General features: G+C 39.3%; 1 protein-coding gene across 1 annotated transcript; it reads right to left on the reverse strand.

The window, feature by feature from the left end:
* Positions 1 to 6,762: 6,762 nt before the first annotated feature.
* On the reverse strand, positions 6,763 to 57,614 carry LOC109429739 (uncharacterized). Its single transcript, XM_062847535.1, has 7 exons — positions 57,423 to 57,614; positions 56,792 to 57,163; positions 53,218 to 53,524; positions 17,076 to 17,926; positions 16,813 to 17,010; positions 7,411 to 7,545; positions 6,763 to 7,352 (listed from the first exon to the last, which is right to left on the reverse strand). The coding sequence occupies exons 1-7, from the start codon at positions 57,612 to 57,614 to the stop codon at positions 7,155 to 7,157; spliced, it is 2,253 nt and encodes a 750-aa protein (XP_062703519.1). The 3' UTR covers positions 6,763 to 7,154.
* Between the last annotated feature and the right edge of the window lie 14,475 nt (positions 57,615 to 72,089).

Consider the following 72,089-nt stretch of genomic DNA (forward strand, 5'->3'; position numbering starts at 1 on the left):
CTTGAAACTCCCCTGAAGCAGTTTCCCTGGGGGTCCTACCTAAGCACCACCCACCAACTCCGCAACCCTCCCCCCGCAAAGCCCATTGAAACACCTCTGACACGCCCCTGAGACCCTCTTAAATGTTCCCGGTATCTCTCTGAACCCAGTTTTTCAAAAATTCATGCTTGCTTCTAGTCACGATTTCAGTCAACAAGATCATTCTTCGAAAAAATTAGCGATTCCTTGTCATTGTTACTTAAAATACTAACTGAGCACGAAACACATAAAAAACCCTGAAAAAATCCGATAGCCAAGAAAATTATCGGTCAAAGTTGGGTCAAATTTTACCGAAAAAAAAAAGATCCCTGATAGGTTTATGTCGGGTTAGCCGTCAAGACCCTCTGAAGCGCCCCGGAGGCCCCTGAGGCGACCCTGAGATTCCCTTAAATGCCCATGGGACCTCCTGATACCCCCTGAAACCTCGTTAATCCCCCAGGAATGACCCTCTGGCCACGGTTGCCATAGTTTCTGTCATTATTACATTTTCTCGTGCACAATATTGGGTCTGAATAGCCTCCCACTTATTATGCAGCGTAAAAAAGAGATGCATAAAATAAAAGTGTATAAAAATAGCCTGTATGAAAAGAGGTTTTAGTTACTTCGAGGATCCGCATAAGGTTCTGGGTCAGTCGGTTTCCACGGTAGGGCGATGGAAGTGCGAGTGAAAAATCCGGGTTCAGAATCGCGCTACAATATTCGTAGATCAGTCGGTTTCCACGGTAGGGCGATGGAAACGCGAGCACGAAATCCGGGATCAGTGGTCATCGTGATCAAATAAATCATAATCGTGATGAAGACCGCGACGTGTATTTCCATATAACTAGTGGATCATATCACCTAACAGAGGTGGCTCCTAGATCCACACCTTACCCTACCCTACTAACCACCATTCCTTCCCGTGACAACTGTGGGGATGCTGTGGATTCCACGGTTTCTAGTAGCAACGGTTGTCGAACTAACATTCCTTCCCTTTCCTGATGACCGTAAGGACGTGGCCAGCGCCGTTATTGACTTTAAATAGCTGAACTCTCGAATTGTGCACATTGAGAATGGTTAGCTAGTCCCAAGCTTTCACATTCATTGGCTCTCTGTGCAACTTCGATTGTTCTGGTCAATCACGGAGTAGCAACTACGATGTGTACGGTTATCTTTGCTTTGCTTTGCTTGCTTTGCTTCGAGGATCCGCATAAGGTTCTTTCCGAAGATACTAAAAAAAGACATTACACCGTCTTCGATCAGAGGTTGCACAGATTGAACGATCACTAACATGAGACAACACACGAGACATCCAGAGTAGGGCAGTTCAGACTTGATACATGTCAAAAATTCAAAGCTCCCATATGTTCATTGCAATCCTTGGTGCAAAACTAGAGTCCTGTCAAATTTTCAGCCATTTCGGTGGTGATTTAATGGTGGCCCAAAAGCAAAATAGGATTATATGGGAATTTCTATGGAGAATTTTCGGAAAATGTTCTCTGCGCTGTAGAACATTACCACATGGATGAAGGCATAGAGTCAAAGCCAAATTGAATTCTTTAGATCTCAATGATGAATGTTGCCGAAGACCGAAACTTATTTCGACAATCGGGTAAAAAGTTATTAAAGATATTCTCACTCACATGCGCATCTTTATACACGATGTCCTGCAAGATGTGCAGGAAGGTAACACGCATACTATGATTGCCTGTCAAGCGTGTCGGCCGAGTAGCGATCTTCTGTTCAAGCATGCATGGATGAATAATAACTTCTGTCTCGTGAGTTGAAACGAGTCGCGGTCTTCGGCAACAATCATCATTCAGGTCTGAAGAATTCAATTTGACTTTGACCCTATGACTTCATCAATGTGTATATGCTCTACAGCGCGGAGAACCTTTTTCGAAAATTCTCCATAGTAATTCCCATATAAACCTGTTTTGCTTTTGGGCCACCATTAAATCACCACCAAAATGACAGGGCTCTAGTTTTGCTCCAAGGATTGCAATGAACATATGGGAGCTTTGAATTTATGACATATTTAAAGTATGAACTTCCCTAATCCAGAGGTCCTGTGGAGAATTTTCTGTTTAACGAAAAGTTTTCACCGACTGGAGCGGGAATTGAACCCACACTCCAAGGCTAACGAAACGCCTAGACGACTGACGCTGCTAACCGCACGGCCATTATTTTACCAAAATATTCAACAAATAACTTATAAGTAATCAAAATACAAAATGTCTTATATTATCTAAACATGTATACTCCCAACGATCACACCTGACTTGAGAACTTTCAATACTCGCCTTGAAGAGGAATTATAAAAGAATACACTCCATTTGTCTCTCGAAATGAATAAACTACGAACTACTCCAAGAAAAAAATAGTTATTTATGTAAGGATTTGCAAAAAGTTGATTTTTCCAGCACGAGTCGTACATTTATCCAACGAGGGTTGCCGAGTTGGATAAATACGAAGAGTGCTGAAAAAATGGAGTTTTACATCGAGTTTCGTACAAAAATTTTGTGCAATGATTTATTCATAATGCATCTCATTTGAGTTGCATAATGTTCATAATGCAACTCAAATGAGTTGCATTATGAACATAATGCAACTATTTTTCATTATGCAACTCATTTTAGTTGCATAATGAACCGGTACGAAAAAGTAGGTCATTATGATACTGAAATTAGCATTAAATAGAAATTATGATACTGAATTGCATAGAAGGTTGCTACACTCAAACCTCCATTTAGGTCGAATCGAAAAAAATTAAAGCGCCGCTGAAATCTCCCCAAAGCTTACATAAGAGCTGTGATCCAAATTGTATTTTCAGAAACTCTAGGCCCCCTTAAGATCCCCTGTAACACCTCTGAAACCCTCCGAAACCCGTAAAAAACGCCTGCGTAACGCCTCTGAAACTCGTCAAAATTCTTCTGAAGCTTCCTAAAACGCCCTCGAAATCCCCTTAAAACTCCCTCGGACACCATGTTACGCACCCTTATACCCTCTGAAACCCCCCGAAATTCCTACGTTATGCCTGAGTAACGCCTCTGAAACTGGAGAAAAATCCTCTGAAGCTGTCTGAAACGCCCTTGAAATCCCCCTATAACCCCCTTCGGACCCCATGTAACGCCTCAGAAATCCCCGGAAATGGAAATTGACTGTATTCACAGCAAAACAAATGTGCATATGCTACGGTTTTGAAAACATCTGTTCTGTCATTAGGCCAAATAGACCTAATAGGCCGAATAGGGCCCTTTTCGGCCCGGTCAAGAGGCCGAATACAACAGGTCAATAGGAAAAAATAAGCTGAATACGCCATTGGGCCGCAAAGGTCATTTGGCCGAAAAGGTCTTTAGGCCGAAAAGTTCTTTAGGCCGAAAAGTTCTTTGGGCCGAAAAGGACTTTAAAATGACCTATTCGGCCTAACCTATTCGCCCTAATGACTCATTCGTCCTAATGACCTACTTACTAAATCCACCTAATTACCTATTCAGCAAAAAAAAAAACACTTTGATGTAACAATATTTTGCGGCTACACGATATATCCGCCTGGTGACCTCTTCGACCTAACAACCATTTCGGCCTAATGACCTTTTCGACCTAATAACGGTTTCGGACTAACGATCTATTAGCTTATTTCGATAATACTGTATATATTATGAAGTAAACCGCAATGGAAAAGCACGAACTCTATTTAAATCAAATAATGAATCCATTTACGTAATGGGTCCATTTAAGTGCCCCCGACTCATTACTTTAATGGAGGTTTGAGTGTACTAAATAAATGATGAATAGTATACTTGATTATCAATAAGGGGACTCACTAAACAGTTTAAATTGCTGCGTAAGCCATTATTTTCTGTAATTTGAAATATTTCATGAAAATGCGAATGAAATAATCTAAGATTGCCTTGGTGATCGCGACGTTTAATCAGAATAAACTTTAATAAGTGGTTTACGCAGTTAAGTGAATCCCCCTAATGTAATTTAACGTTGGCGTTGCTATTTTTCACCTTTCACTGATCTGAACATTGAAGATATTTTGAGGGTTATCAATACTCACCATACGACATTAATTTTATTATTTTAGCTCTAATTCAAAATTTTCTGCATCTTTAGTAGATTTTCTGTGGATCAATATCTAATAACTAAGCCTTAAACAGACTCTGTTTTCAAAGATGCTGCTTTGATGTGTAACAAAACGCGAGCCTAGTTCATCACTTTCAACTGTTGAGCGCCAGAATCCGGCATGAAATTCTGCTTGACCAGAACCTACGTAGATCACTGTTTCCGATAATCACTCACTGTCCCGCACCCAGAAATGACGAAGGCCGACGACCATCATGAAAAATTGCCACCAAGACGTTCGACGATTGTTTAAAACGGCATGGTGGGCATACACTCTTCAGCGTTAATTTGAAATCGCTACCGTGCTACTCGTTGCGTCGTCTCGACGCAGCCTTCCTACCAGAAGGTATTATCGTTTTCGAGGTCCCTCCTGCTGCTGTAAGTGATCTTCGCAGCATATAGATAATGACGATGATGAAGATGATGACGACAACGACATCGCAGGGACACACCACCGCCCGGCCGGTCGGTGGTGCATCAATCTTTTTGCGCAGTGTCCCAGTCACGGCCCAGACGCAGGAAATTGTTATGATCGAGTGCTTGTCTGTCTGCGCAGTGTACTGATTGCGTTGTCTGCGCTGCTGGCTGCTATGGGCAGAAATCCCATTATCGGGAATCCTCTCCTGTCTTTGGGACTGCGACTTATTTATCGGAACAATTTGCAAAATGTGTTATACAACTGCTCGGAAGTGGCTACTGTTTGAGCTTCACTTACACTAGGTTTCAAAATTTTTGATCTCGGGCAGATGGTGAAGATAGTTAGTGTCGAACGATTGTGTAAGAAGCCGAACAAAATTTGTGAAAGACTCCAACGAAACTTATTATCTATTGCAATGCAATGAATTGATTTTCATAATGGAAATTCGCATTCTGAAAACTCGATTCATTCGATTGGTAATACGCAGGCCCGGATTAAGGATTGTGGGGGCCCGGGGCCCGAGCGAATATGGAGGCCCCTCGGAGAGATGACCAAAAATGTTTTTCCTTATTTTCGAACAGTACTTGAGCAATATGAGAAAAATAATGCTGATGTTAGCAACCAAAAAAGTTTTTGTGGGGGCCCCTAAAATGTGGGGGCCCGGGGCCCGGGCCCCCCTGGCCCCCCCTTAGATCCGGCCCTGGTAATACGCCTGTTGGTGTTTTTGAATCATGCATGAAACTTGCGTACAACCAGTGAAGCTTAGGTGGATAGGCTATGTCGGCTCCAGAGGCACATTCTCCTTCATTTGGGAAATTTTTGCCAAAGGTGGATAGGCATACATAAATTGGTGAGGTCGTTCTATGCTATTGTATTATTGTGAACTTTCAATTTCGTTTGCTAATTTATTTAACACATTTTGTTGAGTAATTCGTTTCAAGCATTGACGTCAACCCCAAATTACAGTTTCTCTTGTAAGTGGATAAAGTTTTGCATTCCTGAAAAACTCCGAAAGGTTCGCCCTTGATTACTTATTCGTCATTCGTATTATTCTGTCATCTATTATGACATGTTTATGCTTATTTTACTCTACAACTCGTTGCATAAATGAATATTTTGCTTTATTTTGCAAACTAGTGTTATCCTTCCGCTGCGAAAGGGTTTCAATTTTCAAAGTAAAACCTGTCAGGCAATGACGTTGTTGGTATGTACTCTATTTCTTTCTAATCAAAAACTTCCCCGCATTCAATTTGGAGGCCCCAGTCCAGTCAATCTAAATCGATCCTAAATTGATCGGGGTATTTTTTGCGCCCGATCGATACTAATTTACGTGGTGCTTTTGTCTGGAATAGAGGATGATGACGTTCGACGGAAAGAGAGTGAGCAAAACGAAAAAGGAAGGCTCGTCGTTGCAGCAGCAGTAACAGCAGCCACCAAAATGATTTATGCATATGTATATCAATCACGGTGTCTGCCACAGAGAGTGAGATGAGGATCAACACGGTGAACTTCATTTCATAGTCGGGCTGCTATTTATTAGCATAGCGTGCGTAACTTGGAAGCTTTGAGGTTGATATTTTTGCTTGACCGACAGAAGCCAGTTTTCGGACACTTCTTTATGGCTGTTTTATCAGATCACTTCAAAGATAGTGGATAGCAGAGATGCCAAGTTTTCTCATTATTTTACAAATATTAGGCTCTGAATACAGTCAAGAAACTAGCTAATAAACTATTATGTATTCCTTCATTAAGTACCATTGCAACGGTATTGTAAGCGTTTCTTATACTTGGTCACCATCTAGTATTGAACCCAAGTAACATTGTTACGTAAGATAGACTAAAAGAGGTTCGCAGAACCATCATAAAACCATAATAAAATGTATAAGGTTTTACGACGGTTTTCTAAACTTCTACAAGACTTATTGGTCATCAAAATGTTACTTGGGAAATAAAGTTGCAGTTTTTGGTAGATGAAAGAAAAAAAGAAGAGAAAAAAGAAAAACAATAAGAATAGGAAAAAATGAATCAGAATTTTGAACTCGATTGTTTATTTAGTTTAAAACAGGATTTCTTTACAAATGATCTTTGCTAAAGCAACGAAAATGACAATAATTCATCAAGCAAAACTGGCAACACTGCCACCGCTGGTTGTTATCTCTCAATAGCTTCTGTCGGTTGGTCTTTTCGGCAGCCAGTGAGACCTAATAAATATTTAAATTAGCTTCGATCGAATGCAATACACCTTTCCCGGGAGCCACTGATTGATTTTCTAATTTTTCGATAATACCACCGACCAACGTTTAGCCAGTTTTTCTTCGCCTCTTGTCGTTCACACACACACACACACACACAGCAGACCCCTCTAATCAACATGCCATGATCGGTAATTTCCAACTGCCGAAGAACAGTAGCAGTTTTGACGGCTTTCGGATCTCGAATAATAACTGTACAAGGCCGGCTTTTTCTTCCCGCTAAAAAGATCGAATTGGAATCGATCATCGCCGGAGATATTAGGTAAATTTATTGCTAAAAGAAGATACCAGACGAACGGCAAAAAGCCGAGATCCATCGAAGGGAAATGTAGTCATCAGGAGAGAATCTGCTCGTAATCCACGGCAATGATCTTGCTGCTGGAATGTGAAATGCAAGCCCTCGGCAGTAGCAGGCGCAGGGCTTCGAAGGATGCAATTTTGGCCCGAGGGCTCACCAGAAAGCAGCAGTCCCAGAAGTAGACCTTGAAGACCCGGGGCGCCCGCTCGTAGATGATGTCCAGCACGAGGGAACTCTGAATAAGGGTTCGAGTGTCAGGGCTTATGCTTGGAATAAACTTGAGGAATACGTACCGTTCGGACACAGCGTAGAATGATCTCTTTGACTGCTGTCATGTTTGGAAATTGATGGAGAAGATCCTCCTCCAGGTAAACGTCGTACAGGAACAGTTTGGTGATGGATTCGAAGTGGTTGAAGTATCGCTGTAACTAGAGTACAGAATAATTGTGAGTAACTACTGCGCTACAAGAATTTGTGCAACAAGTACCGTTAACTGAAACGTTATTTTCAGAAGTAACAATATAAAGACTTCTCATATGAAATTTGTAGGAAAGTAATTATTTCTTCCATGATTATGACATTTCAAAAGATGAAAAACGTTCTTTGCGATTACTTTTAGATAACACCAACATTTCGATTGCACTGGGACTTTTTTTTAAGCCATAGACTGGAGGCACCTGGTAAAAGTTGCCTTGAAAAACTCTTGGTAGAATTTCTAGAAGAATCTGTTGAGATTTTTTCAGAGGCATTCTTGAAGAATATCCTAAAAGAATTTCCGAGAAAACACATGGAGAAGTTACTGGAAGAACTTATTATTATTATCTTTATTTAAGAGATTTGCAGCCCTAGGCTGGCTCATCTCTGACTGAAAAAAAAAAAAAGACACAGACACGTTTAATGGTTCCAGTGAGCTATTTGCTCTTTGAAGAACTCCTGAAGTAATCTCTGAATGAACTTTTGTTATTGTTGGAATCTCTGGATGAATTCCTGTTGGGGAAACTCACAGAAATCATGCAATGATGTATGGAGCAATTTCAATCTCACTAAAAATTCTTAAAATAATTTCTGAAGGGATATCTGTAAGAATTGCTAGAGGAATCCCGAGAAAAGTTTCATAAGAAACCACGGGAATAATTTCTGAAAAAATAATTGGAAGTTTTTTTTAAGATTGCCCTGGAGGAATTCCTAATGGATTTTCTGGATTCTTCGTCAAATCATTTGATTAAAATACCTAACTTAAAGATACCTTCTAAAGAAAACCTCTGAAGAAACTTTTAGAGAAATATCTAAAAAACTAATCCATGGAGCTGTTTGGACGGAATGCAAGGAAGATTTTTTAAATGAATGCTTGTGGATTTTTTTTTGTAGGAATCACTAGAGGGCATTCGCAAGCAATCCCGGGAAGAACATCTGATAGAAACTTTGGAGGAATTTCTTAATGAACCCTGGAGAAAGTTGCTCAGAGAATACATAGAAGAGTTTCTGAATTAAATTTTTAGATGATTTTTTTTATGAATAATAAATAACAAATCCCTGAAAAAAAAATCTGTGGAAGCATTTTGGAAACACTTTCCGAATGAATTTTCAAAACAATCCATAGAAAAATTTCTGAAGATTTTTTTAAATAATTGCGGTTGAATTTTAAGCTGAAATCCATGGTAAATTTACCATAAAATGCCTTGATAAATTTCTGATGAAATCCCTTGGGAAAATTTCCGATTGCGTTCCTGAAATATTTTCCTAAAGATTCCTCGGAAGAAATTCTATAGAAGCCTATGCTGGATTATTATTTCTTGACGGATTTATAAAGTTCTGATATTTTGAGGGAATCCGTAAAAAAATCCGAAAGAATCCCTGAAGAAATTTCTGAGGAAATCTGCAGTGAGTGCTGAAGGGAATCAATGAAGAAATTTTTTGAAAAAAAAATCTTGAAGAATTTCGGAAAGTTCTGGAAGCTCTGAAAGAAATTTGTTTAGCAATCTGTGGAATTATTAAAAAAACATAAAAAAATACGCAAAGAACACCTGCCTAAAGGATTCCTTCTAAATGAAACCTCTGAATGTTGAAATACACATTAATAAAAAATATTAAAAAAAAATACCAGTCAAGAAATGTCTGAAAGACTTTATGGAGATTTTTTTTGACGAGGCTTTGAATGACTGTTCAGAAGAACTGATGGAGAAATTTAAAAAAAAATCCTGATTTATGTTGGAATTGCTGAAGTAATTTCTTGAAAAGAAAACTCCATCGAGGAATTTGTAAACGTATATGGACACGTTCCGAAGTGGCTTGGGTAGATTTCAAGGAAAATGTTATCCCTGCTGCAAAATTTCATGTGAATTGATGCAGTACTTTTTGTTGTAGTAATGAAACAGTAGAACGTGCGCAAATAAATTTTGTACATCACCTAGTTTAGCTTGTCAGCACTGTAACTTTTCAATTTGACAGAAGAAATAGCTGAAATTTTAAACACAACCCCCTCAATATACATTTCTGGCATAGGCAAAATTTCAAAAAAAAAATCGATGCACTACACTGAAAAAAGTTTTCACATTGTTTCTCTTTGATTTGCACATGGATTGTGTCTATAAGCATTTCCATTAAATATATTAGAATATCACATATATTTTGTAAAGTTATGTGATTTTCCAATAGCAACTATATGATTTCCTAATAAACTTATTGAGCAATTCGGAAGGAATCCAATAGTTTTTCAATGAATGATGTATAATGAATCTCTGGAAGAGTCTGTGGAAACATTTTTGGAATATTTCCCTAAAGAATTTCTGAAAAAAAATCCTTAGAAAAGTTTCTGATAACATTCAAGGAAGATTTTTGTAAGAATTTTGTTTTTTTTTGCAGAAATCTAAGAAATATTTTTTTAAAAATCTCTGGAAAACTTTTGGAATGAATTATTGAAGGAATATTTATCCTTGCCAGATTTTCCATATTCTCAACTTTTCTCAGTTCGTCGAACTGAGTCGATTGGTATTTGTGACAGGACCCCCCGAATAGAACTGTGCGCCGTCTATATTTTGCTCGGCGGCGGCGTCACACTGGTGGCAGCTTCCGGCGGCGGCGTGAATCGGCGTGACCAAAATTTCACCATAATGTCAACATTGGCAAAGCAAAGAAGTTGTCATTACGCTGAGCTTTTTTATTGTCATTGATGACATAAAATATTACATTTGAAGGAATCCCCGAAGGAATTCCAAGAATAACCTCCGGAAAAAATCGAGGAGGAATCACCAGAGGCATCCCAAGAGGAAATTCCGAAGGAATTTCAGTAGGAATCCCCGAAGAATTTTTAGGAGGAATCCTCGAAGGAAGAACCCCACAGGAGCAACCCCCAAAGAAATTCTAGAATGAATCCCCGAACTAATTCTAGAAAGAATTCTCGAAGGAATTCCAAGAGGAATCCCCGATAGAATTCTAGCAGAAATTCTGGAAGGAATTCTAGGAAAAAATCGAGAATTTCTAGAAGGAACCATTGAAAATATTCAAGAAAAAACTCCGAATCCCCGAAGGAACTCTATGAGGAATCCCTGAAGGAATTCCAAAAGGAATCTCGGAAAGAATTCCAGGAGAAATCCCCGAAGAAACAACAGAAAAAATTCATGCAGAAATCCTAGGGGCATTGAAGGAATTCTGGGAGGCATCTCCCAAGGAATTCCAAGCGATATTCTCGAGGTTTTTGAAGAGGAAATCCCGAAGGAATTCCAAGAGGAATCCCCATGGGAAGTCCAGTAGTAATCCCCGGAGAAATTTCAAGAGGGCTCCCCGCACGAATTCCAGAAGGAATTTCCGAAGGAATTCTAGGAGAAATCACCGAAAAAAAATCAAGAAAGAAATGGCGAAGGAATTCCAGGAGGAATTCTGGAGAAATAGGCTCCTAAAGGCCTATCTCAATTTTTGCATAAAATGGGGAAGCATAAATTAATATGACATATTTACTAATTTTTCACGTATTCCTATCAGGTAAAGCCCATAAAAAACTTTTTGAAAATTTTAATAATTTTTACAACTATCCTTGAGTAGCACTCAATTTTGGGTAAATTTTATTTACCGTGTATGTCAAACTGGAACATTTGTTGTCAAAAGTGAGCCAATGTGATGTCTTTTGCAACCCGCCGGTCCACTTTCGTTACGTCAAGGTTGACTGCGAATGTCAAACAAGAACTGTTTACCATTGTTATATTTTTTAGTTTATTAACTATTATACCATTTTTAAAGTTCGGAGCTTTTGAGATCAGAATAGCATGCGTCTTAATGATATACAACAAAATCAAGAAAATATTTTTCATTTTAGGAATTTCAGGAGAAATCTCCGAAGGAGATCTAAGAGGAATCACCAAAGGAATTACAGGAGGAGATCCCGAAGGAATTCCAGGAAGACGAAATATCAAGAGGAATCCCGAAAGAACTTTAAAAGGAATCTCAGGAGATAGCCCAGGCGGAATCACAAAAGGATTTCCAGGAAAAAAAATCCAAGGAATTCATTTCATTTTCATTTTGCAGCATTTGGTGGGGCAATGAGAGCGCAAGTCAGTCCAAAGCCGATGATAAGGAGGGGTAATGGCTGAATAGTCTTTGCTGACCACATAAACGCCATGGGATAGGAAAAGGGTATTTTGGTGTGGGATTAGGGTGTTGGTGCAGACTTGACGATATCAATGCTATTCAGATGCAAAATAATTTTAAGGCTCAATAGTGAATCGCATACCTTCCAAAACCAAAAAACAATAATCCACAAAATACCAAGCAAGTCATAGAAAGAAAAAGCGCCCGATTGTTTATTTTGTCAATTATAACAAACGGAAACTTCTACCCTCTCCGACTCGCCAGTCACCCCGGAAAAAATGTCCCTTCAGTACTGGAAAATATATTATCCCCAATTAAGCCTTTAATCGGATTGTCCGCGTGGTCTAGTAGTACCCCTGCTAGATAAGAATCAGTCATTGCCATACATATTAAATGCTAGACATGACCCCATGGATAGCATTTGCATATGTAAAAGCTTTGCTGATGTGACTTTCCTATTAGGCAATTCTCTCATCACATGTTTGTCTTCAAAACCTTGTCAAGCTTAGAAAATTGAAGTTGATAAACAATACATTACAAGGTTCGAATTCCCATAGAATGAGATCATTCATTCGCACTACAACACCATAGGAGATAATACCACATTGGCTGATTACTGTACAAATGTGAAAAATCTCCCTTTTCCCCCTATCCGCAACCCGGGGACGCGCCCTGTTGGATTTCGAAAGCCTCGGAGAATATTACAAATTTTCAATGGCATTCCCATACACTAACCCACGTTGCCCATTCAGGGGTCTGACTGGGCCTATTACCCTCCTTCAGTTTGTAATATTCTCTCCAACTTGGAATTATATTTTCCCGGCACATAAATGACTTCGACAAATGTTCGATATACTATGCAGCGTCATGATCAGTATAACTATATCAGATGACTTGGAGATCTGATTCTTACAGAATTGTTTGCCATTGATTATACATTCAGCTATTCTAATCATTACTGCAAAGGCCATCGACCACATGCCTGAAATCAAAGCTTCCTGGAAGATATAATCCAAGCCCAGGGAAAAAAAAATCCAAGGAATTCGAGAAAGAATCCCCAAAGGAATTCTAGGAAGAAGCATCGAAAAATATCCAGGAGGAATCCTCGAAGAATTTCAAAGAATTTTAAGAGGAATCACTGAAGGAAAAATCCCCGGATGATTTTTAGAAGGAATCCCCGAAGACATTTTAGGAGGAATCCTCGTTGGAATTACATGAGGAACCCCTGAAATAACTCTAGGAGGAATCCCGAATGAATTTCAGCGCGAATCTCAAAGGAATTTCAGCAGGAATCCCTAATAAATTCCAGTGGGAATTTCCAAGGGAATTCGAGAAAGAATGTCCAAAGGATTTGTAGGAGGAATCAAAGATAAATATCCAGAAGGAATCTCCGAAGGAATTAAGGAACTTCTTACGTAGTTCTTGATGAATCTCCAAAAGGCATCTATGAATTCTCCTGAAAAAAAATCTCTGAAGAAACTTTTGGAAGGATACCTGAGCAAACTCCTGTTGAAATAGCTTGGGGAACTTCTGAAAGAACTCCTGGAAATCCTGGAGCTATTAAGGAAATACCTGAACGAACTCCAGAAGAGATCACCGAAGGAACTTTAAAGGAATTAATGAATTAAAAGAACCCAGAATTGCAAGAGAAACTCTCGAAGAAATTTCTGGAAGGATCCTTGGAGATAAAAGGGATGCTAGAAGGAATTCCTGTAGGAACCCTTGATGGAACTCCTTGAGTGATCCCTGAAGGATCTCCTTGAGCGATACCTAAAAAACGTAAAGAAAAATTCCTTGTTGGAATTATAGAAGAATTCCTGAAGGATCTCCTGGAGAAATCTCTGAGGACACTCCTGGATTAGTTCCTAAAGATGCTCCTGTATGAATTCCTGAAGGAACTTTAGAAGAAATCCCTGAAGCAACTCTCAGACTAATCTCTACAGGACCTGCTATGGAAATCCCTGAAGGATCTTCTGAATGAATCTTTGATGTATCTCTAGGTGGCATCCCTGAATTCTCCTGTAAGAATTTCTGAAAGAACTCCTGGATTTATCCTGTCGAGATCTTCCTGAGAGATCTCCTGAAATAAAAAAAAACAATGATGAAACTCCTGGAATCATCACTGAATCCTCCTGGGAAATTCTGAAAAAAAATCTGGAGAGATATGCATATCGAGTAATGAATGAAATCCAATAAATAATGAAGTTTCGTATTCGATTGCACTCCCAAAAATCTCTTTTGAATTCATTCAGAAGTTCTTAATAAGAGTCTTCTGCAGAGTTTACCTCAAACAATAGGAAAAAATAGACAGACCAAAGTTCCAATGACTAGACATCTAATTGTGAGAACGTATTGTTTTCAATTTTAATATCATAAGGGTATAAATTTAGTGATTCAGACGAGCTTGGTGGTCTAGTGGCTACCGCTTCTGATTCGTATGCAGAAGGTCATGGGTTCAATCCCTGGCCCGTTCCTTTCATCCTACTTTGTATCTAGCTCTCTTTTCTCTACATATTAATATACAACATGTATATTCATATGTTCATATCCATCGCTAGAACCAGAAACGAATTGAAAAAAAAAGTCGTTTCCCTCCCTTCCAACTTCCACTCACAGCACAGTGTATTTATAACGCCTACAAGATATGCAACCAAAGCGGGCTGTGCCGCTTGACATTATTCACCTTATTATTCGCCACACAATCTATCACGAACATTATAAATAACCCCTATCCATGCCCCAGGGATCGCATCACCGACCCAGCGGTGACTCCCATATATCCTATCCTTTCCATCTAACAAATACCCCAGTCCCTGCTGGCTGTGGGTATGACAAACAGCCGATACCTCGGTCATCGGCGTTGGCGTGGCGCGGCGGCGCACAGGTCTACCCCCGTGCCTCTATCAAAAATTCGTTTTTTTGAGTGAATACAAAGCCTCTCAGTACACTTGGATGTACGAGAAAAGCAAAAAAAAAATAAACGAAAAAGTTATTGTGAAAAATCGTTTTTGCAGGGAACAAAACTTAAATTTGACCTACTACCGTTTACCCTCGTTGGTTTGACCGCATCTAATCTGAACACTTTTTAATTTGACCCCCGCTAATCTGCAAATCATGCAAACTAAAAATGGTTCACACGTCATTTTTCTCATGGAACGGGGTGAAACGGAACGCAGAATCAAAACAAAACAGCAAAGAGGGTTACCATTAGTGTGTTTTTCGTGCCCACAGGGTTACTAGAAGTTCAAATTGAAAAAATGAGCCTCGTTTGTTTGCATGAGGTGTCGTTTAAACCAACGGGGGTAGACTGTATACTCAATTGAGAGCTGATAAAAACTCTCTTCGGCAAAGTTGTTCGAAATAATTACATCAAATTAAAAAAGTTATTCCAGATTTAACACTTATGTGGCCGGCAGGGTACCCGGGTACCTTTTTCAATTTCAAATCTCGATATTTCAATGGTTATAGAGACTAGCATGTTGGAACTCTGATAGATCTTAGAACTCGTGAATATATATCTATTAATGGGGTTGACCGAATTTTAAAGTGAGGAGGGGCAGGGTGAGGGGCTCCTGCATTTTTTTTATTACGTGGAAGGCCGGCAGGGTACCCGGGTACCCACGAAATTGAAATGATCATATCTCCGTCAATTTTTCATCGGTTTTGGTAATTTTTAGCTCATTCAACTCAGAAACTCATCATCTATCGGGAAAATATTTGGTTAGACCGATCTAATCACCGTGGTTTTCGGAAAATCCATATTTTTAGGATTTAGACACGAATGCCACTACCAAACGTGGTAAAGTGTCTTCAATAAATAATAATAATAATAATATTTTTAGGAGCATGTCCTTATACCATATTGAAACCCACATTGTTAAGGCTAGGATACCTTAAAGTGTTTATGGTCAACCATGGCCCCACGGGAAGCGTGTTCCGAAATCACAGTTTCAAAGTCAACACGTTTTATGATTCCAGGCCGGTCAGATACAATATGCCAAAGCAATTTTACGATGGTTGGTACCGAAATTGCTACTAATCTACTGAAAATCCCGTATATTGTATTGTATAAAAACATGGATCCGTAAATCCGCATTTTCCGGTACATATGGTGATCGGACCGGTCCAACCGAATACGATCTCAATGGATAATGAGTTTCTGAGTTGAATGAGGCAAACACTTTTAAAATCAGTGGAAAAATCGCTGAGATATGATCATTTCCATTTCGTGGGTACCCGGGTACCCTGCCGGCCTTCTACGGGTGTTTTTTTTTTGCTGGCCACACTACGGTTAAGAAAAGGACTACCTCAAACAAAAAAATTGAAAAAAGATGCAGCATATAATTACAAACAACTTCTCTGAAAACACTAAACGCCTACACTGCCGTTCTAAGCATATCTGTCCCATGTTGATTTTCATCATTTTTCACTTTTTTCATCCTATCGGCATAATTGTATGTGTATTTTCATGTAAACTTGTAAAAGTCCTTAGTTTGTTCTGAAATTTTGAAAATAAATACCAAGCCATATTGTCCCATTGTTGCATTTCCAAGCATATCTGTCCCACTAAAAGAAATACAGTCAAAGACTGCGAAAAGCATGCGTGGAAATTTCAAATTTGCGTTGTGTTTCACAGCATAACTGTCCCGATGGGAACTATTCATTCAAAATTGAAATGTTTTTTTGTTGCCTTAAAAAGGCAACTTCACTGATTCCACTTCAGATATAATCCATTTTAATAGAAATACAGCTGCATGTGCCGTTGTGGTACTGTAGTTATTGGTCAATTAGAAAAATATGTTATTAACTTTAATCGCAGTTTCCTCAGTTGCACATTTTTGAACATGGTACAGATATGCTTAGAACGGCAGTACAATTAACAGTAAAAATAAATAAAAAAAAATTCCCTGCTAAAACGTTTACGAATCATTTATGCAATGGCCCCTATTGGATACAATAATTGAATTTCACTGTAAAGAATTCTCGAATTGATATGTGCTTCGTAACCCACTTTACAGTATTACTTTACGTTTATATTTATGGTAATTTTAAAGAAAATTGATGAGTTGTATGCTGAAAAATAAAAAGCCAAGTAAAACCAAATATTCACTTACATATGCTCTTTCGACGGGTCGAACACTAAACCGACCCTCTCGGATGGTGTGGTTCGAAATCCGTATGGTACTTAGTGCCGGCAGGTTGTGTCCTAGCGGGGCCAAATTCTCAACGTAAGTGTGCAGTACTTCCAAGCTTTGCAGATTCCATGCTCGTAGCCCCTTTCCTTTCTCGATGCGCAACAACAGTTCCAGTTTCTGTGAAATGATCGGGTTGGAAGTGTTCTTTCACGATTATCAGTAAACCCCGCTATTCAACTTACCCTCAAACAGTGCAAGTTTGCGATCGCGTTGCACGCCTCAATGCACAAATCAGCACCGAGAATCGAGAGCGATTTCAGCTTTCGGCAGTGCCGCAGCACATGTGCATACCCGAGCAAGAAATCGTTGTGTCGAAACCCGATTACAAGATTTTTCAACCGACCTAATGTTTTGACAAAGTTTTCACCTATTTCACTGGCACAGGAAAACCGATCCGGGAAAAACGTATCCGATTTCAGTTTTAGAGTTCGCAACTTCTCAAACCCGGTAACATTGCAACACTCGAGCATCAGCTGTAGCTTGTTGGATTCCACGAACAGTTCTTCAAGTTGTTCAGCGACACATTGAATCAACCGTAGTTCTTCGGTTTTACCCACGGTTATGTGCAACTTTGTCAAGTGCCTTGAAATGCTCCACGACCGAATCAACGATACGTCACAATACTCGAAGCAGCAAATTGTTAAACTTTTCAAATTTGATAATCGACACACTTCGCCACCGCACTCCCCGAAGAACTCCTGTAGCAAATCACTCTGAGCATCTTTGAGTGTCAAGTCTTCCAGCTGATCGTTTATTCCCTCACGTAAAAGCACTCTTCGCAGCGAGCTGAGAAAAATCCTCCTGTTCACTGATTTTGGACTAGAATCATTATCGCGAATACTGACGCTCGTAAATTTATCACACTGTTCGAGTAGATCGACATTGTCGGCAGTCAATTTGAGTGTTCTGCTTCCTACAAAATGTTTGGTCGCTAAAATTTCACTCCATCTGCGACACACCAAATGCAGTGGCCTCCGCTCCCGGCCAGATAGTTTGTCAAATATGCTGCACAGGACCTGCGATAACAAAATCAATCAATCAGAGCATGTTTTCATTGATAAATCCCTCAAAAAATACCTCTACCGGTAGACATTGCACGTCCAACATCGCAACTTTTACTCGACATCAAGCCAAACATTTCAAACCGTAAACAGAACATATCGCCTACTGCGGCTGCTTCGAGACCATCTGATCCGGGAGCACTCTTACGACACACCAACACCACATTGCACGGGGAATCGACCCAGCATCATTCCACCCTCGTCCAGCCAAACAACCGGTCCGAATTGGAAGCGTAGTTTATGGAATGTCTGTTTGGTACCAGTATGGGAACTGGTATGGCACGCAATGGTTAAAAGAAAGAAGCAAATGCCAAGTCATGCAGTTAAAAACAACTTTTTGTTTTATGCTGTGCATCAGCGTGTTGGTGTGGCGTTTACCTACCTTCCGCGCATGCTTCTTTCGGTGGACGACGGCATGGCCTCGGAAGTGCAGGATGATGGGATTCGACAGTTTCGATGAATGACGAAAGTAAGTGTAGGGTTAGGTGAGCTAAGATGCCAATTTTATCTGAAATTTTCACAGCCATTAAACAGCCATCTTGATATGACAATGGACACATTTTTAAAACTTATTCATTTTTAATGCTTTTTGGTGATTTCAAGAGTTTTGAAAAATATTGGTGAGCTGGGAAAGATGTTACTTGATATGTGACATACAGGGGCTAGACAAAATGATCGGGACAGGCAAAATTTTCACTTTCCAAAAAATGTTCAACTAGCTGTAACTTTTCGAAAAGTGCATCGAATATTCTCAAATTTTTACTGTAAGTTCTTTAACTAGTTGTGTATTAGTGGACAAAATTTGGAAAAGATCGGACAATTCTTCACGAAGTTATAATGATGTTTGAACAAGATAAAATTATCCGATAGCCAACTTTGAGCTGATGTACCTCCGGATTCAATGAACCGATTGCAATGAAATTTTGACCATTCATGACTTATATAATAAACTCTGGAAAACATTTTACTTACCTTGAAATTTTTAACAAGCGAAAAAGTTATAGCGATTTTATTTTTTTCACGGTTTTTTAGCAAATTGGTCTATTTTTAATGTGCATCCCATTACTTTTTCAATTTATTGGCGACTATGTTATTACTTTCCTTCAAAACGCCTTTATATATAAGTCAATTAGAGGGAAACTAAATGAACTATAACTTGCATCTTGAATTTTGAAACGATGTTGATGTTTTGGATAATTTGGTATTTTATCAGAAAAATAATCTAATCGTTATAACTTTCTTCCGCGTTAAGAATATTAAGTTAAGTCAATGGTTTTTCATAGCTCATTATATAAGTCATTAATGATCAAAATTTCATTACATTCGGTTAATTGAATCCGGAGATTTAACGGCTCAAAGTTGGCTATCGGATAATTTTACCCATTTTCAAAAATCTTTATAACTTCGTGAAGAATTGTCCGAACTTTTCCAAATTTTGTCCACTGATACACAACTAGTTGAAGAACTTACAGTAAAAATTTGAGAATATTTGATGCACTTTTCGAAAAGTTACAGCTAATTGAACATTTTTTGAAAAGTGAAAATTTTGCCTGTCCCGATCATTTTGTCTATCCCCTGTAGGTATCATTAACCAAGCGCCTCCATGCGTTTCTCGGTCTGATTAGATTGACATGGTTGATAACAAAATGGCCAGGAAACCTTACGTGCAAGCAAGAATATCCGTGAGTTATCTATTTACTTAAAAAAAAAAAACAACGCAATTCCCATGGGTTCACTTATCAAGCTTTTAGAGGGACTCATTTTGTGAACATATCTTGACACTGTTCAACCGAAGTAAGATCACTTTCAAGAATAAGTTTGTTGGGTGTTGGGTTAATTTGCTCCTTCAGTCCATTTTGAACCATGTTCCCCCAAGTCAATTCCTCCCATATTCGTTTGGGTTTACTAATTCAGTAAATACATACTGCATTTTGATTGTAGTCTACGAAACCATTGTAGTGCACTCTGCAGCTGTAGTGTTTTATCGATAGCTAGGGAGATAGGGTGTTATACCATTTGGGCAGATGTACCTTGCCGCTACAACTAACTCAATTTTATATTTGATAACTCAATTTTTGGCACACGGTGCGATATGTGCATGTGCAGTATCTAACCAAAGATTTTTATTATATTTGATCTGACCCTATACAAAAATTTAAATCAATTGGTATGAAATTGGCTTAGTTATAGCCGCAAGTGTCCAAAATAAGTACACCTGCCCAAATGGTGCAAGACTCTATGCACATATGCAGCTTAAACATTGAGTTTTTGATCACCCCTGTTTGGACATCGTCATCTATCTATCTATATATATAAAAATGCAGTGGCATACGTGGGACCGCGCATAACTCACGAACGGAACGTCCAATCCAAGTCGTCTTTGTTTTGTTATGTTAGTTTTCACCCAAGGAAGGTTTATGAGCCAAAAAACATTGAGAAATAGAGAGTTTTTGGAAATCATTTTTTTATACGTTTTGCACGGGGGGGCTTGAACTTGAAACGTTAAAAAACGCAGTAGGCAAGACAAAGTTTGCCGGGTACAGCTAGTGTTACTATAAGTTTGGCTCTGAAATGGACTTCTAATGCTCGAGTCTTTAGTTTGAACTCCTTTTTAATTATAATCAGTACTGTCATAGTAAAATCAGAGCTGGTTACTCAAATTTTCCGAATTTCTCATACTGGTACGCTCCCAAGGAAATGTGTTGACTATTGCTCATTAAAAAAAATAATACTTTGAAGAAGTTTTGAATAAACCGTAAAACCTTATGGAAACGTTACCGTTTATAATATTCGGCTTCATCACTGGAGTCATATATGACCCTTCGGTTCGCATGCTGAGGGTGACGGGTTCGATTCCCGGTCGGTCCAGGATCTTTTCGTAAAGGAAATTTCCTTGACTTCCTTGGGCATAGAGTATCTTCGTGCCTGCCACACGATATACGCATGCAAAATGGTCATTGGCAGAGGAAGCTCTCAGTTAATAACTGTGGAAGTGCTCATAGAACACTAAGCTGAGAAGCAGGCTTTGTCCCAATGAGGACGTTACGCCAAGAAGAGAGAGAGAGATATGACCCTTCGGTCCCAAAATCAGAGAAGCCCTAAGGAAAATTTAGAAGGTACATATCCTGGTAAGATATTCTTGAGAAATCACTAGCAGATTTTTTCAAAACAATTATCAGAAGATTTTATGAAAGAATTCCAGGTTGTACGTAAAGTAACGCATCATAAATTTTGGAAGTTTTACAAAAGAATTCTTGGAGATTCATTAAGGTAGCTTTGGAGATATCTGAAGGAATTCTGAAAACATGAATTTTTGAAGCAATCTGTGAAAAAGTCTCCTAGCCAATTTCCGGAGGGATTTCTAAAAAGAAGTCCATGGAATGTTTTCTAGCGAAATACTGAAGAAGTTCAAGCAATTCATGAATGATTCCTAGAGGAGAGGAAAGAATCCATATGTAAGTCAATTGTCATGCAGCAATTTAAAAAAAAAACGACTAGAAGTCCTTAGAAGGGTTTTGTTATCGAATCTTTGGAAGAAATTTTAAAGAAAATTCAGGAAGAACTTCAATAGGAGACCATTGAAGATTTTATATTGGAATTACTGGAAGATTTTCTACAAGAATTTCAAAATAAATTTCTTAGTGTCCACGAAAGATTTTTTCTAAAATCCTTTGAAGACATTTTGAGAAATCGCTGAACAGATTTCTGATGGAATCACTGAAAGATTTTTAAAGAAATCTTTGAAGAAACTTTGATGAAATTTCTAGAAGAATTTCCAGAAGAAAAGCTGAAAAAATATCTTAAGAGTTGAGGTTGTTAGAGGGATTTTGCAAGCTACTCATGAAAGATTTTCCAAAAGAATCCCTCGAGAAGTTTCTATAAGAACCCCTACAAAAAATTCCGATGGAATCAATGGAGGAACTCCGTATGTGATCTTTGTAAGATATTCTTAAAGAATTTTATGAGAAATTTCATTGGTATTTTTGAAGGAATTACTGGGAGAATTTTAAAGGATGTCGCTGAAGAAATTCAAAATGCAACCTAGGAGAATTTTTATAAAAAAATCATGAAGAAATTCCTGCGTGAATTTCTGGAGGAATCATTGGGGAAAATTTCAGAAAGATTCTCTAAAGAAATTTAAAAAAAGGATTTTTTAAGAGAAAAACCTTGGAAAAAAATCTAAAGGAATTACGGAATGACAAAAGTTTATTGAGACCATTGCAAATTGAAACTGTTACATGCAAAATCAAAAACATGTAATATAAGGAATGATCAAGAATTCATTATAATATGTAATATTTCCCATAATAACTAGTTTCTTAAAATGCCTATTTTTTGAAAGAAAAATGGCTCGAAGTTTTCGAGAACCTAAAAAAAATTTTAAATTTCTGCTCGATTGCAATGTATTTTGCAAATTTGTAAAATAACGTGGTTTGTCAAATTTCAATAAAAATAGATCTAAAAATGAATTGTTGACACAACACAAAATGAGGCTTTGAGAATAATGCACGAACTCGACATACTACTTCTTCTTTATGGCTCGACGTCCCCACTGGGACTTAGCATGCCTCGCTTCAACTTAGTGTTCTTTGAGCACTTCCACAATTATTAATTGAAGGGCTTTCTTTGTCTGCCATTGCATGAATTTGTATATTGTGAGGCAAGTACAATGATAGGGAGTCGAGAAAATTTTTCCGACTGGAACGGGAATCGAACCCGTCGTCTCTGGATTGGCGATCCATAGCCTTAACCACTAGGCTAACTGGAGACCCTAACTCGACATACTAATTGTAGCATAATTGTTTTGCGATAGTGATGTTATTAAAAATGCCGTCCCGAAACGTTTGGGACAGCATGAATTCTAAGTGTAGAATTAGCATTATGTTAAAATACACGTAAAAAACTAAAAATAAAAAAAAACAGCATGAATTTTGGGACATTGACAGTAATAGTTGTGGAACGAACTTCGAGCAGGTTCTGGAAGTATTTATTTTGAATAACATTGATAAAATTGAAAATTAAGCTGAATCATAAAAAAGTACAAATAAATATTTCTGAAACTTAACGAAAATTGTCAAAACTTTGGAAATTAAAAATAAAAGTAAAAATATTGAAGTTTCATAAGATATTACCCAAGAAACACAACTTGTTGTAATAATGCATATAATACATGCCTCATTCAAACGTCAATGTTTTGTTCTAAACATGGAAAACTTATTTTCGAACACTTATATCACCGAAAAAGCGCAAAAAATGGCGGCTTATAAAATATCTTTATGCAATTCAGTATCATAATTTATATTTTATATAACTCATTTTGGTATCATAATAGCCATTTTTTCCGAACTGATTCATTATGCAACTGAAATGAGTTGCATAATGAAAAATAGTTGTATAATGTTCATAATGCAACTCATTTGAGTTGCATTATGAACATTATGCAACTCAAATGGGTTGCATTATGAAAAATTCATTGCATAAAATTTTGTATGAAACTCGTTGCAAAACTCGATTTTTTCAGCACTCTTCGGATTTATCCAACTCGGCAAGCCTCGTTGGATAAATGTACGACTCGTGCTGAAAAAATCAACTTTTTGCAACTCGTTACATAAATAACTATTATGATGTTACAAAAGATGTTTTTCAATACATTCTTATAACATAACATTAAGTATCGAATATGTTCTCAGTAACATCGTAAAAACTTGGTAGCAGAAACATCACGATTTATCAAATGAACACAGCAAATAATTGTGACACCTATTATGTGCTATTTAGTAATGGCTGAAAATAATATACAAGCCTTACATTTCATTTGTAATTTATCACCTCGATGTTCGGTCACTATGACTTAATTTCATGTGCCATTCAAAATGTATGGTGAAATAAATACATTCACCTCTCATGCATTCATTCGCTTTCCATCACATCGATAATAAGAAGGGAGGTTTTGATTATCTCTCTGATTTTTGTGGAAAAAATTCAGACATGCAACATGGTGGCTACTTGAGACAGCACCGTCTGGAAGTTTTGGAATGCTTTTTTCAATCACTGTACTAAAGTCAGATAAAAATTTTTGGATAGGAATCTGTACATGAACAAACGACTAATATTTGTATATAAGTGTGAAACTTTTTAGCAGGCACTGTAATCTGTCGGTCCTGATAGGAAAGAATCCAGAATATTAAAATTACGTTTAAATAACATCGGTTGAACATCACAACAACATGTTTGTCGAATACTACTTGAATCGAATGAAATACATTGAAATAACATCATAATAACGTTTTTTCAATATTCTTTTCCAAATAGTAAACAACGATGTGATTGTTGTTTTTGAACACAAGTATAACAATAACGTAAATTAAATTTATTATCTTTGAAATGAGCCAAAAAACAATAAAATTTAACTATAGATGACGAAGATATCATAAATCTCTTCTCCATGTTTTACGAAAGTGACCCCAAACATTTGGCTGATACATCATATTGAGGGGTGACCCCAAACTTTTGGTCGATGACATGAAGAGTTAATTTACTTAATAACTTTTTTTCTAAATTTATTAGCTAAGTTCTGTAAAAAGCAGTTGAAAGCTAATAGAAAATGAGTTATATTACCGCTCTAATCTTAAAATTTGGTCGACCCAATTTCCAGCGACACTGCCGTAAGTTTATATTCATTTTTTAGAAAATTTGGCAACTTTGGGTTAAGTTTACATACAATTTTTTTTTGAAAAAGTTTCTTTTAAATCATGTTCAAAGTTTCTTTGACTTTTTATCTTTTAAATGAGACCTAGGGTTTTGAAATCGGACGCAAATTGGCGAAGATATGGGCCCAAAAAATTACATGTTTTTGAGGGGGTGACTCCAAACTTTTGATCGGGAGTGTACAAAAACTCGTGGATTGGTTTCTAAAGCAATGATCGCCAGATGTTCTAAAAGAGTTGTGACAAGAATCTCTGAAGGCAATTTCCAAATGAAACCTTGGGAGAGTTTTTTTGAAAATTCCTGGAAGTCCTGGAGGAAATTTCTGAAGGAATTTCAAAAGGATTTTTTGAAGGAAAAACGGAATTAATCAATGCTGAATTTCCTAAAAGAATGCCCTTGTGATATTTCTTAAAAAATCTTTAATTTCTGAAGGAATTGTGATTTTTTTTGATAGAATGAGTCAACTCCTGAGGAAATTGCTGGACACAGAAATTTTAGAAAAACCTGTGCGATAGTATCTGAAATTATCACTGAAGAATTTTTTAAAGGCATCACTGAAAAGATCTCTGGAAAAAAAAACGCAATTTCTTAAAGAAAAGAAATTTACTTCCATTGTCAATCTGCAAGGTTTTTTTCGCTTCGGCTTCGAAGGAAAACGGTTTAAAAATCTTATTGGCGACTTTTTCTCATTCAAAAAATATGGTCAATACAAATTTCCCTGACCCTTGTGGTGTTCAAAACAGTTCCAGAAATTACAAAGGTGAATTTTTCTTATTTTGAAGAAATTATTTTTAGTTAATTATTGGATATTCAAGTAGGAAGATGATACAGAATGTTGATTGGTTAACAAATTGAGGGATGAAAATTTTGAAAAAAAAATCACCACGACTACGTATTCTCTTGATTCTCTTGATTCTTAAACTAACTAAGCCCCTTTTTATCTATTTGTCAATTTGTCAATTAGCAACATGTTGTGCCTTAAACTACAAGCTTTTTCCAGTTTTTTTCAGTTTGTTCCAAGAATACCTGCAAATCTGGTATACGCCAGAAAAGGGTAACATATCTTATTTAATTTTTTTTGTATAAAGGGCGAACACGAAATTATTGCAACACTTACAAATTGCTGTAACTTTTTCCCGGTGGACAAAAATTGATCAAATTTTGTACAGTTACTATTAGAAGTATATTGTTTATATCCTGTAAATTGCCGTGTGGTTTGTTGCGGTAAAAATGGAAGTGATTAAAGAGAAAATGAGTGTAAAAATGTTTTACACTCCAAGCAAGATCCAGAGCTATACCATTTTGGTTTGAAACAAAATACGCTTCAAGATTGCAATTCATCCGTCTGAAAAGTGGAAAAAAAGTCCAAAGATTGGTTGACTTAAAGCACAAGAAGCGGGGAAAAGAAAAAAAAAACGAAAAATATTAAGAAGCTGCAGAATATCAAAATTTTCAAGATCTTATGGATTGCGTTAAACGAAAGTGTCAAAAATTTTAACATACAAAATTTTATCCCCAATTACTGTTCCAGTATATGTAAACTGAGGTAAATACAGGGTGTTAGGTTCATGAGTGCAAACTTTTTAAAGGGTGATAGAGGACCATAAATGGTGAAAAAAAATTGTTCTACGCATATGGTCAAATCCCAACCGTTACGTAGTTATTGAACTCCTCATGTTTTTTACTCTTATTGCCTTAACTGGCAATAACTTTAAAATGGTCAAACTTATCGCAAATTTTTTACCCTTATTTGAAAGATTATTGAATTTTCTATCAAATGGCATCTTTGAATCAATTGGTTTAGTTAAATAACTAAGTTTTCTAGAGCAAAATAGCTAAAAATATCGTGTTTTAATTTGTTTATGTCAATTATCTTTGAAAAATGCGTAATAAATTAAAATTCTTTCTTTGGCAAAGTCGTGGCCCCTATTCCATTCTACAATTCGTTCTTTGACGCCAAACTTCTAACTCTTACCATTTTCTTGCAATTTTGATTTAAATGTGCGGCACAGTGCGCAAAAAGGTGCTTACCATGACGATTTCAAATTTATGATCTGAAATGCGACGTTTAAATCAAAATTGCAAGAAATCGATAAGAGATAGAAGTTTGATGTCAAAGAACGAATTGTAGAGTGAAACAGGGGCCACAACTTTGCCAAAGAAAGAATTTTAAATCATTACGCATTTTTCAAAGATAATTGACAAAATAAATTAAAACACCCAACTTTTAAGCTATTTGCTCTAGAAAACTTAGTTATTTAACTAAACCAATCGGTTGAAAGATGCCATTTGATAGAAAATTCAATAATCTTTCGAATAAGGGTAAAAAAATGCGATAAGTTTGACCATTTTAAAGTTATAGCCAGTTAAGGCAATAAGAGTCAAAAACATGGGGAGTTCAATAACTACGTAACGGTCGAGATTTGACCATATGCGTAGAACAATTTTTTTCACCATTTATGGTCCTCTATCACCCTTTAAAAAGTTTGCACTCAGGAACCTAACACCCTGTATATGTACAAAACTGCCCTGCAATTCTGGTTTTTATCCGATGAATACATTAAATTTTAAAGACAATTAAAGGTGTTGCAATAATTTCGTGTTCGCCCTTCAATAAATAACACGGGCATTGTTCTAAACGAATTCATTGAGCTTGAGCTTGAGCTTCATTGACCGCCCGAAGATGCTACTCCAGTGTCGCCAGACTAGCTACACTCACACAAGAAACCAATGAGATATCTGCCGGGGACTAACAGGCATCTTCAATGTGTGAGTGAGGCGGAGGGTTCACACATTGCTGCGTGGATGTCAGGCGTAAGGTGATAGAATTGTGTATTTCTGAAGATGTTCGGCACAGTTCGCACGATTGTATAACTTATAGACGTTATCTGATAGATGCTGTGCAATAAAAGTTGGAAGTAAGCGAAACGGATTTTTTTTCAAAACATTTCTGGTTCTAGCAAAGGTTGTGGATGATCATCTGAATGTACATAAATTGTATATTTAGAGAGGAGCGAGAAAGTAAATAGGAAGATACAAAGTAGGAAGAATGGAACGGGCCAGGGATTGAGAACCCAGGACCTTCTGCATACGAATCAGAAGCGTTAGCCCTAGACCACCAAGCCCGGCTTTTTGTTCTGAACGAATTCATTGTACAATTACTGAACTACTTCTCAAACAAGTATTTTTTGGAAATTTTTTACTTATTTCACTTTTTTCATATATTTATTTCTGTATGTTTTAACCTAAGTTAGTTCTACTTTCTAAATATTTTACGGTGACTTATCTGGGACAAAATTTGCTTCCCAATTTTGTGTCCTATGAGCGTTTCCTTAATAATTATATGAAAGTTTTCTTTGCCTAGTGACTATTTTTCATCGTATTTTGGACATAACGGTTTATAGAAGAACCTTGTTCAACCAATGCGTCAAAATGTTTAACGTTCAATCATTTACGTTCCGCCTTATTTTGAAAACAGAAGAAACAAATTTTGCGCATCAGTACAGTCATCACCATTTTAATCCATAATCACCACCCAGCTAATTTCAACTTCAACCATAAGCATGAATGGTGGCTATATGTGGCACTCATGGTAGGTTATAATCCAGCACTGAAATATCAGCCCCTGGCACTTTCATCCGCAAACGAACGGCCACAAACTTTCCATAAACAACGGCTGCTCATTACAATGTTTTCCAAATGACTTTTCGTGCTATAATCCCGAAATATATTTCACTCGCAACTGCTCATTTTTATATCATTATAACTACCTCTTTCGGAAACAACCATCGCGATGATGATGACGACGACTAGCGACAACGGCTGTTGAACAGTGCTGACCCCGAAGCCGCTGCCGTTGAGCTACCTTAGTTGCCGTGTTGTTCATCCCCGAGGGCTTTGAACAAAAGCAACGAAAAAACGACGGAAAAAAATGTGCAAAACCTCGACCCGGTCCCCTCGAGCAGCCAAACGCCGAAAAAACTCCTCAATGAATGAGTACCGTGTGCGCATATGGGTTAATCTCTGGATATGCCCGAACCACCCCTCCGCAGCCCATTGACGATCCAAAACTTGAAGATCTCCCGAAAATCTGCTGACCGCAACCATCCGACGACCGGTCTGCTGGTCAGCCGCGAGCACTTTTTTCGTTGTCCGCTTTAAATTATATTACAATTATAATTAAAATACCATCTATACCTCTACACGTGAACGGACTGCGAGCGAGGGCCAAGCCAGCGCGCAGCGATCCTCTGGAGGAGAGCCAGAAGCCTCACTCATCTGGCACCGAACGGAGCAGCCCTGACGGACGTGCGTGACTCCGAGAATGCGTCCCAGTTCCGCTCGGACACGTTCGTAGTAGGATGATCCACACACGGTAGCATGCAGGAAATCATCTCAATGAAATTGGATTCGACTTCGGACAATTGGCCTACAGGAGCCGATGATCGCGAAGAATGGCCTCCCTAATCGATCTGTTGTTTGCGATGTTTCGGCGATGGTTCGTGATGGGTGTGGTGGATGTTTAGTTTGGGTAGTACAGCCAGATGCAGCGCATTTTTTGAAGATCTCAGGGAGGTTTTAGGTGATGATATTTAGGGCCCCTGAAAGCAATCCAACTAACACCTGACTGACAATACATATTGCAGACCTGTGTTTTCAGTATTCCACACTGTTTTTGGATTTTAAAGTTGATATTTAAAATGTATTGTATATTCTTATAAATAACTAGCTGTACCCGGCAAACTTTGTCTTGCCTACTGCGTTTTTTGACGTTTGAAGTCCCTAGTCAAGCGCCCAAGTCCCCGTTCCAAATGTATGAAAACCAGATTTTCGAAAACTCTCAATTTTCCCATGTTTTATTTCTCATAAACCTTCCTTGGGTGAAAACTAACAGAAAGAAACTCAGACGACCCGAATCGGACCATCCGTTCGCAAGTTATGCGCGGTCCCACGTATGCCACTGCATTTTTATATATATAGATGTTGTTTTTGATGTTCTGCCATCAAAAAATGAAACAAAAGACAACGACAACAAGAAACGTACTACATCAAACTCTGACATAAACACGTTTCAAAAACTGATATATGAGATTCATGTATTCAAAATCAAGGCCTGCCAACACTTCTCTAACGGGTTTCTGTTTATTTCTTCGAATCCGGAGAATTTCATGCATGCTGCAGCTCAGATCTGACCTCACGATGCTCATCGCATTCCCACACAACATGTTCGATATCTTGGTAAGTCTTGCCGCAGACACAGAGATTGCTTTCTGAGAGCCCAATACGGAAGAGATGTGCGTTTAACTAATAGTGGTTGGACATCAGCCGGCACATTACACGAATGAATTCGCGGCCTAAATCCAACCCTTTGAACCATGGCTTCTTCGACACCAGTGGAATGATGGAGTGCAACCATCTACCCATCTCTCCATCTCTCCATTTGTGTTGCCAGCTGATCAAGGTCTCCTGACGGGCCAATGCAAAAAAATCGTCGAAGGCGATTTGACGCTCGTAAATATCGCCTTCGCTTGCGTCAACCTTAGCCAGTGAGTCCGCTTTCTCATTGCCAGGAATCGAGCAATGTGAAGGAACCCAAGCTATGGTGATGGTGTATGAGCGTTTGGACAAAGCACTCAAGACCTGGCGTATTCCATTCAGGAAGTACGCTGAGTGCTTCATCAGTTTCATTGACCGAACAGCCTCCAGAGAACTTAGACTGTCGGTAAAAATGAAGTAGTGCTCAGGTGAAAGAGTGCGAATGTTCTCTAAAATGTAGTGTATAGCCGCTAGCTCAGCTACGTATACAGAGCAGGGCTTTTGAAGCATGAAGGTGGCGCTATGAAATTCGTTGTAGACATCGAATCCAGTCGAATCATCGATTCATCTGTGAAGAACTGTCTGTCCCCGCTAACATGCCCGAACTTACTTGGAAAAATCTGTGGAATACCTACGGAACGAAAAGATTCCGGAATACCGGTGATCTCATCCTTCATAGAGAGATCAAAATCCACAGAGGAGCTGTCGAAGTCGGAGAAGTTCCCAGACAACCAGTAATTGTATATGATCTTGCATAAGATGATAATGTGGAGGCCATATGCCTGCATGGCTCCATTAAGGCGCATGTAAAATGTACGCATATCGCCTTCACTTTAACATCTTATTCAACATCTTTTGGTATTAACTACAGATGGGCTCACCTCCAGCGTCATGTACAGTGACCCCACAATTTATGAATCGGCAAAAATGACCACAGTTTATGGATCACTCCATTTGATCAACATGGTGATTCATAAATAGTGTACAAAATTAAGGTGATTCAACGGTGTGGGGTCACTGTACCGGTTTTTTTTTTTTTTTTTTTTTTTGTCTGTATTAACGAGATTTTTAGCCCTTGGTTAGTTGTTCATCTCGAGACCCACGCTTTACTTCCCTTCCGAAGGAAGAACTCACATTTTACGAGTTTGTCGGGAGTGGGATTCGATCCCAGGTCCTCGGCGTGATAGTCAAGTGTTCTAACCATCACACCAGGTCCGCTCCACTGTACCAGAAATTGTCTATGACCAATGGATTCACAACCTCGCACTGGATGAGGAACCGGAACGACAACTCAGCAAAGTGGTCTGTCAGAGGCTGTACTCCAGCAAGTACCTCTAAACTCATTGTGTGAATCGAGTTCATGTAACCTAACACGATCCGAAGGCAACGGTACTGAACCCGTTGAAGCTTCAGAAAGTGTGTTTCCGTCGCGGATTGAAAACAAAAACTACCGTATTCTAAAATCGACAGAATGGTTGTTTGGTACAGCCTGATCAGAGAGGCTTTTGGTACTTCCCAGCTAACACAAAGTCATATATGACGTTGAATAAGATGCTAAAGTAGAGGCCATATGCGTACCTTCTTCCATTTAACCGCGTGTAAAGTGTGCGTATATCGCCTCCACTTTTGCATCCTATCCAACATCATATGCGATCGTGTGTTGACTGGGTTATGTATCAGATACACAATGTGCTTCCCCCAGGTCCATTTGGAGTTGAACCAGACGCCAAGATATTGTGAAGACATGCTATGAGTGATTGTCTTACCCATCAGAACAAGCGGAAACTTAGCCGGTTTGTGTTTTTTAGAAAAGACAACCATCTCTGTTTTCTCCGGAGAGAATTCGATACCCAGCTTGAGAGCCCAAGTAGACAAATTGTCCAAAGTATCCTGTAGTGGTCCTTGCAGATCGACTTCTATTGATCCCGTTACAGAAACAACACAGTCATCCGCAAGCTGTCTTAACGTGCAATTTTCCATGAGGCAATCATCCATGTCTCTAACATAAAAGTTGTAAAGAAGGGAGCTGTGACATGAACCCTGGGGAGTCCCATGTGGCTAATTCGTGAAACTGAAGTCGCCATGAGCAAAACTCATCTGCTTCTCAAACAGAAAATTATACAAAAAGTTGTTCAGAATTGGTGAAAGGCCGCTTTCGTGTAGTTTGTCGGAAAGAACATCGACAAAAACTGAATCAAAAGCCCCCTTAATATCCAAAAACACTGAGCACATTTGCTGCTTTTGAACAAAGGCAAGTTGAATTTCTGAACAAAGTAACGCAAGGCAGTCGTTCGTTCCTTTGCCTCTGCGGAAACCAAACTGTGTATCTGACAATATGCCCCTCGATTCAACCCCTTTGTCCAGTCGAAAGAGAATCATCTTCTCCAACAACTTCCGTAGGCAAGACAACATCGCGATTGGACGGTACGAGTTATGATCCGACGCGGGCTTCCCTGGTTTTTGAACAGCTATCACCCTCACTTGTCTCCAATCATCCGGGACGATGTTGTTATCCAGGAACTGATTGAACAAGTTCAACAAGCGCCTTTTAGCGACGTCGGGGAGGTTTTTAGGTAAGTTGAACATGATTCGATCCATTCCTGGAGCGGAATTGTTACATGAAAGAAGAGCAAGTGAGAATTCAACCATTAAAAACAGCCTATCCATGTCGTGCCTATCTTTAGAAACATCACGAATTATTCGCTCCACGGGTACGGAATCTGGACAAACTTTTTTTGCGAACTTGAGGATCCATCGAGGAGTGCTTTCTCGATCCTCGTTAACCGACGACGCGTTACGCATTCTTCTTCCGACGTTCCAAAGAGTTCTCATCGAAGTCTCGCGCGACAAACCCTCGACGAACCGACGCCAGTAACTGCTTTTCTTCGCCTTGATTAAGTTCTTGAACTTGCTTTCAAGGGAAGCGTAACGCTTAAAGTTTTCGACCGAACCGCGTTTCCAAAACTCTTTGAACACCGCGGATTTCTCGCGATAGATTTCTGTACACTCACTATCCCACCTCGGATTGGGGGGTTTCCTGTGAACCGACGGACCTGGCACAGTCGACGTTCTGCCTGAAGCGCGCTACTGTTGATCAGCTCGGATAGAAACCGAAACTCTTCCCGCGGTGGAAGCACTTCTACCGATTGCTCACCGTCATAATGGCTTCTGCGTACTTCTCCCAGTCAATGTGCTTGGTGAGATCGTAAGCGATGTCGATAGATGGAGACAGTCATTCGAAGTCATTTAGGTGCTCCGTGGTACTGGGCTACCTCTAAAATTCTCGATTTGGTTCACGATCAATCGCACCTACCAGGATCTCGTCGATTACGATGAGGAACAGTAGTGGTGATAGTACCCAAGTAACACACTTGTCACAGAAGAGTCACGGTGGCACAGGGTTTTGTTGCGCAAAAGTCACTGTGACTTACTTCTAACAAATAAATACTTACTTGCTGGAAGTAAGTCACAGTGACTACTGCGCTGCCGTGACTCTTCTGTGACAAGTGTGTTACTTGGGTGGGTATACATCCTTGCCTCACTCCAGCAACGACCCGGATGGGATCGGACAAGGTATCGTTGTGCAGTGCTCTGCACGAAAATGCCCTGTACTGTGCTTCAATGAGGCCGATGATTTTCTCAGGGACACCCTTGCGTACTGGAAAAACTTGTGGCACAAAAAATTACAAATTGAGAAGTGAAAAAAGTCGCGTTCTGAAGGGATTCGAACTCAGGACTCCGTATTCGCTAGACTGGCCCTTTAACCAACTAAGCCACAGAGCAATTAATGATTCTGTGGAATAGAAAGCCAAACTGACTCCAAAGCCGCACCGTGAACACTCCTATTTCACAAACTTATCTCTCTTTTGGCTTAGATGCCAATCCACAACGCACTCCTGTTTGTGCCCACAAACTACAAGTGAGAGCGAATTATTTTTCTGAAGCCGAAACTTATGCCGTTTTTCTTTTTCAACCTGGGGTGGAACTGGATTGGCGGAAAATATGTAAACAAACAACGTCAAACAAACTTTAGTACAAGCGAAACCGAAGTCGGGTTGGGGTTGAAACTGTGATCTGATCCAGTTCCAACCCAGGTTGGAACTGGATCATAAAGAAAAACGGCATTACTCTCGCACTCCGCATACCTAACCACCAGGCATTTTGTTTTGCTGGTGTCTAATTAGTATGCGTCGAGAGCTCGGCTGCGGCTGTGGCTGTGGCTCCTCATGTTTTTGCTCGTTCAATCACGACTGTTCTCGCAATGAATTCTCCATTGCTCTTCAGTGTCCCTTTCAAAATATTCAAGTATTGATTCTCCGGTTTTCCAACCTTTTGTTGAATTGATGCTCTAGAAGCAAGTAGGGTGTGTGTGCCATTAGTAATCTCACGCTCCCATTCATCCCATTCGAAAATAAGCGATTACGGCACCGATTGATTCCGTTCTACAAAAATAAGAAACAAAACAAACAGCTTCGAATGAGTGTAATCAGTTTCGTACCTTTTAATTCCGCCCTATGTTGCTATCCACTCTGATGGAGATAACTGACACTGAGGAAGATTACAAGTGGTAGTCGAAATACACGTATTTGTCAAAGGATAAGCAACATAGGGCGGAATTAAAAGGTACGAAACTGATTACACTCATTCGAAGAGGGTATTCTGTTTAGAGGGTTCGAAAAGTCGGTACAAGAAAACAAACAGCGCTTCAACCCTTTGTTTTTCTTAGGATGAAAATGGGAGCCACATGCTTAATAAAGGAACCAATACCCTAGTTAAGAGAAAATGAATACTGACATTTTCCGATTCTTGGTGGAACTTTTGAAAGAGCTTTGGACTGATAATTTAGGTACTTTTTAAGACGAAGCACAAGCCGTATGTATTTATTTGTAATAATAAATAATTTAGTTTTTTTTTTATTGGAGAGACACTCTGTTTATTTTTTTGAAAACGTACGCTATGTTGCTGACGGGTAGGGCTAGTGACCGTGGATTGAAATTCTTTCAGCAAATTCTAGTGTCCCAGATTGGTGGATAAGCTAAAGCTACAAAAGGGTTTTTTATAAATTATTCAATTCCAATACGTTGCATTACCATAATCTTACATATTTTCTGTGAGTCCACCATCTAAGCCCTATCATCCAGTTCAGCAAGCATCCACTGGTATCGGCATTTGCGATTGCCGGATCTTCTATGTCCTAGGTTGCCAAACTTTCAGTTGCGCGACCCCCTTTGGCTAGCAGACGAATTTTTTGCGACCCACCATAGAAATTCTCTCATATGTTGTCTGTTATAGTAATATATTCGACTGTCCCTCACGACCTCCTGGATGAAGGTCGTGACCCACAGTTTGGGAAACCATGTTCTATGTGCTCGCTGCGATAGGTCATGACTTTGATTAGCTTAATTAATTAATAAAATAGAACTTACTTGCTAACTTCTAGTAAACACAATTCAACTATTCTAAATTAATTAAATCACCTTAGTTATGTGCTCTATGTGCAGTATTCTTTCTATACTAGACTTCTTATTTTCCTTTTCTAACGTTGTTTCGCTACGAATCTCTCAATAACGTCCCATTCTGAATTTTAGAAGTTATCACTGGAAATGGTGAGTAAAGATAAAAATGGGATGTCATATTGATTCGAAATATGAAGTTTAAAAGCAATAAACTTATGTTTTTACCTAATAAATATACAGCGCGAATCAGAAGACATTCGAATAACGCCTCTGGCAGCACCAAACGTACTAAACTGCAACCGCAATCGAAAGTTTCCATTCATGAACCGTGCCACGTTTGAGCCCTGTCATCTTTGTGCACAGTTAGCCTGAGCAATCAGCAGATCGGTAGCACGCCGAATCCTTTATTAGTCCAAAAAACGAGGAAACACAAGCATAATTTCCTGTAAAAACGCAACTGCTGTAAAAAAGGGCATTCCAAAGGCTGCAATTACCCTCATCTGGAGCCAGAAGCCAGCAGCCGCGCAGAAAATCAGTTACGTGTGTCCATCCATCCTCCGTCAGTTCAATGGGGAGTCAGCTCGCACTCGACCGGTCGAGAAATTGTTTTTGCACGACCAGGACGAACTCCATCCACGGACAGGACACGGTTGCCACATGACAAGCACCATAAGGACTTCACTCGGACTCGTCTTCTTCTCTCGCAAAAATCATAATTACCCCAATCGGGTAAAAGTGAGAATAAAATACCAGTAAAACAACCCGAACGAAAGGAAATCGTTTTGCGAAACATTTATGAATAATTTAAACATTTCCTGTGGGCATCTAAATTCAGCGAAAAAGCCATAGCCCCGAGGAAGCTGAGGCCCTTCGTTGTCGTCGTCGTCGTCGTCGTCAGCCACCGCTCCTACCCACTCTCGGTTGGAAGTTCTTGAAAAATGGCTCGAGACGCAAATTGGAAACAGCAAGTAGGATGCAACGCCACAGCAAAACTTATTAAAATGCAGAACAGTAGTGATTTCTCTTTGCGCCACCTCCCCTTGCTTGGGGTCCTCTCTACTCCGCACTGGTCGGAAGCGATCCGTACCCAGCTAGTCAATACACAAAGACAGAGGAAACCAAAGGATCGTAATCTTGGCACATCGTATAAATGGACCCTGCGAAGCTGCACGCATAATATGCTACCGAGCGCAAGCGATGGTTTTAATTCCAGTTCTTCGTCTCGGTTAGTGCAGGCTAGAGCATAGGTTCCCAAACTTTCAGGTGCGTGACCCTTTTTTGTCAGCAGACGTACTATTCGCGACCCACCATAGAAATTCCCTCATTTGTTGTCTGTTACAGTAAAATATTTAACTGTCCTTTGCGACCCCCCGGATGAAGGCAGGTGACCCCTCTGGGGGGTCGCGACCCACAGTTTGGGAAACCATGGGCTTTCGGTGCAGTTGATATGTCCAACTAGTAGACAAGTCAAATCTAAAAATGCATTACACTATTGTTTTCTATATTTCCTCCGCTTTGCATATAGAAGCATCTAAACAAATTGAGAACCCATGTACCAGAGGACGCAGACGCATACCGAGCGAGCCCAGTCTGGAAAGCACTGCCTAGAGGCATCTTACTTTAAAACAAACTAATAATACGGTAAACGATCGAATGACGTTTGTAAATATTATTCAAAGCTCCTGCTATGCTATCGCTGAATAGCATGGTCCACACTTGCACGCTGGCTCTTCGCTGAAAACGATGTGTTCGTAAGCCGCTTCTTCGGTCAGTTTAAAGGAATAGAAGTGCATCACACTGAAGCTTTTGCCGTTCGTAATGCTTACCTGCTGATGGTGCGTTTTAATGCAGTCCGCTTAGTGCCGTAAAATTAGGCTCGGCAAAAGGTGGCAGTGCCCATAAAACGCCGGACAGGAAATGAGCTTGTTTCCTGATGCCTGTTTTTTTATGAGGAACAATCTCAGTGATGTAGGATTCTAAGTCGTAGGAAGGTGATTTGGATTTATAGAAAAAAGTTGTAAATAATTGGGAATTTCGGTGCTTTTGGCGATATGGTTTGTGAAAAATGACAGATCTGGAATCACGATTAAAAAAAAATAAAAAATAAAAGTAAGTCAAAAGGAAATCGTGTTAGCTACTGTTCCTTTGAATTCCACTATAAATTTGCATCCTTTGACAGATACGTATTTCGACCTCAACTGTAAAGTCGTCTTTGAGGTCGAAATACGTATCTGTCAAAGGATGCAAATTCATAGTGGAATTCAAAGGAACATTACTTTACACGATTTTCTTTTTACTTACAGATATTCCCCTAACAAGCTCAAGTTCATCATCATTATAAAAGTAGTAAAAGTGAAGTTTCGTCAAACTTCTTCGAAAATGCAGAATGTTGTAACGCAAAGACAAAACCTTTGAGCTGAACACTTTCTGTTCACGACATTTTTTGAAATCGATTGCACTCGATATCTGTTGAAGCTCATGCGCTGAGTTCAATTGCGTCTAGGTGTCTCCTATCAAATCGTTCGTCACGCGGACTTTTTCTCACACGATTCCGGTGTACCGGTCGGTTCCGCATCGAAATTAAATGCAATAGAATGTTGCAAATACGTGTTAAAAGCGGTGTAAATTGTCGCACTTTATTCTCTTTCGAATCATGGGCTGGACGGAAAACCTCTCGCCTCCAGAGTGAAATGAGAGTGTTGGGGGGTAATGGATATGAAGTGCGTCACTGGAGCGAAAAAGTTCAGCCCAGTAGTACGCCTGATTATGAGCAACATATTTCTTCGGCCGTACTGTTTTCGAACTAGTGTTAATTCTATCTATTTTTTTACCAATATCAATATTAAGGGGGCCTGGTGTTCGTAAGGGTGAGCAAAGGAGGATTACAGGGGCGTTTCAGGGGGTTCCAAAGGGTTTCAGCGGGGTACCAGGAGATTTAAGGAGGATTTTCGAAAGCGTTGCAGAGAGTTTCAGAGGACTTTCGACGGCTTTTGTATGCGTTATAGTTACGTTTTCGGCGGTTTCCGAAGGTCTCGTGTGCGTTACATAGGGTCCGAGGAGGTTTTAGGGGGATTTTAGATGCATTTCAGGAAGATTCAGAGCATTTTTGGAGGGAGTCAGAGGCGTTACACAGGCGTTTACGGGGGTTTCGGAGGTTCTCAGATGCGTTACATGGGGTCGAGGGCGGTTTTATGGGGATTTTAGGCATTTCAGGAAGTTTTCAGAGCATCTTCGGTGCGATTTAGAGGTGTTATGGAAGCGTTACGGAGGCGTTTACGGGGGTTTTAGAGCCTCTGAGGTGCGTTACATGGGATCCGAGGGGGTTTGACGGGGATCTTAGAGACATTTCAGGAAGTTTTAGAGCATTTCGGCAGGATTTTGAGGCGTTACGGAGGAGTTTTAAGGGGTTTCGGAGTCTTTCAGGTGTGTTACATGGGGCCGAGGGGTTTTTAGAGGGATTTTGTTGGCATTTCAGGAAGTTTCTCCGCATTTTTGGTGAGATTTAGAGGCAATACGGAAGCGTTACGAAGGAGTTCTCGGGGGGTTTCGGAGCCTCTGAAGCGCGTTACATGGGGTCCGAGGGAATTCAAGGGGGATTTTGTAAGCATATCAGGAAGTTTCAGGGCATTTTCTGCTAGATTCAAAGGCGTTACGGAAGTGCTACTGAGGAGTTTCTGGGATTTCGGAGCCTCTGAGGTGCGTTGCATGTAACCCGAGAGGGTTTAAGGTGGATTTCAGAGGCCTTTAAGAAGTTTCAGAGCAATTCCGGCGGGATTCAGAGGCTTTGTGGAAGCGTTACGGAGAAGTTATCGGGGGTTTCAGTGCCTCTAAGGTACGTTACATGGGGTCCGAGCGGGTTTCATGGGGATCTTGAAGGCATTTCAGGAACATACTGGAAAAACTTGTAATTAGAAGGCACGAAATGTTGCTAATTGGCAAATTGAGAGATGAAATTTGTGAAAAAAATCGCGTTCTGGTGGGATTCGAACCCACGACTATTCGCTAGACCGGCGCTTTAACCAACTAAGCCACAGAACAGGTAATGGTTCTGCGGAATAGAAAGCCAAACTGACTCCGAAGCCGCACCGTGAACACTCCTATTTCACAAACTCATCTCTCTTTTCGGCTTAGATGCCAATCCACAACACACTCCTATTTGTGCCCACTACCTACAAGTGCGAGCGAGTTATTTATATGAAGCCGAGACTTACTCTCGCACTCCGCATGAAACAAACATTTTAAAACATTTTACCCCGGATTTATTTTTAGTCAAGGGGAATAGTTGTGCTAAGAAATGCATGGACCCCCCTTTGTACCCTCCCCCCTTTTGCGGGCAGCCCAAAATACGTGGCTTTTGTGTATTTTTGTTTATAAATTCTACATGTTTTTGCTCAAATTTCATCGTTTTGCTTATCAATTATCATCAATAGTTTTCACTGATCCTAGACATGCAATGTATCACTACTCATCATAGTCTGTTGAAGTTTTGATCCCAGAGTTGTTCTAAGGCCTACAAAGTACTCCGAAATTTGTGACACAAATCTAACATTCTCAACCAAAGTTTACACGATGAATGATCACAGATCAGAGTCTACGGTACTCAAAAAATTGGGTGATCCAGGTCTTCCAAACTACTCTGGAATTCATTTTCTTAAGATCTAAAACATCTACCATCGTTTGTGTCACTCTGTTCAAAGAATTTAGTCACGTTGATGTCCATTAGATCTCACAATTCTATGAGAAACTTGATATTGTGGTAGTTGGACATCCCGTGAAATACAAATGGCCTCCAATCAGGGGCGTACAATTTCGTTTCAATGATACACTTTCATGCAACATTTGAATGAGTCACTTCAACCGTTTCATACATTTTTCTAATCACTCGTTTCGTTTGCAAAAACTTTTCCGCTCATCATAGCACTCGGTAGTCTCCCACCCGGTCACATTGCTTGTGCTTCACCCGGCAGAGCATTAGTGTCTCACTGGTGCGCGCTAGTCTCTCAATGGTTACGGGCGCCGATTAATTGGATTTAAGTGGTCGAAGTTGTTATCCTCTTTCATAAAACATATTGTGGATTTGGAAGAAAACCGAAGAATGAGCATCGCTCAAAATTCACTGCATTACTAGCGAACTTAAGGTGAGATGAGACGAACTCACCATGGTACTCAGAAACATTTTTCCGTTGTGAAAACAAAAACCAATTTCACACAAAATTCCAGACTTGCTAACTTCTTGTACCTGTGCGCTTACTGTTTTTAGTAAATTAATGCTTTTCAGTTTGCGTTTTCGAAAAAAAATCAGATCGACATTACCAAAACAATTTGACTTATTCACAGCGGCTAGCATACCGTTTCACCTTAATCACCAACACCACATGCTCACTCACGCAAATTTGGCGCGCTCGCACTGACAGACGCCCAGGTGGGATAAAGTCGTGGTTGTCGACACGGCGTCGGACTGAAAACGTAAACATCAGGGATGCATGTCGGGTCGGATGAGGAATGACAGAAAGTTCGCTGAAAACTTCGCTTCGCTAGTGCAACTGGCGAACTCCGATTTGGTACTGCGAGGTCAATAATTATCATTCTATTGGCGTGCACCACTATTGGAAAATGCGGTTTAAATAGTGTTTTTAGCATTTTGAAGTATTTCAATGACTCATAAATGAAACGAAAATCCAAGTGTATCATTCCATGTTTCATACACACTTGTTTCTGTAGCAGCAATGAACGAGTGTGTTGCTGGGTGAGAGAAGAAGCATCACAGCAGTCCGTTCGTATGGGAAACGATTTGCTACAGCTGTCGTACGTCATGTTTTCCTTTCGAAATTGCACGACCCTGCCTCCAATAAACTTTGAAATTTGGGTTACGATATCTACATACTGTATCGTACTTAAGTTGTGAAAAGTTTCCATGGGATGTATTCTATACCAGGGTTGAAAAAATCTCATTCAATTAAATGAATTTCTGCTGAACTGAATGCTTTTGACATTCATTTTCAGCTCCGCTGTGAGATACTTGAAAGTGAACGCAGAAAAATTCAACTACATTGTGGAGGTGTTGGACAAAACCTCAAATGTTAAACGAAATGGCTAAAATTCATAGGTTATGATGATTTTAGTGCCCTAAACCTATTTCTGATATGGAACTATTTTTATATTTTGATTTTACTATATTAGGGTGGTTCAAAATTTTGAAATCTGCTGATTATGGGAGGCATGTAAAAAGTTATCGGTAATAAGCTAACACGATGCGTTTTTTGAACGTAGATTTTGATCAACCTTTCTATTTGAGGGTTCCTATATCATGTATTGGCATTGAAATTACCTATAACTGTGTATTTTGTGCTGTTAGGGTGGTCCAAAATCTTTAAAACTACATTAATCATTAAAAAAATTCGATTACCTATGTTTTCTGTCAATGGATCAATTCAGATACACACAATGTTGGCTGAAAAGACGTGGTCTATTCTCAGGGACCCTCTATAGACCACGTGAAGTTTTACGGTGGGTACACGGAGGTAAATTAACGATTTAAAATGGGTGTAGATAGTCTCATATAGTGAACTGCAAAAAATTTGAACTGCTTTTTATAAATCTCGTTTCAACGATTTCATATATGCTCGTCCGAGTTTAAGTTTTACATGTTGTAATGTACATTGATCTCCGTTATCACTTGACGAAGCAACCAAAATAACCTTATACCTATATACAGAAATGGAAATACGTATTCGCAATATTGAAGGGAGTTGTTGATAAACGATCATAAGAGATAGGTAATATTATTTATAAACAGTAGAGCTCCAGCAAATATTTTCAAAATCTATATTACTCTGTGTTTCGTTCAGTAGAAATGTTTTCTAAGAAAATGCATGAATAGCATACATACAATAAAACTTCAAGCTTTTGAAAAAAAAAATAAAAAAAAAACGAGAAAAATAATTAAAGATTGCCTTGGTGATCGCGACGTTTACGCAGAAAGATATTTAACGTAGTGTTTTACGCCGTTCAGTGTATTCCTTTCATATTTTATAGATGACTACTGCTATAAACTGTAACGATGTGTGTGTAGAAAAGAAGCGCGCAGGTGTCAACGAATTTGTGTCACTATATATTGAAACTACGATAGAAGTTCTTTATGAGATTGCTTCTAAGCTTTTTGAGCAATTCTAACTATTAAGAGGAATCGAAAAAACGATCAGTTTATGAAAACCAATGAAGAATGCTTTGTAGTTATTGTTACATTTTTTTCACGATAGTTTTTCGTCTTTATTTTTAAAGATCAAAGAGTTAGTTATATTTGGTGGTCTTTAATAATGCGGGATGTAGGTAGCGTCTAAGTGAATAAAGGCTTAATCATTCTTAGTCATCACGCACCTTCTTGTGTGTTTCTGTCAAAAAATAAAATAAAAAATAAATAAAATAAAATAAATTAAAAAAAAAAAATGTTAGAGCTGTGGCCATCCAGTTTTCAAACACCCCCTCCCCCTCCCCTTATGACCACTTGACTTAGTGGAGGTCTCTTTCTAGAATGAGGTTTACATTTAATTGTTAGTATTCTGATGTCAATTTGAATTATGTTAAGAATAAATATAAACTTCAAACAATATCACTTCCTCCACAACCATGCGGCTCCATTGTGACATAATAGAAAAAAAAAATTTCGCGCTTAGCGCAAAAATGCGCAAACAGTGACCTATATAGCCAAAAACTAGACAAAATTGTACGTCAGATACGGGATACGGCATTGTTTTCTGATGTTTCCTAAACAAGTACTGGATCTCTTTAGTACAAAGTTTTTCTCCAAAATTTCATAAAAGACAATATTTTTGCATGTTGTAAAAACATAATAATTTTGTGATTGGATTCCAAACAAACCCTGAAATGGCATGGTCATTCATACCCAAAAACACCAATAATATTGTCACATTATCCATATCTTCCTAAGTTTTACAACGAGGTCATGAAGAAAGCTCATAAAATAAAGACAATAATCCCTGACCACACAAAACCTCAACTTTGAAAAAATCTACAAGACTCAATTTATGACCAAATGACTTGAAAATTTGGAATTTTCTTAGTTGAAGTATCTATATTGGAAGAAAAATATTAGATAAATAAAATATTGAAGTCGATTTTTGAGCTTTTGTCCGGCTTCCGGCCACTGTGCGTCTCCCCGGTGTGAGCGAAGAGAGAATTTTTATTCTCTTTTCAATTGCCTCCGTGAAGGACAGGGGCTTGAACGTAATGCGGCGTGGTGAAAAGACAAAAACAAAAACTCACGTTCGTTGGAAGCTTCGGAATTTTTGCAACCGTGGTCTATACTGCTGATGGAACCTCAGTGCACATCTATAATGCTTTTGGTACATTCATGGGATATTCCAGGCTTTCCAAACTATTCTGGAGTTAGGAACTTCAGGGTCTACAGGCTCTACTCTTGTTTTTCTTCACTCTAACGGCAAAATTCTTCCACGATTGTGACTGTTGCACCGTATTTTATTACGAGTATCTCTATTTGTTGCAATTTGTGAGTCCTCTGGCATACAAATGGACCCAATGTATTTTGAAGTATGGGTCACAATATCTGCAAATCTCAGGATTTTTTTGATTGTAGCGAATGCTCGCTGAATATAATCTACGGTACTCCTAAAATCTCAGAGTGGAATTCTGATAACTTAGCAACATTCACTTGGTGATTTAGGTCATCCAAACTGTTCTGGAATTAAGACCTTCAAGCTTTACAAGCTCTACTCTTGTATCTCTTTGCTTTATTGATGTAATTCTTACTTCTATTGTATCTCATAATATTTTGAGTTTTGCTTTGTGTTACTTGTGCATCCACTGACATAAAAATGATTTTTATGGTATTTGGAAATGTCGAAAATTACCCAAGGATTCCTCTAGGCGTTCTTCGCAAATTCCTCCAGGAGTCCCTCAGAAATTCATCGTGATGTTCTCCAAGAACATCGACGAGTTTCTAGGGAATCCCTCAGGACTTCCCGTGAAATTCTTCAGGAGTTTCCCAGCAGTTTCTCGAAAATTTGTTCAGGAGCTATGCTGGAATTCCTTCAGGAGATCCTCAGGAATTGCTACACTTTTCGAAAAATCCTGCAGGAGTTCCACGGGAGTCCCCCAAAGATTTCTCTAGACGTTGCTTTAAAACTCCTCATGGAAATTTTCTCAAAAGTTCCTCCAGATATTTCGACAAGTAATGCCAAAGGAGGGTTAATTCACTGTCTTCACAATATCACGTCTCCTTATAAAAATAACACTCCTTATATTTTCCAGGCATTATTTTGACCAAAATAACATACTTAAGGTGAAACTGGATCCATTTCCTCACTTTTTGGTTTTTGATTTTTTATTAAATAACGAAGCGATATTTTCAAAATCGGTTTTCGTGCACATGTAGAGTATGGATCAGGGTATCTTCTGAATTTTTTACGCGAGAGAAAATGTTTTTCGTTTTTGCAGAAAATGGTTTTGAACAAAATTTCACTAAAAAATGGTTTTTGCAAAAACGAAAAACATTTTCTACAGCGTAAAAAATTCAGAAGATGCCCTGATCGATACTCTACATGTACACGAAAACCGATTTTAAAAATATTGCTTCGTTATTTAATAAAAATCAAAAACCAAAAAAAAAGAGGAAATGCTTCCAGTTTCGCCTTTAGACGTCTCACATTCTGAGAAATGCATAACAGTTTAGGCGTTCTTTACAAAAAATGTCAAAAATCAATGTGTTTTATAACTAAGACACAGGGGTTCGCCACAATGTTTGGGACAGGCAACTTTTTTTTCTCTCACAAAAAAGTTCAGTATGCTGTAACTTTTCACAGAGTGCATAAAAAATTCTCAAATTTTGATTGTTTGTCAACCTATTATATTTGCATTATTGGTACGAATTTGAATCCGATTGGTAAATCTTTCGCGAACCTAGAACAGTTCTAGCAAAACACTATTACATATACAGCCTGTTTTTGAACTGTCATTTTTCCGAAACCAGTGAACCGAATTAAATGAAATTTCGAACGTTTATCGACAATATATTGATACTTCACAAGTCTTCAAAGCACAGATACTCTTTGAATCTTGGAAGAAGTTAGCATGGATTGACACTTTTTGGGTTTTTCTCGAAAAAGTGTCATTAAGTTTTTGTTATGATATCCGAAGATTTTCTGCTTCTATTCTCAAAACATCTCAAATAAGATGTGTTAGAACCTATTTGGATTAAAGGAAAAACACATTTAGTAATTTTTGGTTGGTATCGTAAATCTATCTCATTTTTCTGTTTATGTCACAGCAACTCACTTTTTGATTCATGATCAATCGCACCTGCTAGGATCTTATCGATTACGTTATGTAACAATACCGCTAGTTAGAAAAATACACCTTTGCGCAGTACTGTACACAAAAAGCATCATACTGTGTTTCAATGAGGCGGATGATTTTCTCAGGAACCTTTGCGCCTTAGAGCATTGTATATCTTCTGTAGTTACAATTGATCGAATCAAGATTAATAAAGGGACTCACTAAACAGTTTAAATTGCTGCCTAAGCCATGATTTTCTGCTATTTGAAATGTTTCATGAAATTGCGAATGATATAATGATAGATTACCTTAGTGATTGCGACGTTTAATTAGAATAATCTTTAATCAGCGGTTTAGGTTGTGAAATAAGTGAATCCCCTTAATATTTTGAATATTCCAGGAAAAGCGCATTCGATACCGATTCCCCCAATCAGCTATCTTGTCCAGTTGGCCGGCGGCGGCGTGGTGGTCCCTTGTTGTGTGTGACCAATAGTGGGCATATAAGGCACCTCACTCGAATACGATGAGGAGGGGGACATGGGATGGCGTGAAGCTAGCGACAACTAGCGCGTGAAGCTGATTGCCTATGCGAATTTTTATTCCAAACAGGAGGTCCAGCTCCGCTGACTGGCACTGGTGCGAACGTTGAAACTGTCGCTGCCATCATTGTGTTGGCGAAGAAAAAATTGTAAACCCGGCCGCCACTTTCCTAGATGATGGGGAACAAAATTACACTTGTAAAGCATTTTTTCAGCTACGTTTGTAAACTAGGGCGAGAAGGTAAAGACTAGTGGGTTGTTCTGTTCCCGTTTTGGACTATCGCACTTGTCGTGAGGTTGTGGTCTAAGGGAAACTAGAGCCTATTATTTTCCTAGAAAAGTACTTTGTTTTCTTACGCAACAAAAGTACTTCTCTAGTACAAACAAATACTAGCAAATATCAGTATTAAAGCATTTGGTCTCACGTTTTGAAAGAAAGATATAGTAAGCTTATTTGTGCATGACTCTACCGCAAGAACCAAATACCAGAAATGTAATTCGATTGTTTCTCATGATTAAATCCCCGACCGATTGCGAAGCAAACTGCTCACCATGGCATTATCGCACTTAATATGGGTTGCAATTTGGAACTAAATATACATTTCAGCATTTTATTCGATAATTATACATGCAATCCTCGGGGCTAGATCGAACGATGAGGTTTTGTTTCGCTCTTTTTTTATCAACACACCAGCATCTTCAGCCGCAGTCCTCGTCATCACTGGTTCGAGCTCATATCGAACGCGGTCCAGTTTAATGTTAACCTATAGGTTCGTCTACGATCGGGATCCATCGTTCACCAACATATGAGCAAGTAGACGCCTACCTCTTGAACTAATATGGGCCTAGTAGAGTCAGCTCAGCAGCGGATCGAATCGAGAGAACCGCGTGAACCACCAAATCCAGCGAAATTAATAGCCACGGTTGTTCGATTAATAATAATCTGGTGTGTAAGAAAAGCACTCTTACTCGCTGGCGATCGATCGTCTCGGGTGGAAGGAGGTTTTCTCCTCTCCTAGGGCACCAAGATACATGGGTTTGTGTGTTCGGCAAGGGGCATATTATTTAATCAGTAGCAGAGCCATCTCGCACGGTTGTTTTAGTGGTTGGTACTATGGCGGCCGAACGAGGCAGATGGGAGAAGATATCGAACGTGAGTAATAGAGTTACCAGTTTTTTTTTTAAATGCAATGGTTAATAATTCTTGTTTCGATGGTGATTTAGCAAGTTAACAATTGAGAATTGGGAATTCCAATAATAACTACACAAACTAAATGGTTTAATTATGGTGGACATTACCTTCTTAATCTCAGAATACAACAATTTTGCTTCATTCAAAATGAGAAAACTGAAAAAATTAAATAAAATTAAAACACTTAATTTTTTGAAAACACTGGATTTTTGAACCCTGAGCAGTTATATCTTCGACCACCTTCAACGACACCATGTTCACGCTGTGTACCGAAGGCGTACATTTTCAGTGGTACGTGATCTAAATACACAACGCGACTGCTCTCGGGTTAAGATAATGAAGAAATTTAAAGAGTTACAGCATCATTTTTTTATTTTTTTTTCGCGTCATACGTCAATTTGAACAAATGCTGATAGCACTCCTTTTTGGTTTTTTTTTTTTCTGTATTAACGAGATTTTTAGCCCTAGGCTAGTTCATCTCGGGCTTTTTGGTTTCAAAGAATCACCCTGGATATGTAGAATTTTTCACAAAATGTCACTCTGCATACCTGTTTTCTTTTTCAAGAGAAGATCTAATTTTACAAAAAAAAAACTTGTAATTAGAAGGCACAGAATGTTGGTAATCGACAAATTGAGAGATGAATTTATGACAAAAAAAAAATCGCGTTCTGGTGTAGAACAGATTTTGAGGAATAGAAAGCCAAACTGAACACGAGCCCACACCATAAACACTCTTTTTTCACAAACCATCTCTCTTTCGGCTTAGATGCCAATAAACAACACACCTGCGTTTGTGCCCATTAACTACAAGTGAGAGCGAATTGTTTTATATGAAGCCAACAATACAATAATACGAGAACAATACGCATGCACTTGTGTAGACGTACTGGTACATGTGGTTTGCGTAGTGATTACATCATCATTCTCTCTAGAACTAGAAGTTCACCCACTCTCGCCCTCTCAAGATGCCTGTTAGTCCCAAACAGCTTTTTCATTGATTGCTTGTGTGGATGTATCTCTTGGCGGTCAATTAAGCTGGATTTTTCATTTTTCGAATATGTTGATTTAAAAAAACCCTAATTGTTGGGGGTAGTCATCTCCAGTTCGGCGAAACTCATATCGAAAGCAGCGTTTACTTTACGACAGCTTCAATGCTGCAAATATATTTCTATTTGAATGCAAAATATACTTATAATATAGAATAAGGGTCTTACATGGTAGTTTCAGAGCAACTGCTGGAGATACATCCGCTCCAACCAATGTCAATTTTTCCACTGCCTAAATCCTATCACAATATACATATAATTATTGTGCGAAATGCTACTTCTGAATGTGTTGCCAGTTTAACCAAATTGACTTCAAGCACGACGCAACACTAATTAAACCACCTAGCGGTGGCGCCTTTCTCGTGCCTTCGAAAACCATTTTCAACAAAACTCAGGTGACGTGTTGATGAATATCGCACTTTCATACGTTTAACAAAAAGCTATTTCATAGCGCCTGAAATCATATCGTTTATCTGGCGTTTGATTTTTGAGTATCAAACTTTTGAAAAAAAAAACAATTTCTGGAATTTGAGCAGCCATATTGGATTTCAGACCACCATATGGAAATTCTGGTCGCCATTTTGGGACTCCAGACTTCTTTTCCATACCAGATATACCCATATTGCATGGTTTTAGAGTCTGAAACTCCAAAAATCAGCTGCCATCTTGATATTGAAGCCACTATTTTGGATTTTAGATAGCCATCTTGGATACTCCGGTCGCCATTTTTAGAATCCAGACATCTGCCATCTTGGATATTTTGGTCGCCATATTTGGAGTTGTAACTGCCAGGGACGTCCACACGTCTGGGCAGTGGACGTCCGTACGTCCCTAACTAGCTCACCGTTGCACATTGGGCAAAATCAAGCCTAAAGGTGGAAAAAATTAATAACTTTCTTAATACGAGACACTATGCGACCATCAATGGCTTTTTCGAAAGCTAATTTTCTCAAGAATTGGTTGGTGGATGATTCATGTACGGGCAACTTCTCTGAAGCGAGTTATAGAGTCCGTTTTACCCCAGTTCCCCCTAAAATTTGTGAATTTATGTCATTTTACGGCACTGGTTATGATTTTAATGATTATTTCGCTGGGATACCATCGCCCCACTCCCATTGAGTAACGTTACATACAAAAAGTTATTAAAATGTTGGAATTTTAGGGTGTTGTGGGGTCAATTAGGCAATGGTATATTTTCAAGGTAGAAATTCATTTTTTATTTTTATTAATGATTTTTTACGTGACAATAACTAAATAAATGATCGAATACACATGGTTTATTCCTAAAGAAACCATTTTTGGCGAGTTTGATCTTAAATTATTGGTTATATTTAAGTTTTCCCGCATACAAATATGAGTAGTTCCCATCCTTATACCACCGATTCCAAACATTTCCAAACGATGAGCCATTGCTTATATACTCCAAAAATATCCTAAATGTTGTTTGCGCATTGCCTCATAGACGGGAGGTGACGGCAGCATATAGTTTTAGAGCTTAGTTTACCCAAACTCCCCTATAAACTTATTTTTTATTGTTTTTAAATTAAAACAACTTCAACTTGAAACTTCTATGCATGATTTGAGTTAATATTGACAAAGAGCTAACCAGTAATATCTCTACATCCTATGAAATTTGGAAATTTAGGGTACAATGGGGTTAAATGAGAAAAAAAAAACATTCAAAAAGCTTGAATGACCATATAAGTTGACAAATAGCTTGTTTGGCAGATAATTTCTATACGAATGATTCTTGTACTTACGACATTGCTTCAGCGGGGTGTAAAGCCTGTTTCACCCCAATTTCCCTAAAAGTATAATCAAATTGTTCCATTGCAGTTAATATAATATATCATTCATATTATGACATTCTGATTCCAATGAGTATACATGAAAGATGTTATAAATATGACGTTTGGGGGATAATGGAGCAAAATATGCTGCTGCTTATTTCTCGGAATTTTGGTATTGAAGATGAAGAAATTTATAATCAATACGTGAAATAATATTTAAAATCTATGTCGCACACTTCCATTATTGACCATTTCAAGCATTTCATGATGAAGAGCTGTCGCGTGAATTTGAGAATATCCAAACTGCTGCTTGCCGATAGACTTTATGGGGGTTGTAGTAACACATTGTAGTAAAAAGTCTCCAAAATGCATTCGTTATATTTTTGTTAACAAAATAGCAACTTAAACATCAAATAGGTATTTATTTTATTTTGCTATACACTAATAATAATATGAAAGTCTTATTCCACTTAGCCAAGTACACTACTCGTCATAAGTAATACTCAAAAAATGTATTGCAACAATATTGTATCGCATTTACTCACCTTGATATCTCCAATACCTTACAAAGATGCTGTCTTCATCAATGTTATTCAGAATCCCAAAAGCAACAATTTTTCTGCAAGCGGCATTTTTGTAGGTGTTCTGGTTTTAGACATATCGAGGTGAGTTAGGGTGATTCAATATTGTTGCAATACTTTTTGTGAGTCTCTATGACGGATAGTGTATGTATTTTAGTAATAGATACTAGATTTCCTAAGCACATCTCTTTGCACATCTGATCATAATCTAAGTCACCTTCATCTGGCGTTGCGTTCATTGAAGCAGAATCTTCCCGTTTGTGCGGTAGTACAATTTCATCGTTTTTATAAAGACATACTGCCATTATATTAAATGAATTTTGCTCTGGGGATGATTTCCTTGCCAGATGTTACCGAACAAATTTATGTCGTATATGCAGTATTTCGCCTGCTTGTTCGCTAACGAAGATCAGTGGTGGATATGGTTAATGCAAAAGAAAGGTTTAGTAATTAATCAAGTTCAAATGCACAAAAAACAAAACTCAGGTTAGATATACATTCCTCAAGATGTTGGTATTGACTTGATTTTTTGTATTCGGCTAGATAATTTGCTGTACGTACTGTGCAAAATCGGACAAACTGTCCAAAAAGTCTTGCACCCTACATTACATACACTCAATTCTTTCTTTGCACGGGTTGTTTTTCGACATAACTCAATCAATTTTTAATCTTTTTTTTTTTTTTTTTTAATTTCTTTGTATTTGTGAATTTTAACTTATTGCTAATTCTTCACACCAATTTTTAATCAATCCACATTAAAATTGACGGTCAGTACTATCCGTATACGAAAAATCAAGTCAATATGTTGATACACACATCAATTCTGAGGAAATGCTGTCGTTCATGTGACATTATGTCAAGGGAATTTCAATAATGCCAAACCCCGGACCGACAAAAAATCGAACCCAACACTCTCTGCACGGTTTTGCTGAATACTCACGCGTTTAGCGCTTCGGCTATATGTGTTCTACCTGTGCATTAATCAATCATTAATGAACTCGTATGGATATTATCTTTCAAACAAGTTATTTGTCAACTTATATGGTCATTCAAGCTTTTTGAATGTTTTTTTTTATTTAACCCCATTGTACCCTAAATTTCCAAATTTCATAGAATGCAGTGATGTTGCTGGTTAGCTCTTCATCAATTTTAACTCATATCATGCATTGAAGCTTCAAGTTAAAGTTGTTTTAATTTAAAAACAATAAAAAATAAGTTTATAGGGGAGTTTGGGTAAACTAAGCTCTAAAACTATATGCTGCCGTCACCTCCCGTCTATGAGGCTATGCGCAAACAACATTTAGGATATTTTTGGAGTATATAAGCAATGGCTCATCGTTTGGAAATGTTTGGAATCGGTGGTATAAGGATGGGAACTACTCATATTTGTATGCGGGAAAACTTAAATATAACCAATAATTTAAGATCAAACTCGCCAAAAATGGTTTCTTTAGGAATAAACCATGTGTATTCGATCATTTATTTAGTTATTGTCAGGTAAACAATGATAAATAAAAATAAAAAATGAATTTCTACCTTGAAAATATACCATTGCCTAATTGACCCCACAACACCCTAAAATTCCAACATTTTAATAACTTTTTGTATGTAACGTTACTCAATGGGAGTGGGGCGATGGTATCCCAGCGAAATAATCATTAAAATCATAACAAGTGCCGTAAAATGACATAAATTCACAAATTTTAGGGGGAGCTGGGGTAAAACGGGCTCTATAACTCGCTTCAGAGAAGTTGCCCGTACATGAATCATCCACCAACCAATTCTTGAGAAAATTAGCTTTCGAAAAAGCCATTGATGGTCACATAGTGTCTCGTATTAAGAAAGTTATGAATTTGTTCCACCTTTGGGCTTGATTTTGCCCAATGTGCGTTGTTTTATGTGGGTCTCAGGGTCGGCGATACCTGCTCAGAGGGCTCACGGAAAATCGCAACGAAGCGGACAAACTACAAAGACGACGCAATCGCATGCAGAAAGACTTTCATTCATTAATAAGAAAGATTTACGTACATTTTACTTATTTTATTTTCGTTTACATCGGGTTAGTGGTTAGGGTTAGTTTAATGTTGCGGCTGATCGATGAGTTGGGGCCCTTTGAGGACATGCGCATTAGGACGAGACTTGAGTTGACATACCTGTGGCTGGGGTGCTTCCCAGTGAGCCGGCCGTCAGGATCTTGACCCGGCGTACGGGGATGAACAGCCACCGTGATGATCGTTAGAGGCCGCCGGCGAGGATGTTCTTTCTGCTCCAACGCTCTTAGGAGGAATTTCGTGCGGGCACGGACTTCCAATATACCGCAGTACCTTCCACTGGATGGTGGCCAATCGTCGAGCACCCTGAGCCGTCGGAGTACCAACGGGCAGTCGATACCGGTGGGTCACGGCCAAGCAACAGTCGAATCAGTCGCCAGCAACGTTGAGCCGTAGCGTTCGGCCGCTCACGATGCGAGTTCGCTTCCAGCCAAATGGGCACCTCAATCAAGGGGCTCGGCCCGGATACACTTTTATGGGCTACCTTGTCGTCGTCTGCTAGGGAGGCTGATTGACCGCCCTGCAGTAATGGGATCCTCCACGTGGTGGGACCGGATCGATGGGTCGAGGCCGAGTGTAGCTGAGCGGGTTTCGGACGGGTTTACAATTTTCGACAGACGTCGGATGGGGGCACCGATGGAAATCGGCCACTTCTTCAAATCCGGTTCCTAGGGATCGCCACCGGTGTATGGTGCAGCTTCTTCGTGATGAGATGTCTGTGACGCCGTCGGGCTTAGGTTGACTCTCCCTAAGGCCCCGTACCACTTCGCACTCGTGGCACTTCACCCGTTAGCGGGTAATCGGAGCTAATTCTGCGTGGTAACGGTCGGGTCTCCGCGAATTGGTTTCGAACTTCAAATTAAACTGTCCGTTCACTTCAATGGACTCCTCTCGACTGACTCATGGACGTCGCACGACCTCCGGCTTGGGCACGATCTCCAACATCTCCTTTTCCTCCCTCTCTCTCTTTCTCGGTTTTCGCTCCGGACGTGGGTTGCCAGATTCGCCTTTCGCTCGTAGATGGCGAAATGTAGGGTTGGGTTAGTGCGTACACATAAATGTAGAAAAGACAAGTAATTGGAAATTTACTTGTCTTTTCTAATTGGGTACTGCATGCGGAGTCTCACATTAACATTTGTTGGTTTGCTAATTTTGTTAATGACTTTCTGCAATCGCGTCTTTTCTAGGCTGTTGTTAGCGTATTCGGTAACAGAGTCCAGACATCTTTCCATACCAAATACACTCATATTGCAAAGTTTTAGGGCCTAAAACTTCATAAAACAGCCGCCATTATGAATTTGGAGCCCCCATCTTGGATTTAGGCCGCCATTTTGGATTGCGAACATCTTCCTCATACCAAATACAGTATTGTTCCGATTTCATCACGCCTATTTTTAAAAATGCTTTTAAATATTCCACATTTACGCGTTTTCAATATTTTTAACTTTGCCTTCAACATTAATCTTAAAAAAGGGGAAATACTTGCCCTCAAATGTATCATCAATTGAATGAAAAATGAAGGACTATCGCACGGAGGCCGTGATTAAATCTGAAACATCATTGTGTACCCTTATTGCATGGTGTTAGGGCCTGAAACTCCATTGATATTATAATTGCCATTTTCGGACTCCACACATCTTCCCCATATCAAGGTTTTATGGCTTCAAACCCCATTAAACAGACGACATTTTCAGCTTGGAGCCGCCATCTTGGATTTTAGGCCGTCATCTTGGATATTCTGGTCACCATTTTTGGTTTGTGGGCATCTTCGCCATATCAAACATACCCATTTTGCATGGTTTCAGAGCCTAAAACACCGTTAAACAGCCATCATCTTGAATTCGGAGCCGCCATATTGAACATTAGACGGCCATCTTGAATTTTGGGCTGACCTCGTGGGATTTCTGTTCTCTAGTGTTGATTTCCGCACAAAATTCGTCAACCATGCTTAAGCTTACAAAAATTTCCGCAGTTTGATTTGTCGCATGATGGGGCTTGGTTCAATTTTATATAGGGCAGTTCTGTCAGTGCTGGCCGTAACTCCGAAACGTCTTGACCGATCGGAACCATTTTTAATAGCAAGCAATGTGGTCAAATTCCGGTTCAATTCGAGCTATGATCCAAAAAATCGGCCAATGGGAAGTGCCTTAAAAGTGAGTGGCCTTATTTTGCACACAGACATACACACAGACATCATCTCAATTCGTCGAACTGAGTTGATTGGTATATGTGACTTGACCCTCCGAGCCTTCTATAGAAAATTCATTTTTGGAAAGAACATATAGCCCTTAAGTACCCTTTGGTGTACGAGAAAGGCAAAAATGTCAGGTCTGAATACGATATAACGCAAAATGCATCGTTGGTAACCCTACACTGAAACCGACTATATCTTGCACCAGCACGCCCCTCTACTGAGAAACCGCAGCAACGGAGGTCACCGTATAAACACCACGAGAGGGCACCCAAAGTTCAATCTCGTCGGGCACCACAAGCGAGATATATGGAATTGATAATGACTTGTGCTGGCTCCTTGTTTTCGGTTGTCTCGATTTGACCACGAAGCCGGAGAGGCCGCCGAAATCCTATATCACCGCAGTCAGTGCCAGTGGATCGAAAAGTCGTTAACGCGTGTGGGTCAAATAGACCACTCGGTAGCCTGCGGCTACCCATCGGACCAACTCCAAGCGTCCGAGCTGAAGCGTTGCCGCTGATGACTTTCTACATTATACGGGCTAATATGACGGAGCGTAAATTTCTTCTCCCCGGACCGAGATCTAAATGGGTATGATGACTTTTCAAAAAGGCCGAGGTTTTTTTGGAGACCCCCATCTCGTCGGGATCATTCGGATTGGATTCGAAACGGTTTGGCCGGAGGTCCAACGCGGTGGCACCCCGAGAGTCCCAACTTGTCGGAATTAATCGACGCGATGTTATTTTTAATAAACATTGGACAGCTCAGGTTACGGGCGCAGTTAATTTTAATCGGATAAGTTTGCGGTGGAAAGGAATTTCTCGTTTAATGAGTCGCATTTAACGGTTGGTTGGCGTTCGTTGATTAGGTGGCGAATTCTCTGTCCATTCTGTGATCAAGATTCGGCAGTCGTTGCTTGTGGTTACTGATTATCTAGCTTGAGGGAGCCGGTACTGGATGCGCCATTGAGTCAATTCATAACAGCCTGATTGCTTCTATTGGCGTAATAAGGCGTAGCTAGTGGCATGAAAGATGCACTATCTAACCAGACTATCACCATGTACCACAAATAACAATATACTTTGTCTTATAGGTTACGCTAGTCAGGGGTTTTCAAGTCTTTTGCCTCATAACACCAGTTTGATTCAGATTTTGTTTTCATTACTCAACGGAGTTCATTACAAGTTGATCGTCCGGCAATATTTTTTTTTACAATATTCTTTGATCTTTCCAGGCAAAATCTTAGCTGGATCTTAGGAAAATTCAGGAGAAGTTCTTGTTAAATTATTTGCAATTAACAGGAGAAAATTCAAAGAGATCCCCAAGGCAGTGAATTCCTGCTAATAATTAGCTGATTTCTGATATTATTTATGCCTTTCTCTTACATCAAGGTGTACTGAATTTGATAGAGCCCATGGAGGGATCAAATTTTATATACCAATCGACTCAGCTCGACAAGTTGAACCTACCTCAGCAGAGAAAACCGATTGGAAAAACTCTGCCTCGATCCCCCTGGTACCACTGTTGTGACTGCTTCAGGGGGACAATGGGCTCTCATAAGTTCTTCTGTTATTGTGCTCATGCACCTTTCGTCGCTTCTAATCTATGCTCATGCACTTCTCGTATTTCGTACCTCTTCAAACGATCCCAACTTACTGATCGTTCCTTCACTTCCTCTGCAACTCCGTCAGTATTTTTGTTTGACTGACCGGCATCGATCTTTTTACCACCTCGCAAGGCCATTTCCTCTTCTCTTCTCTTTGGACGCCTTCTCGATCCTCTCCAGGACCTTCCGGATAGTATGCACCGTCGACTTTTCCTTCCGAACTGTAGCTGTGACAGTCTATGCTCTCCTTCTGTGAACGGCTCCACCCTGTTAAGGATGACCTTCTCCAGCAGCTTCCCAAGTGTGTCCAGCAGGCATATCGACGGTGGATCCCTGGATCCCCCGGTGGTTTTCCTGGCTTCGGCAGTAAAACCAGTTTCTGTATCTTGTACAGACTTTTTGAGCCCTCTAAGCAGAATACCCTCTTCGAATGAGTGTTAGCAGTTTTGCACCATTTAAATTCGCCCTCTTTAGCTTATCCTTTGACATATGCGCGTATTTTGACTACCACTTGTGATCTTCCTCAGTGTCAGTTATCCGCTGAAGAAGTCACCGCATTCACCCCGCTTATTTATTAAAATTCTATCGCAACTTTTGTTACCTAAAATCGTACCTATATTAAAAATTTACCTTTATCTACTAGGTACTAAATATGTAGCATAGTAAGCCTAATAAGCCTACCGTGTTCTGATCTGGAGTGTCGCTGTCCACACGGAGTGCCTCGACGAAGAGGTCCTTGTAGAAGGCCTTCGTCTTCCACTTTCTCACGTATGTTCTGCTTCTCTGTATCGCATTTGGGTTCCGTTGACCAACGCTGTAACAGATCGCCTGGTGATCACTATGGGTGTACTCATCGTTTACTCTCCAGTTCATGTTGCTTGCCAGCGATAGACTTCAGGAGGTAATGTCGATGATCAACTTCCGTCCGTCATCCTGAATGTGCAAACAGTGCACAGTTGCACTTCTGACCTCGCTAGTGCTTCCAGCAGACTTTATCCTCTTGCGTTGGTTAGCCTGCTACTTCACTTCACGGCCCACGTATTGAAGTTTACCTTATCCATCCTGTGATCTCGTCAAGGTATCGGTATTCGATCGTTGCTGCCTGGCACAAAGCCTTCACGATCCCGCCATCCCCGACGAGGTCGTCAAATGACTTTTAATCGCCGGATCCTTCTTCAGCTCAAACAGCATATCCCCTTGCTGAGTGCGCCTGGTTCTCACCCAGTTCCTTCAACTCCGAATACTCTCGAACTTTCTTGAGAATTGCTGGGTACGACTGTTGGTCGTTTGCTTGACCAGCAGGGCGGCTCCCATGAGGCAGACGGCGTTCTTGCCTGTTCTCTTTGGATCTCCTTTCGCCTCGAGTCAGCATTCTTCCCTTTTCGATCCGATTATTCCCTTTCAGTGCCTCCTTTTTGGACTGATTTTTCTTCTTCTTGCGATTGTTGACGACGCTCCAATGGCTGTTGGCTCTCTCCTCGCTCGACTCCTCGCTACCTTGAACGAACATTCTTTGTCTTCTTCTAGTGTTCTACCTCGCCTGGTGTTCCTTGATCCCCCTTGAGCTCTTATTTAAGCGTCCTTTCAGCGTCTCCTGTAGTTCGGTTGATGCTTCTACCGCCGCAACCTGCTGCAAGGCCAACTTCAAAGCCTTTTCAGCAGTCTCAGCTCTCTTATGCAACACTGTGTGTTCGCGGTCAGTTTCCATCACAACATATCTGAGGCTCGACACCCTTTGCTTAATCTCGGCGTTGTGCACGTTGTTTTGAGCTTTAACGTATTTATTTATGCAGCTCGATGACCTCCCTTTTCAACTTCATCATTGACACCTTGAGCTTCGTAAGTTATGTGCCGTCTTGATCCCATGATGATCTTTGCTAGCAGTGAGGCCATGCTAGGGTGGACACGGTCCTTTATGGGGAACCGTGTTCTAAGCCGGATCGGCACTAGTCAGGAATGTTCAATTATGCCTACTTCCACCGGCTAAGGTGGCGAGTTCGGAACGTACTTGGAGGCCCAGTAACAAATGTCAATAATCTTGATGTTACCATTCAATGAAAGTAACGGATTTACTACTATTCTAAATCAGAATATAATTCTGCTTAATATACTTGATATTGAACGTCCCCATTGGCATATCAACAGCATCCTCGGAATCTGTCAGTGCTTCCAATTTTTGCATAGTGTCCTCTGCTCTATCGAAAGTAGTCGCTTTGCCAACTACTTTGCATTTCTGCTGCTTCCAGGATGTTGCATCCGGTAATGAATCTTCGTTTTTCGCCAGCGTTATTAAATTGTTCGGGGGCCAATACACTACATTGTTTTTCACCCATTTTGATGGCTCTACAGTTAAAATCGGCTTTAATATCTTTGTTTTCCGAGTTTGTACGACGTAGAAGCACATTTTCACAAAAAATAACACGAAATCGAAAACTCACATAACGAACGAGACGCTTCGCTTGAATGGCGTTGGATCTTATGAGCTCAACAGACTCAATATGTTTGATAAGTCGTATTAGAGTAATATTTTCAGTCTTTCTTCCAATACTTGCTTTGGTAAAGTTCTGTCGAAACATAATGTGTTTCATTTCTTCTTATGAAGTCATATTGAGGGTTTCTGCAGTATGTATGCAAACATGTGTAACATGATGACATGTTCAGTATGTTTCATAAGTCATATATGAGTAACATTTTCAGTCTGTCTTTCAATACTTGTTTTCGATGAAGTTTTTGTTAAACATAATATGTTTTGTTTGTTTACATTAAGTCATATTGATGTATTTTCAGTAAGCAAACACACATATGTAACATGAGCTAAAATCAATATTTTTAACTAGGCTATGTTACACTACCGATCATAAAAATGTCGATATGATGTTCAATATGTAATAAATTAAGAATAAAAACTATACATAATGTTGCTCATGAAAACTTATACTGAAAAATGTAATGAAGAGATCATTATACCAGAAATATTTACTATACACGTTATTGTCAGCCGTTAGCAAGGAACCGAGGTAGACGAATTCTTCTACCACCTCGAAAGTATCCTCGTCTATCGTAACGTTGCTGTAAGGCTTGTCATGTCTCTCTCAGTCCCACCTACCAGCATGCACTTCGTTTTCGCCGCATTTACCACCAGTTAGGATGCTTCACGTTTCAGGCGGGTATACTGTTTGGTATTTTCCAAATGCTCTAGCAATTATGTCATCCGCAAAACAGACAAATTGTCCGGATTTCGTGAAGATCGGAGGCGCTTTTTCTCCCGGAAGAGGCGAGTCTGCTGCCTCCGCCGGTCTATATCGCTCCACATTCTGTCAGGTTCCATGCTGCAGCGTTACCACCCGCACTGCATTCTTCTCCAAAACCGCTCTGCTCTTCTCGGTAGATGGTATGATTACCTCTAAACGTTTGCACCATAGATTCTATCCAACACACCTCTTACAACGCAACCATTCCAAACCCGCAATCCTTCAGTACAAAGGCTAGTATGCGGATGCTCCCACACAGCAAAAATTGTTGAAATTTAAACTACATGTAAAACATAAACACTGTGATTTTACACGACTTGAAAAGAAAATTCGATGTAAAATTCCATTGAAATCAATGCACATAACTAGAGCATGAAAAAAGACGCAATATTACGGTTTTATTATTTTGATATTACAGCGCAATCCAATTTTACCACCTGCTGTAAAGCTGAGTTAACTTACATAAGTTATTAGAGCGATTAACATTTATATTTCCATTTTCGTGTAAAAATAAATCGTTCATCATTCCAGGCTAAAAAGAATATGGCCGGTGTGTTGCTCCTCGGTTTGTTTACGTCACACGCTATGTCTGAACCAGCAGATTATAAAAATTGAATGTACATCGGGTTTCTCTCCATAAAACATCAGTATTCAAGCTATATATTCATTTGCAGAAGGTTTCAAAATATTCTATCGGGGAAATTTTGATTTTTCCATCTTTTTAGCCGTTTTTCATACAAATTTGCTTGAAACCCTCATTTTTGGTCAATTTCTCTCCGATACAAAATGTATGGAAAAATTTTCACCGATAGAATATTTTGAAACCTTCTGCAAATGAAAATATTGCTTGAATACTGATGTTTTATGGAAAGAAACCCGATGTACATTCAATTTTTATAATCTGCTGGTTCAGACATAGCGTGCGTCATTTGGTTCGGTGGTATTTCAATGTAATTTGTACATTTCTTGTCTTGATTTTCGAATAAAAAAGTCGTCGCGAGTGTTCCGTACATCTTACGAACCAGTGTGTATAAAAATATCAACAGGTAAGCTGCGTTTTTTGCGAAATATGTCTTGGATTGTATCGAGATTTTGTTCCTTTCCAGGTGCCCGCATTCGAGACCGCAATCGATAGGTTGTTTCGTTCAACATCACAGACAGCTCTCACAATGATGACGGAGCTAAATAAATCACACACCTTCTGGCCAGCTTGCAGCGTACGATAGAATTATTACCCCAAAGCTAGTGTGAAATATGTATGAAACAATAAAATGCATTTCTGGCACAAATCATTTTGTTTTCTTTTTGCTACTACCTGACCGGGAGAGAGCAGCAGCACTATTGGGAACAGCAGAAAGCGAAACCGAATAAAAGAACCGCCCGCGTGGGGCGATTCAATGAATTTTCAACGATGTGTAAATTTACACGTGTCGTCTTTCATTTCAATCATTGTAAATTTAAAACGTGTTGTAAATTTGCGTTTATTTTCATGCTTCAATTATGTGCATGAAAATAAACTTAAAATTACATTATTTTTTTAACTGTGCAATGAAGTTGAGAGATCTGCAGTTCCACGTACCGAGCTTCCAGTCACAAGTCCGTTTTCGTCGCTGTGATCGTCGCCATTGGATCGGTTTGCCTTCTTCACTTGTTGACTTAACGGTGCTTGTTTTTTTTTTACGGCCGGCTCGCAGGGCCTAACACCAACCCCCCGGTTTACTGTCTGAAGGAACCCAGTAAGTTTGTCGAAGCAAACCCCCTCCCCCTCACGGTTCCTGTCAGCATACGACCACAGTTCCCACCGGGGTTGATTACCTAATCTTCCCTAAGGTTGCCCGTAACCCGGCCGGTGCAACGTGGCGGTAGGGGTCGGAATAGCATGGCAAGACACAGTTAAAATAAAAGTGTAAAATTGAATTTATTCTGATGCACATAGGGTATTGGTTCCCTTCTTAAACATGTGGCTCCCATTTTCATCCTACGAAAAACAAAGGATTGAAGCGCTGTTTGTTTTGTTTCTTCTTCTTCTTCTTCTTCTTATTTCTGGCGAGCCGACACCGTTCGGCATCAGCTCTAGTTTAACGTCCGCCTATTTCTGGTACTAAGCCTAAACACGGACGGTCAGGGAGACATCCACACACACCTGACACCCTACATATCGAACCCATCAACACATGGGCCGGGACCTACGGCTTTACTTCCTATCCGAGGGAAGGCGTGATCAGATATTTTTGTCTCAGAAATACCGACGGCGTCGACTAGGATTGAACCTAGACCGACTGGGGTGAGAGGCAACCACGCTTACCACTACACCACCGACGCCGCTTGTTTTGTTTCTTATTTTTGTATTTTTTGTTAGAAGTGAGCACCCATGAAAACAAAAAGAACGAAATAAATCGGTGCCGTAATCGCTTGTTTTCGAATAGGATGAATATGGGAGCGTGAGATTAATGATGGAACACATACCCTATTTGGAGCATCGAAATCAACTCAAAATTCCATCATGTTTTAAATTTACACGAGTTGGTACTCGAGATGAATCGTGTAAATTTAAACGTCATTGATTTTTACATCGTACACATTCCGCGGCTTTCGTTTGTTCCTTTTTCCGTTTGTTCCCCTGATTCCACTTCTCTAGCTCGTAGAAGACAATATGATTTATTAATCATCGGCAGATCATGTTATGGTTTCAAAAGTATATTTTATTTCGATGTTTCCATATTTTCCCTAGCATGTATTGACATTTTTTAATTCGCAAAAGCAGCTGCGGTTCCAAAAGTTGGTGGATCTCGTCGCCCGTCTCGATGGTGAGCGCCGTAGGCTGATTGGAACATTGGAGCGAGCGATAAGCAGCCAGTGTGTTGTGTTATGCGCATATCTGCAAATAATCAATTTATGAATAGAAAACATTTTCACTCCACAACAAATACTTTATCTGTACTTACCTTTCACTAAAAATGGGTTTCGATCTAACGCACTTGCTTTTTCTCCAGTGCAATGGTCAAAATTGCAAAATCTTCAGCAGGGGAACTTTTTCGTGTCGGCCATATTTCATTTCTGAACTTATCGGTTTTGGAAGCCGTCAGTTTGATTTTACACGACGATGTAAAATTATAGTTTTAATGATAGAGAAATCGATGCATATCAATGCGTTTTTGAGAGCAGCATTGAAAATGCACGGTGATGTAATTTCGTGTGCATAAAAATGTAAAATTGTATCTTTTTTGACGCTCTTATTATGTGCATCGATTTCAACTTAATTTCCCATCATATTCCGTTTTCAAGTAATGTAAATTTATTGTTTTTATATTTTACATGCAATTTAAATTTCAACATTTTTAGCTGTGGAGGCTGAAGGACCTTACAAGAGGTCTAAATCGCATTGCCAGCTTTTACCGTGCCAATGCTCCACAATTTTGATTGTATTAATAATTAAAATTTCAATGGGCTCGACGGCATACATCAATTTTATTGTCCTGGAAAAACTAGTAGTGTTCCATTTTTCTAGATAGAAAAACTTATCGACTTTCACCGCATTTTTTTATGAAAAATTACCCATTTTACGAACCGACAACAATGTTGAAGATGATATGGATTTTACGAGGTAGTGACACTACCTCCTGTCAAATTTTCGTTTATAAAATCAGCCCATAAATGTGAAATTCATATTCTTCTTCATCTGACGTTGTCAACACTGGACCAAAGCCTGCTTCTCAGCTTAGTGTTAGTCTACGTGCATTTTCACAGTTATTTATTTAGGGCTTCCTCTGCCAATGTCAATTTTGTATGTGTTTGTCACTTTAAAATTTCTTCATTCGTATCCATATAAATTGTGATGGCTATATGTATGACATTGTCAAAAGAATGTTCTCAATTTACATTTACAAATTTTCCAGAGTGGTAAGCATTAAGCTAATTTCTAGTCATATCTCGAATCATTCAGCATGCAGTGTCCAAGTATGTCATTTATTTTTTCATTAATACTTTTAATATTTATAAAATATCCAGTCATTAGAAATATTATTTAGGAAAACAAAGCACTTTAGGTTACATTAGTTCAAGAAAAACTATGGTTTTAATTTATTTTATTTTATAATCCTTCAAAGATACGTGTTTATAAGGCGCATTAAATTTATCGAAGTACAAATGCCTGTTTTACCGGAAAAATGACTCGCACCTCAATTTCTGGTCATAGAAAGCCAACTTTAAGTTGAAATAGTCTAGTTGAAATAATATCGCAAGCCATATTTTGCACTTGACATTTTGAAACTTACATGAATACGGTTATGCAACAAACATTGATTACGCTTTAGAAAAGAAACTGAATTTTCATCCTCAATTAAAAAAAAGAAGACGTGTAGTTTGTTTATTGAAAGTTGTCAGAATTATGTATTGTAAAACATACTAAGAAACATTATTAAGTAATAATCATATAGAACATGATTATAACATCTCAAATATGTTGCCGAAGCTCCACCTTCTGCGCTTTTTCGGTCATATATCTGTCTGAAAAACGGTGTTATTGTTATGAACCAAAACACAGTAACTGGTCATATTGGAGTCGAGATAATTCCTATAGAACATGTTGTGTTACTTGGGGTCCCGCCAGAAGGGATCAAATGTAAAAGTGAACCAAACCCATGCATTTGATGCATCGGCTTTTCAAGTAATGAAATAGTTTCAGACCTTATCTAGGACAACCGATAGTGTCATCGAATCGATTCCTGATGCCCCGCTGGAAGTGACCAAATGTAACAGTGAATCAAACTCATTTAAAATCTTTTATATTCAAATGTGTTCTTTGTTCCATATTTTCCTATTTTTCTATCTTTCTACTTACTCTCATGTTACATTTTTTATTTTATACCGTTTTGCTATTGAAATTTGGGGCAAGGGGTGTAAGTAACGGCATCCCTCGCCTACGGCAGATCATGCATCTCCCAGGACAAATAGTAGCTAAGCCAAAACATCAATCCTTTCCTAAGTGTATTTCGCCCCATATTTCTCTCTACTGCAAACGAATCAGTCTAGAAAGTCCATGGCCTCAAGGCAATAAGAAGAACACTCGTTTGGTATGATCATCAGCGAAAATGAACTTGTCAAACATCGTAAATGTGAAAAATAAAGATGACGAGCAATGGTCATCTTAATCCAAACAATAAAATCTGTGGGAACCAACGTGACATAAAATTGATGGCATCGATTTGGCTACTGGATTTCTGGTATGATTTGGTTTCAATAAACGTTAAAACTTGTAAAAGGCACTTAAAACAGAAAACCGAATCCAATTCAACGAAACGAAACACATGTGCACACAGCCCAGAAACATATATCAAATTTAACACGCAATAAATCGCCTGAAAGCACCACCGAAAATAACCCAAACGAGCGTTGCAGCGTAATTACAGATTAAGTAAACTGGATATAATCAGAAGCACGTTCGCGATCGATAAAACGACCAACCGGTATCGATCTCCACGGTTTCCGCTGGCGACGATCATGATCGCAAGCGAATCGTCGTAAACCATCCGGCAATGGATCGGTGCGACCGCAAAGCAACGGGCCGCAGTTGTCCTCGGGATTTTATCTGAAATTACATTTGGTGCGTGATTTGAGCACATTTTTTCTTTGTTATCACGCTGTCCTATCGCGGCGGATGTCTTGGCGGGTGCGTGTGTGCTTGAATGGCAAGCAGAGGCAGGTATTGCGTTACTTTCATTTGTTGGAATCTTCGTGAACGCAAGCAGACGATCTCATTTCGATACCCACTGTGAGCTGTGAATTTGAATTGGTGCATAGCGGGACAGATCCTTGAAGATCGGTACATATCCGAGAAAAGTCTTGAAGTTTTATGTTCGTGGGTTTCGTGGCCCACGGCTGTAGTCGTCTAGGCGTATCGTAAGCCTCGGAGTGCGGGTTCGATTCCCACTCCAGTCGGCGGAAAGTTTTCGTCAAACGAAAAATTCATCACTGGGCCATTGGGTGTTCTGTGTTGTCCATTGTCTAGTATAAGTAACATGTTCAGTCTGTGCAGCCTCTGGCTGAAGACGGTGTGAGTTGTCTTAAATGGGCTCAAAGATATTTTTGAGGATAAAATTAGACGATACAACATAGATTTAGTTTGTTTGGGGACCTTGAGACAACATCAATTCCTACTGTAGGGACATATGAAAATATTTCCTGAATATTCACAGCATCACTTTATTGTATATTCTTGATACATGATGGCCTACAACTCGTAGCGGGGAGTCTACTCTGAATAACGCAATCGCCTTCTCTTCCTGTAGGTCAGTCTCTTCCAGTCGCCATGAAGTTTAGAGCCCTTAGGTCCTCCTCAACAGCAAAAAGCCAACGTGCTCGCCAACGGTCCCTTCCTCATTCTAATTTGAATATGATTTTAGCTTGTCGTTCTTCCGGCATACGAGTTAAGTGTCCAGCCCACTGTAGCCTGCCGTGTTGTATTCGCTTAGCTACTATATCCCTACATAACATAAGTGGAACTCTGGCTCAAAAAGTTGATGTCTTTCCGATTTCGTACGCTGGTATACAGGGCATCGAAATGTCAAATGCGTTATAACATTATTGCCATACTATTTTTCAGCATGTATACTATTTTTCATTGCTGTGAAGACACACAAAGACCACATAGATCTAGACTGGCAGCACCTGGAGATCTAAAATAAGATATAAATAGTGATGAAACATTGTAAACTCAAGTCAAAAATACGTTTTCTAGCCTAAAATATAAAGGGAGGTCAATATGTGAAATGTGGATGTGTTATTTTGCAGGCTTCAATGAATTTATGGCAAAATGAATAAGTGGATTTCCAGCAGCTACACTCTTAAAAAATTAGGAATTTACACATGACGTAAACCATCAACGTACGTAAACATTTCATGACTGAATGGCAAATTTGACTCAATTTTACATCCATCATGTAAGTTCGAGTTGGTTGCACAAGATGTCAACAAACCTGTCTGACCAGATAGGTAGAAACAGTTTTACATTTATCGTTTGTCTCACAACTCGGTGATACAGCCGAGAGGTATAGTACGAGCCTCTCAATCAGCGAACCAGAGTTCGAATCCAGTTCATTATTTAACATACATATGTTTTATCTCTCGCTTCGGCTCTAGCGATTGCTAGCTAGACTTTATTTGTGATAGTAGATGTAAATTTGTGTCAAACGGGCCGCTCCTTTTATGTGCATCCAAATGAACTTAAATTTACATGATTTTTTCTAAGAGTGTAGTTTTGCGCATGTGTCAAATGCCAGTCTTCGTTCCCGTTTTCATTGTCAAAACTGGAATATGGTTGGATCAGATGTTTTTTGTTTACCAATATAAATGACAGTTCGATGCCTTTTATAAAGTTTCACGTGCTAGAAAAGGATACAACTTTTTCCTCCACTCTGACTATAAAGTTCCACTTATGTTATGTGATATCCCTCCGTTTATAATATAAATATATTATAATCGGTACAATTCTAAGTTTTCTGCCAGATGCCGTCCTCCAGTTTATCACCGAATATTATTCAGAACACTTTACGCTCAAAGGGTCTCTGATCAACTTTACCCGACGTCCACCAAGCCCATGTACAAGGGAGGGGTTTTGGGGGTTAAACCCCATTGTCGATGTTCCATACACTAGGCGCCTTCCTTATCGCCTTTTCTGTGCACGGGCTTTGTCCACGACTCGTGACCGTCTAAAGCGACCGGAAGAATCAGAATCTTGTACAATGCGAGTTTTATTATGTTTATTTGTGTTCAAAAATTTATAGAAAATTCACACAACTTTAAGCACGAAATGATTCAAAATAATCAATGTATCGAGTCCAGTGTTGATTTTCCATCATTTGGCTTAAGTTATTTTCAAATCCTGCTTAACACATTTCAATATTGACAACTAGGCCTACGTTTTGGTCGCTTCCTTGACTTAAACTAATCCACATTCTTCTAATCACGCGATACCATTCGAAACAGTACGGTCTTCGGACTCACCCGTCAGAGGCCAACAACAAATGAATCAATGCTAATCCCATCCATCAACTGATCTCGCGCCCAGTGGTCAATCAAAAATATTTCGTAAACAACAGACAGCTGCTACTGGTATTCGTCAAACATTTTATCATCGAAACGGCTCCAATCCATCACCCTAATAGCCACCTCCTTCCCAATCCACCCGTCGTACCTTCCCCCACCCCCTTTCACCGATCAATATCGCTACAAAGTACGCACACGTCTCATGCGTCAGGATTAAACTCAAAGTTCTCACGATCGGCTCCCTGACGCGACCGCGACGAAGACTGGAAAGGCGGTCCGCGGTGTCGGTGTGTTCGAAATGAAATATTTCACGACACTCTAGGAAAAATGTTCTGCCTAATGAAATACATTAGCCCGTCGTCGTCGTCGTCGTCGTCATCCGTCTGTGTCTCACTACTGGCTCAGAGGATCGATGCTACTCTACGGCTGCCTTGGAATAATAACGGCCATCAGGCTCAGGCAGACAGTGGTGTGTCCGGAGCAGACGACGTCGACGCAAGAAATGGACCAGACAAGGCGAGTCAGAAAACGATCTGAGGAACAAGAAGATGATCTCATTAATATTCAAAATCGTTTAGCCCCGCATCGGAAACAGCTACTGGGTTTTGATAATTTATCAGCGTTAAATTTTGGTGCTCCGGTGTACGTTGGAAGTGATAAGGTTAAATAAAGTTTTCTTCATAATAGAAGTTTTTCCTATGCAAACTAAGAGACAAGTCAGTTTTGTGTTTTAAGTACAGAGAAATTCTACTCCGTTCAGAAGGCGAAACTGGAAGCATTTCCTCATTTTTTTGGTTTTTGATTTTTTATTAAATAACGAAGCAATATTTTTAAAATCGGTTTTCGTGCACATTTAGAGTATGGATCAGGGTATCTTCTGATTTTTTTACGCGGTAAAAAATGTTTTTCGTTTTTGCAGAAACCATTTTTTAGTAATTTTTTGTTCAAAAATGGTTTCTGCAAAAACGAAAAACATTTTCTACCGCGTAAAAAAATCAGAAGATACCCTGATCCATACTCTGCATGTGCACGAAACCCGATTTTGAAAATATTGCTTCGTTATTTAATAAAAAATCAAAAACCAAAAAGTGAGGAAATGCTTCCAGTTATTCGCTGTATCACTCCTCATTTTTTTATTCTTATTTCTAACAATCATCGAGCACAACAGAAGTGGTGTGCCTTTTTTCCATAAACAAACAAACGCATTTCTTTGTCTCGCTTCCGTCAATGTTAACATTACAAGATTATGAATCATATAACAACAAGGCAAGCAGTAGATAACTCAGTTTTGCAAAATAACAATGAAACATATCTCAATATTACGAAAAACATTGAATTTCATGTGAAATAAGCTAAAAATGATCGAATATTCTTAGTATGCTCTTCCGCTGTTGATGTTTGCAAGTAGGCGCAGTGTTGGCGGACAGTGCGAAGGAAATTTTGCAAATATAAATTATTTGCTTTATTACCATCATGTGTGATTAAAAGTTCAACAATAATCATTCGAAGAATGGTTTTCAATTTTACGACGTATAATCGATGAATTTGAGTTGACCCAAGAGTTGACCATTTCAATGATTTTGATTGAAGATTTGGCCCGTAAGATTGACATCACCTAGGACATCACTGCGTTCAATGATCGTTGATACCGTCCCTCAACCGCTGGGACACCGTAAGGTTCGTGCCTGAGTGCACTGTTGTTCACCATTTACATAAACAGCCTCCCAAGTGTACTACGATGCCATTATCACCTGTATGCCGATGATCTTCAGGTATATGTTTCTTCATGCGATAGAGTGCTGGGCCATAACCGACAAACTTTTTCCAAATCCTGCATAGACAAAGGCCATTTGTTTTTTTTTTTCAAAGACGGCATTGTGAATCCTCAGATCGATCTATCGGAAAAAGTAACGAACCTTGGACTCATCATGGACTCCCGCTTGAAATAGTCCGGCCAAGGCAACCGACAACACTCTTCGCACGTTTCGTCGGTTCTAGAAAGTGCTATCTATACCACGGGTTCCCAACCGGTGGTCCGCGGCTCCCTGGGGGGCCGTGAAGCCAGTCTAGGGGGGCCGCGATGTTACCAAAAAAAATTGTTAAATTTTTATTCTATTTTGTGCAAATTATATCAATTTTTAATTTTGTATGCCGCCAAACCCAAAAGCCACAATTTGAGGAACAAATTTTCAGTATAAAACGCCTTTAGAAGAAAAAATGTTCGGCTGCACCGCTATTTTTCAGCTATGATTCAAATTGAATGTTCATGACGAAATGTGAGTGTCATTCATCGTCGAAAATCCCTCCCACAGTAAATTACTTGCTACGTCACTGTACCCAAAAAACTCGGTTTCATTCATTTAATTCATATTTTTTTTCTAAAAATTTTCACTGGGCCGCGGATGTTTTGACAATTCTTAAAGGGGGTCGCCACCTCAAAAAGGTTGGGAACCCCTGTAATAGTTTTTGCAGTTTCTTTTATTTGGCCTATACTCGAAAAGGTAAATTCAAAAATTTGGTTAGTCTCCGTGCCATCGGAGACCACCAAAGGGTTCTCTTGAATAAGAGGAAACGTCTGATTTCACAGAACATATTGCCATCATCACATTCATGCTTAGTCCGGTAGTGATGGGTGACAACTACACGCTTCTTATTATCGACTGCAGTAAAATCCGGTTGGGAATCCGTGAACTAGTACAATTATACTAAAAAAATATTTTAAATTCATATGATTTGGCAGTAATAAGTTTCACTCAAATTTTAATGTTTTCAGTAGAATATTTTTACTAACTAAAGTTTCAAATGTTAAGTTAGATGGAAAAAACCTTCTTAAGATTTTCAGTAGAATTTAAGTGAATTTTTCGCTCAGTGTAAACACGTGTCTACGTTAAAAACCAACCAGTGTTACAAAAAGTCGAAGTTATGTACCAAAAACTCCCACCACCCGACAGTTAAAGTTAGAAAAAAAAACTACACAGAACAAAAAAGGAAAAACATATCTTTCCCCTGTAGAAGACACCATCCAAAGTGTCGAAACGTCGGCTTAGATAACAACTTGTTTTGGTGCATTAAGACTGCGTTGCCATTAAATCCGATTCGCACAGAATACAATCGATTCCCCCATCAACTGATTTACTTTTTAACCTCATCCCATGCTGGTGGTCCTGGGTTACATTATTGTTTTTTTTTTTTTTGGCACATGCATTTTTATTGTCCCACTTTTAACGGAAACTGAGTTAGAAATCAAAGGATTTTCCGATTTCTGAGTAATACCAACTTAGCCACTGACTAGAAAATTTTCTCAATGTAGTAAGATAGAGAGTAGAGAAGAGGAGAAATAAATGTATTGTACTATTCGTTGTGTATTATTATCGTGTCCATTTATTTTATCTTGTTCGCTTTTAATTGGTGTTTCTCGGTGATGTTATTTCTTTTATGCAATATTGTTAGCAATATTGTGAATCATATACTTTTGGAAAGGGAAATTATTTTTATACGCCTAGGGCCCGGCCATATACCGCGTGGACAACTTAGAGGGGGGAGGGGTTCATAGAAAGTCCACGCTTGTCCACGAGGAGGGGGGTAGGGGTTTACAAAATGTCCACGTGGACAATTTCATTCAACAACTTCCATAAAAAAAAAATCTTAGTTATCAAAACAACAATTAATGAAACATTCAAACCAGTTTCCATCAGGAGTCACCATGAAATAATCATGGTTTTGGGTTTTCAGTCATCATGATATTTTTTACGGACTAAAAGAATTGAGTAATTTATGTTACGTTCTATTGAAACTTTACAAGCGTTTTTTATGTCTTTTCTTGCTATTACAGTTGAATTTTTGTGAGCTTACGAAGTCTTAATAATTTTGTTTACATTCCTCATGCAGATTGCCACACAGTTCAAAATTGTTACATCGAGTTCGCTGTTACAAAATTTCCTCCATCGCTTTCAACACAATTTCCCATCGCATTGTAAAATTACAGGTTGTCTGCAGTATGGAGCTTACTTTCAACTTTGCGTGCAAGGCATTTTACTATCTAAAATCGAATGAA

The sequence above is a fragment of the Aedes albopictus genome, chromosome 2 (assembly GCF_035046485.1).
Source record: "Aedes albopictus strain Foshan chromosome 2, AalbF5, whole genome shotgun sequence".
Lineage (NCBI taxonomy): Eukaryota > Metazoa > Arthropoda > Insecta > Diptera > Culicidae > Aedes > Aedes albopictus.

Bases quoted from the DNA above. Each gene is read 5' to 3' on its own strand.
- LOC109429739 (XM_062847535.1), bottom strand. From the start codon at position 57,614: ATGAACTGGAGAGTAAACGATGAGTACACCCATAGTGATCACCAGGCG. The intron at 57,164-57,422 runs GTAGGCTTATTA...TCATTCGAAGAG, and splicing joins ACACTCCAGATCAGAACACG to GGTATTCTGCTTAGAGGGCT. The intron at 17,011-17,075 runs GTAAGTTGAATA...ATCATTTCACAG, and splicing joins CAAACTTGCACTGTTTGAGG to AAACTGGAACTGTTGTTGCG.